General features: G+C 39.1%; 1 protein-coding gene across 1 annotated transcript; it reads right to left on the reverse strand.

Moving 5' to 3' along the window:
* Positions 1-13,470: 13,470 nt before the first annotated feature.
* Positions 13,471-31,692, reverse strand: LOC122052391 (pentatricopeptide repeat-containing protein At4g21190-like). The gene is made up of 7 exons (XM_042613888.1): positions 31,328-31,692; positions 29,696-29,788; positions 29,204-29,347; positions 28,858-29,070; positions 28,462-28,672; positions 14,070-14,173; positions 13,471-13,992 (listed from the first exon to the last, which is right to left on the reverse strand). The coding sequence occupies exons 1-6, from the start codon at positions 31,577-31,579 to the stop codon at positions 14,091-14,093; spliced, it is 996 nt and encodes a 331-aa protein (XP_042469822.1). The 5' UTR covers positions 31,580-31,692; the 3' UTR covers positions 13,471-13,992; positions 14,070-14,090.
* Positions 31,693-72,089: the final 40,397 nt, after the last annotated feature.

The raw sequence follows: 72,089 nt of genomic DNA on the forward strand, positions 1-72,089 counted from the left end.
TGTGTAGCTTTCCTTCACCAATCTCCACCCCAGAAATTCAATCCTATGCATCTGCATTTGGTTGGTGATAAAACCAACCCATGTTACTCATATACGCCGAAAGCATAACTTCCGGATGCTTATGCTCCTTCTCTGCTTGAGAAAACCAAAATATCATCAATATAGACTGCTAAAAATTCCTCCGTACCTTTAAAGCAGAAGTCCATCTTTCTATGGAAAACCGCCGAAGCATTCTTTAAGCCGAATGGCATTACCAACCATTCATATAACCCGGAGGGGCAAATAAAAGTTGTCCACTGGATCGAGGCTGGATTCATAGTTATTTGGTGGAATCCTGACTTTAGATCAAACTTTGAGTAGATCTTAGAATTTCCTACCTTCTTCAGAATAGTATTTATCCTAGGCAAGCTATACTGATCTTTATATGTGTTGTCGTTTAGGGTACGATAATTAAACATCATTCTTTCTTTACCTTTTATCTCCTTGCCCGTGGTTGGATCTACACTTGTTCTGGATTGCACAATCATGGCCATAGTTCTGTGTCTTGACTTACTGAACCTGATTACTTTTAGCTTTAATAAGGCTTTAACGTGCTTATCAAAGGCCCGCCTCATCGCCGGTGTTACATGTGACAAAGGTTTGTCTTGAATGGTAATGTCTGGGTTAATGATATCAATTTTGCAGATAATTTGATTATTGGCCCAATGTTGGAGGGGATTTTCTCCAATATAGCCTTGTTCTCTAAGTCTGGCAAGCAATGGTCCATGTTTCATCAAAATATTAGTGCTTGATGGATTACCAGCAAAGAATACCTGCTCCTTTATGTCCAAGTATTCCTCTTCGTCCAGTTCTAATTCTTCTATTGCGGAGGCTGCGTTCTGTCTTGTAATGATAGTTCTTAGGCCTCCTTGCATACTTCTGATGAAATTGCACCCAAGGACCATTTGTATTCCTTCTCCTAAGGTCATTTCAAAGGAGTATGTAAAAGGAATCCTGAATTGTTTTCTCCGATTATAATTTGTCCTCCTTTAAGCTTCCAATTAGTCAATTGCTTTGAATTGACTACATTAATGGCCACCGTATAAGAATTTCTTCTAAAGTTTCGCCGATATACACCTTTTGTCAATGCAACAGGATGTGGCACCTTTATCAAGTATTGCATTAACACTAAATGGCAATGTTTGAATTTCAAAGGTCACCGTCACCACCTCAAACAAATCGCATCCACCAACGACGACAAATCTTCCCCACCTCTGACATCTTAAACTCACTTTGGCCAATACACACCACATGCCAGCCAAACCCTAATTTCCTTGAAGTCAACTTTGCCTCAAGCACCACCTGACTCACACCATCTCATGAGAAATCCATCATTAAACCTAGAATTTGGCTTAGTCCACCTCAAACAAGTCACATAAGTAACATACGGCAAATCTTCCCCACCGTGACATCTTAAATATCACATTGGCCAATACCCACACTCATGCCGTTAAACCCTCCAATTTCCTTGAAGTCAACTGCCCGAAAGCACCACTCTGACTCACACCATCTCATAAGAAATCCATCATAAAACCTGGGAATTTGGCCTAGTCCACCTCAAACAAGTCGCATAAGCTTGGCAAAATTGATTGTGTTGCCAAGCTCCACTAAATGAACCAAACTTAATCCAATTCAAGCAAATTCAACCTAACTTTGACCATAGAACCACTGACTCTATCACCTTAATCTGTCTAATCCACCACCCAATATCAAGGTTTGAGGTAGGATCAAAGTTCTAGCAGGTTCACTATCTAACAAAGCCTTTGTAAAATCTAGAGAGAAACGTATGCTGCATTGATTTAAAGGTTCATATTGATTAGCAAATATAACTAAAAATAGTAATACTATGCGTTCTATGCAGATTCCTTACAGTGAGATGTGAATGCAAGAACACATTCTATTGCAAAACACACTGAGAACGTAAGCACGATTCTCTAGTCTCGCATTACTTCTATTCCAACGGAGGATATATGCTTATATGTGAGAGCACATTATCCAAATGGGAAGTCGCTTTGTGGTGAATGGTATCTTGCATCATGAAACTTTAATTAAACACTAAGAAACTGTATATAATTCATACACACCACTTATACTCGTTTTGTGAAATGGAACTTTTGCAACCAGGTTAAGGAGTTCTAGGTTTCTTAACTTCTCAATCTATTATACGAATAGGTGACTTTCATAATTTTGAGATCCTCTGGAACTTGTACTGTCTATGGTTCAATCACTTGGTTTGCATTGGGAACATGCTTCTTCAGCATTGAGACATGAAATACATTATGAACAGCTGACATTTCCTGAGGTAGTTCCAACTCATAAGCTACCTTGCCAACTCTTTTGGTGATCAAGTATGGCCCCGCATTTTGTGGACTCAACTTTCCTTTCTTCTCAAACCACATTACTCCTTTCATAGGAGTTACTTTGAGGAACACTGAGTCTCCAACCTCAAATTCCAGCGGTCTACGGCGCACATCCACATAGCTTTTCTACCAGCTCTGAGCAGTTTCTATTCTCTGGTGAATGTTATGAATAGCTTTGGTGGTGTCTTCGATGAGGTCTGTCTGGAGTCTCATTTCTTTCTTTTCACCACCTTCATACCAACAAATAGGAGATCTACATCTCCTCCCATATAGAGCCACATAGGGTGTCATTCCGATAGTAGCTTTATAGATATTATTGTATGTGAATTCTACTAAGCATATGTATCGACACCAGCTCCCCTTGAAATCTAAGGCACAAGCCCGTAGCATATCCTCTAAAATTTGGTTCACCCGTTCTGTTTGCCTGTCAGTTTGAGGATGAAATGTAGTGCTGAATCGTAACTTAGTGTCAAGAGCTCTCTTAACACATGCTCAGAAGTGTGAAGTAAAACGACCATCTCTTTCAGAAATTATGGTTTTGGGAACTCCATGCAATCTGATGACCTCTTTCACATACAATTGTGCCAACTACTCAATAGAGTAGGATGTTCTGATTGCTAGGAAATGAGCAGACTTGGTCAATCTGTCTACTATTACCCAGATAGCATCATAACCATTCGTAGTTCTAGGTAATCCTACTATAAAATCCATAGATATATCCTCCCACTTCCACTCTGGGATCTAGATAAGCTACAGAACTCCGCCTGGTCTCTGATGTTCTTCTTTAACTCGTTGACACGTCAGACAGGTACTGATGTATCTAGCAACACTCTCTTCATTCCAGACCACCAAAAGCGTTCCTTTAAATCTTGATACATCTTGGTAGAACCAGGATGCATTACATAGGGTGTTCTATGGGCTTCACCTAGAATTTTCTTTCGCATTTCTTCTTGATTAGGGACATAAAGACGATTACCATAATATAGCATTCCACGGTCTGATATTCGAAACTCCCCATTTTCTCCTTCTTGTATTCTCTGCTTGATCTTCTGAATATTAGAATCTTTATCCTACCCTTTCTGTATATCATCAAGCAAGGTTGACACTAGTGTCAAAATGGAGAGCTGCCTAGTAATAATTTCTAGCCCAAAGTTTACTACTTCCTTCCGTAGGTGAGACATGGCGAGATAAGGACCATCATTTGTGCAAGATTTTCTACTTGTGCATGCCACCTTGTTTGGCCTTCCCCGATGGTAGAGGATTTCACAATCATAGTCTTTGACTAACTCAAGCCATCTCCTTGTCTCATGTTTAGGTTTTTCTGAGTGAAGAAATACTACTCATGTGATCTGTGTAAATCTCAGACCGAGTTCCATATAAGTAGTGCCTCGGACTGTGAGCGAAGACTACCCACTAACTCGAGGTCATGAGTGGGATAGTTCTCTCATAATCTTTCGAGTTGTCTCGAGGCGTAAGGCAATGACTACATCATTCTGCATTAGTATAGCTTGAGTCCCAATTTAGAAGCATCACTATACATATCAAGCTCTCGCCATTTTTCGAAGAGTCGATTGGAGCACGGGTCGTTCTCCTTTAGTTCAATGAAACTCTCACAATCTTCTATCCACTCAAATTTTCTATTCTTTCTAGTAAGTGTTTGTCAATGGAGAGGCAATCCTTGAGAAGTTCTCAACAAATTTCTATAATAGCCTGCTAATCCAAGGAAACTTCTGATTTCACTGACATTCACGGGTCTATTCCAGTTACTCACAGCTTCTATTTTTGTCGGGTCTACCATGACCCCATCCTTGGAAATAATGTGACCTAGGAAGGACACGTGATCGAGCCAAAAATCGCACTTGGAGAACTTCGCGTACAACTGTCTCTGCTGAAGAATCTGTAATACTGTCTTTAGATGTTCAGTATGTTCTTCCCGATTTTGGAGTATATAAGAATATCGTCTATAAAGACGATTACAAACTTATCCAAATACGCTTTGAACACTCTATTCATCAGATCCATAAACATAGCCAGAGCGTTCGTCACTCCGAAAGGCATGACTACGAACTCGTAGTGTACATACCTCGTTCAGAATGTCATCTTCGGTATATCATCTACCCTCACTTTCACTTAATGATATCTGGACCACAAGTCTATCTTGGAAAATACTGTGGCTCCCTTTAATTGATTAAATAGATCATCAATCCTCGGCAAGGGATACTTGTTCTTGATTGTTACTTTGTTCAGTGCTCGGTAGTCTACACACATTCGCATGGACCCGTCCTTCTTCTTTACGAACAACACCGGAGCTCCCCATGGTGAGTGACTAGGGTGAATGAAGCTCTTATCGAGTAGCTCCTGTAATTGTCCCTGAAGTTCTTTCAATTCTACCGGAGCCATGCGGTAGGGTGCTTTTGAGATTGGATGGGTACCAGGGATGAGTTTAATCCCAAATTCAATTTCCCTATCCGGCGCTAAACCTGACAACTCATCGGGAAACACTTTCGGGTAGTCACACACGACTCTAACTTCCTCTAGCTCTTGATTTCTTTCTTGCTGGGTATTAACCACATGAGCTAGAAACCCAGCACATCTATTGGCTAACATCTTCTGAGCTTTCAGGGCCGATAAAAATTTATGGGTTCTCTTCTTTGAATCTCCGATGAACTCAAACTTAGACTCTGCCTCATGTTGGAATAGAACCCTTCACTTACGGCACTCGATGGAAGCACCATACTTGCTCAGGAAGTCCATCCCAAAAATAACATCATAATCAGACATGTTCAGCAAGATCAGATCACTGTACAGTTCTCTATCTGTAATTTTGACTAGCACAGCTCGCAGCCAGTGCGTAGATGTCATTATCTCTCCCAAGGGTAGTGTCATCAAGAATTGTCCACTTAGGACCTCCGGGGTATACCTATTCTTTCAGCAAATACTATGGAGACAAACGAATAGGTTGCCCCAGTATCAAATAGCATAGTTGCATATTGATTAAAAATGCATATCTGACCTGTGACAACGGTGGAGGCGTTTGCTACCTCCTCTCTGGTAAGAGAGAAAACTCGAGCATTTGTAGAACTTGGTGGAGCTTCTAGTCTACCTTGGCTAATATGAGGACCCTCCAATGTGACTTGCATCTGGTGTAGCTGTGTCTGCTTACCTCCATATTATACAGGTTGTGCAGGAGGAAGGTTGATCTTGGTCGGGCAATTCTTGGTCATATGCCCCTCTTGACCACATGTATAACAGCCACTCGTGCCCTTGCGACAAATTCCAGGATGCATCTTTCCACAGGTGGAACATGTGGCATACTTAGGTTGCTTGTTTACGGATCCTCCCTTCTTATTACTCCACTGCTTTCTCTTGGAGTTCCCTTTCCAGGTTGACCCATGACTCTGGGGTTTCTAAGTGCCAGAACTCCCTTAACCTTTGTTCTCCATCAGTACTGGCTTCTGTTGCTTGATACTTTTCAGATAATGCTCCGTGATTAGGGCATAACTAATCAGCTCTTCTGCAGTCTGTGGTCTATTAATTTCGCCAGCTACATTCAGAGCTATCTTTGGCCTCAGCATCTTGAGCATTAGTCTTACCCTTTCTCTTTTTGTGCTGACTAGCTCGGGACAAAGGCGAGCCAACCTATTGAATTTCTTCACGACTTTATCTACTGATAAACTTCCTTTCCAGAATTTTGTGAACTCATCGTAATGTTTGTTCGTGACTTGCATATGGAAGAACTCTTCGAAGAACTCAACCTCGAAGTCAAACCAGGTCATTTTATCTACTTTTTGTTTTACCTTGACCTGTTCCCACCACATTCTTACATCCCCAGTGAAGCAGAAGGAGGCACACTTAATCTTTTCTACCTCCGGCCAGTCCAGTAGCTCCATTATACTCTCCGGGGTTTTGAACCATGCCCGAACATCCTATGGTTCATTGGTGGCGGAGAAATTCTCCAGTTTCAGTTTTTCCATCGATGAGGTATGCTTTTACCTCACCACCTTTGCTAGGGCTACAGGTGTAACGGATGGTACTTCAACCATAGTAGATGTTACCATATTGATTTCCTGGGACGAAGGGAAAGCTTCAAGTTAGCGATTAGAGTGGCAATAACTCAGCCGCTTCTCACCACTTGTCTCTAAAGTTGAGTTACTACTTCTAAAAGGTTGGGCTATGGTGCAGACTTATTTTCCTGGTTGAGGTTCATTAACCCTCGGCTATCTAGCTGGTCGTCCTCTAGCCATTCTACATATCATAAGTCAAAACCGGTGAAAACATATGTCACCCACTCCTCATTACTACTTGTTATAATTACTACTTTCATCTATAAGCATGCTGAATCTTAACAAGCATTTCTTACTAATCATAACAAAAATAAAATGCATAAAAGTTGTGAGCAGATACTTTCTTACTTGGGAGTTGCAGGATCAATGCTTGCTCTGTGTGTGTGGCGGAAGGATGGAACCGCTCTATTACCAAACTATAACGACTGCCTGACTGAAACCCTAACTTAGAGCACAGACGTTACTTTTTTTTATACCTTTTAAGGACATTGTTATTTGCACTTCGCTCGATTCAGAAATCTAGTATGAACTTGTTTCGATTGTTAAGCCATGGTTTGGAGCGAAGCAAAGCTGAGAGAAACTCTATAGTTACTGAGGGGTCTGGGCCGTGTGACCCTAACTAGCCCTGTGGCCCTACTCGTGAAGGGGCATGATATGGCCGTGTGGTGATGACCGACCGTGTGGCCTTACCAGGCCCAAGTTTGGGCACGACCGTGTGTGCCACCAAGTTTGGAGCCTAAGCTTGGTGTGACCGGCCATATAAAAATAAAATTGATTTTATTTAAAATCTTTCCTTATGGGGAAGTCATGATTTTAAAAGAGAGTTTAAAATTTAAATCTTTCTTTTTATAGCTTTCTACAAAAGATTAAGAGAAAGATTAGATATCTTTCCTTATTTGTAATTAAAAGGAATATTTTAATTTTGGAGAAAACTTTCCTTTTTTGTAATCATCCACATGTTTTAAAAGAGAGATCTTAATTTATAAAATTTCCTTTTATAACCAACCATGAAGGGAATTTAAAAAGGAGAATTTTTTATTTTAAAAATTTCCGGAAGCAAATAAGGAAGTTTTAATTTTATGTTTAAAATTTTCCTTATTTGGAGCTCTTATTGGTGGCAAGCCATAGCATGGGTTAAAAGGAATTTTTAATTAAATTTTCTTTATTAACCAATGGCAAGGAAGATAAGGAAATTTTAATTATAATTAAATTTTCTTATTTGCCATGACCAAGGATACAAAAGAGAGGGTAGGGGTGCATTCATGAGACACAACTCTCTTCTATTTTCCTCTCCTCTCTTCCTTGATGGTGGCCGGCCCTTGTTGGTTGCTCTTCTCCTTTTCTCTTCTTTCTTGGTGGTCGACGGCATCAACACTAGAGGAGATATTGGTGGCCGGTTCTAGCTTGGAGAAGAAGGAGAGAAAGGAGGCTTTGTTCTAGTATCCCTTGGAGCTTGAAGGTTGGTGGCCGAAACTTGCAAGGAAGGAGGGTTGGTGGTTCTCATCTCGGTAGATCATTGTCCACACAACGTCTGAGATAAGAAGAGGAATATAATAGAAGATCAAGAGATTGTTGCTTATAAAGAAAGGTATATCTAGTAATTCTATTCCGCATCATACTAGTTTTCTTTGTATGGATTTTGAAATACCAAACACAAGAGGCTAGTGATTCTAGATTTTCGGATTTGTGATTCAAAGTTGTGTTTCTTTTGTTCTTTTGTTTTTTTCAATCTTATGATTCGATTGTTCTTTTTGGTTAAATCTAGGGTTACTATAAGAAAATTAAATATTGAATTTCGTTAAGAGACTTTGTCGAGGCAGTGGTGGATGTTCCCATACCTAAGAAGGCCAAGTGCCTCGTCATGTTTGACTTGGGAGCCAATTTCTGAAATAAATATTTAATTAAATTTGTAACATAGGTGGATTTGGAACTATAATGTTAAGTATCGTTTGCGATCCAAGTCTAAACCTCTAATAATAGATAAGTTAAATTTAGAATCAATAATGTTAAGTTCCATTTGCGATTCAATTTAATTTCTAAAGAACACAATAGGTTATTAGGAAAGGTTCAAGACTTGTACAAAATTTTTGTACTGTGGAACCGGTACGATATTCCTAGGACAACCAACAATTGATATCGAGTTAGGGTTTGCCTCTGTGTTTGGTTTTCAGTTTAATTATGCACATGTCATACATAATTTAGGCAGAATAATAGTAGGATATGCTAACTCTGTGGTTGCAGGCTCCAACTATTATGGTTTATGGTTATTGTGTGTGATTGGATCCTTGGACATGTCAAGGGCATTTTATTGTGTGTTCATGATGGTATTTAACTAATACAACAAGAGCTGTATTAGCCCTAATTTTACATTTATGTTTGATCTAGACTTTGTTAGTATTAGCCCTAGTACCAATTATGAGATGATTGTAAAAGGCTCATTTTTTATTATATATCACTATTAATTAAAAGGCAAAGGTTATGGTTATTATATTTATTGCAGTTCAGTGTCGATTGAATAAATATAATAATATCCTTGGGTAGTAGTTCTTATCTACAATAATCAATTGGTTGAATTGATAGTGAGATATTATAGAGAACACTACTCTTAACTATTCCTAGTCGAGCATTAATATACAAGGACAATATTAATGCGTTGAGACTAGCATATAAGTCAACGGATGACTTGATCTCACAAGTCATGGATATGAAATATCAGGTTGACATATAGGTATATATTAGAGAATATATATTGAATGACCCGCCATAAGAATATTTCATAGATCGTCGTATGAGTGTCATAAACATTCTCATGTGACTATTGGTATGAATAGTCCTAAGACCTGAAGCCACTATGGTTCCCTACATAAGGAGTTATATACTTTGGTATCGTCAAACGTCACCCGTAAGAGGGTGGACTATAAAGTCGATCATTGGGTATGCAATAAATTATGCGGAGGGATGTGAGTGATATAGATGGGATCTATCCCTTCCATATGACGAAAGTGATATCTGTGGGCCCCTTGATTAGTAGGACATAAGAAAGCATGGTCATTCGCAAATGAGTCAATATGAGATATTGAGCTTATTTGATTGAGTGTGTCTACTTGAAGATCAAGAAACACAAAGATTGATAAGAGGATGACACGATCTATGCCTCATTGATCAATCTAGATATCAAGGATAGAGGGACTAAGTCATACAATATAATAGCCACGGAAAGGTTAGGTTGGATCACGACTTTCTCGTCACTTGGGTAGCAATGATGCCTTGCTAGATGTCATTCATTGGTTATGTATCGCAAATGTTGATTTGGATACATTGCCAACGTTACGAGAGCCTACAGGGTCACACACTAAGAACAAGTTGATATGGAGAGAGGTTCATATGATGGATCATTGGATTAAGTGTAATCCGAATTGGACTTGTTGAATTAGACTCAAATGGATCCAATCGTTGGATTGAGTTCAATTGCATGGGAATCAATGAGTTAGACTCATTGGGTGAACTTGAGTTCACAAAGGAAGTTGAAATGGTCAAAATTCAACCATTGGATTGAATGGTTGATTTTGAGCCATCGGATTGGAATATGAAAGGGTGGAGACTCTTGGTATTCCATGGGTGGTTATAAATATCATTTGGATGATATTTTTTATAGAGTTTTTTCATTTTGAGACTCTTGGCATTCTTCTTCCTCCTTCCCCTTGCTTGGCCGAACACACCCCTTGAGGTTGCTAGCACAACCTTTTTGTGTTCTTCTCCATCTTGTTGAGTTTGTGAGACAAACGAAGGCAAGGCTTGTTCGTGTGGATACCGTAAAGGCGCGAACGCTTAATCGTGCTGTGATCCGAGCTGTCGGGAGATCGTGAGCACGCTTCAAAGGTATAATCTTATCATGTAGCTTAGCATAGATTAGTTTCAAGAAATATGTTTCTTCCCTTCGTATGGATCCGCTGGATAAGAGGATCTAGTATTTTTTCCGCTGCGTTTCCGCGTCTTTGGCGCGCTAGATCCCAATAGTGGTATCAGAGCCACTTGCGAAGGGATATGCTAAGTTATTATAATTTTTATATATGATATAGAAATTGCATAATAGGGTTTTTTATGATTGGCAAAAATTATGAGTCTCGGTCAGATTGTGAATCTCGGCCAAACTATGAGTTTTGGCCAGATTTTATATCTCGGCCAAATCTTGGCCAAATCCTAACCCTTGACCGAAAGTTGGTGTGTGACCAACAAGGGTTCGGCCAAGAAAGGTGTTTTGTTGTGAACAAAGCGAAATTTGTTGCAATTTTAGATTGAATATTTTTCTTCCCATATTTTCATCCCTAAATCATTGTTGTTTTTTTTTTTTTGTAGTGTTAGCTTTATTTCCATCCTTAACTTGCTTGGCTGCAACTTGGATCTCCATCAAATCTAATACCTATCTATCACTATGTGGTGCCATAAAATTCACTAGGCTCACCAGAGAAAATTTTTTTGTTATCACACTTTGAGGTTTCATGTATTCTCTCCCTTACTAAAAAAAATAATCGGGTCAGATAACGTTGAACTTAGGTGATCAGCCTGGCTTCATGAAAATTTTCCACTGATTATCTGGGTAAATCAAAAAAATACACATGAAAATTTATCCTGACAGCTAATATTTTCAGATCCGCTATCCGTTAAAGAGAAATTCTCAAGTATTCTCTCCCTTACTGCAATGTCATCAAGTGGTTGATGTGTTAAGAAGTCATTGTCATTGCAGTGTATATGATTGAAAGGTGAGAGTATAAAAGTGGAGCTGGTGAATAGTTGATTGTTTGAATCGCTTACTCATGTCTACAATCAAGTAAGTACACGGTAGAGATATATCAAAAAGATAAAATATGAAACATAAGTAATGCAAATACTTGTGGTCCATAACTACTCCTAGTGCTTATTCCAAGGCCTATAATTAGTCGATGAATCACTTCCAAAATATCTCTATCCTTTTTCCATTTTGAATATCTTCCAAAGTTGAAGAAAACCTTACTTACAATAAAATAAGAATAAGACAAATTCAGAGTATCACAAGTAATATTACAAATGTTCTATGCAAATGTTTCTTTTACCTAAATTAATTTCTTTAGTGTCTAAATGTATTCTTTGGATCCTTATAAGGAGTCAATGATGTGCACGCTAAGGATAAAAAAAGAGGATAGGGGTAAACAGATGATAGGGGTGAATAATAGTAACTTCTACAATAGGATTAGTCTGCGGCAAAAAAAAAATACAAACAAAAAACATAATTTTAAAATAAGAGTATTTATATAATTTTGTAGTCCCTATTTCCTACTCTATAGTCTATAACCCTTCAGCAGGTCACTCCATGAAAATTCATTAGTTTTTTCTTTCTTAGCTATATTTTAAATGTGGAAAACCCCTTTATAAAGTTTTCTTTTACATATGAAACTATAAGCACGAGAGAAGTATTACAAGTAGATTAAGAGAATAGAGTGAAGATTTCAGAAAATAATATCGCATAAGCACTTGGATTTGTTCATTTCGTTGCCTTCTAACTCCATATATATAGGCCTTTGATCAAGACTTCATCCAAGTCTTAAAATATTTTCTCTACACTAGTTCAGTATTCTTTGTCATGCAACAATTTACCAGTCATATTAGTCAAACTATATTAACCATCAATCAATTGATCTTCCATGAAGTTTCAGATCGCCGTCATTGTAACTGCTAATCGTTCTGTTGCACTTGCTCAACTACTCCATTAGTTGACTTAATGCTCCATCAATAGACTGTTGCTATAAAAAAAATTATATTATCAATTGTATCGACAATTAATCATCCTATTCTAACAATGAAATGATTTTTTGAGCCAACTCAAAGAAATATTAGTCAATTGCTCAAAGTGACTGATTGATCAATTAAGTTACAAATAGAGGCGAATATAAATGTTGTATTCCTTTTTTATTTATCTTGATCAATTGACTAGTCAACTCAAGCTTTAATCGAACAAGAAATATATTTAGTCAATGGTTCTAATTGATTAAGTCAACTCTAAGGTTTAATCTGTACTTAATCTAACCAACATTAAACCCAATTTTTAGATCTTTAATCGCTAAGAAATCTTGCTTCTAGTTCTTTCTCTTTTGGGCAAATATTTTTTTACTTTTCAATTATACAATCGTTCTTGATTTATTTATTAACACTTAAGATATTACACTTGCAACACTTGTGTTAAATAATTTATACATACACACTTGACGCACCTTATCAATAAGTATCACATAATTTAACTTTGTCTAAATATATAAACTAGCACATTCGTAATTATTTTCTTAGTATTTGCTCTATCAAAATTGTTATTTTCTTAGTATTCTCTACGGGGTTGCATGACCCTGTTATGTGATCTCTGTATGGCTCATTGCGTGGGATGCGTGTTCGATGTGTAGATTGCAGGGCTGTGCTGCCAGCCTTGCATGCAGGCCAGCCTGCGCTCGTGTCGCTTCATGTTCATACATTTTCTTTTCTATTTGTGTGCAACCCATGTAATTGTGCACTTCTGCTTCATACCTTTAAGTTTTTGTCTTATGCCCTATAAATCTATCAAGAATTATGCTCATACCAAAAGTCTTCCACAATCCATCCTTAATTTATACAAAGAAAGATAAATAATCAATTTATAACTGACCGCTCAAGCTAAGGGGTGGAAAGGATTTTTATCTATTTTTCTCCCTTGATTGCATTTCAAGGAGCTATTATTCAGCAAAGAATGAAAAAAAAAAAAAAACAGATTAATCTTTTTGTCAGGTGCAATTCGGTGCAGCCTCATCTTATACCTCCATCAAGTTGATCTCAAGAGATACAAATGAGCTTCAGCGATCTACTGCTGAGCAATTCATGCACATAAGAAAGCATTAGTGTTAATCTATCATCAATCAAATCTACAAGCAGCAGAACATTAACAAGCAATATTGTAGGAACTCTCAAATTCGAAGAAATTGATATCTCAATGGACCAACAAAAAAGCATTTAACTGTCAATCAAATTCTTTATAGAATGTAATATTATAGGACGATTCCATCAACCAAAGTAGCAATATAACGTTATAAAAAGTTCCCACAGATGCTTGCCATCAATGTTCAAGCTGTTTGAAAAATACTCTCTTCAGAATTGATGGTCTCTTATTTCACATTTCTTCAGACAGATGGCTTTTTGCCAGTCATTCTACTAAAAGCAGACGATATGCAAAATAAAAAAATATGACGAGTCCAAATAATCATTTGGCATCTTGCACACTTACTGCGTTGGTTGCAAGTATGTAGTTGCCTCATGGTTTTGAAGAAATGTTACATTGCAGGAGCTAATATTTACCATCAAGGTGAAGGCTCAGCTTTCTCCCATTACTAAAAATTTGGAGGTAATAGTACAACGTGCCTCCAGATTTAGAGCATAATTGGTTGGTGTAGGGGCAGCGCAAAACTTGATCATTGAATTTGATTTAGGAATGCACATAAGAGATGCACAGCTCTATATTCTTGAATTCTTGCTATCTGCGGCAGATAGTCGCACAATGGAGTGGAATAGTAGAATAAAATTAAGAAAAAATTGTGATGAGAGATAAAATCACCTCTGCAGCTGCATCCCTATTTTAAAGCATCGAATCAATTTCTGCATCTGACGGCCCGCTATCAATTTGTGTTGAAGCTTCTGCAGCAACGCAAGTTACCACTCCTGAAGGAAAAATGGCTTTAGTTGAGCAAGCATTTGGTATGTCTGCTATATCCAATATCGCTTCCTATGTATTTTGTAAGATGCTATATTTCAAAGGCACGCATACAGATTTTACAAAAGGTAAATGCATGCTAATAATCCCACAAACTAGCAAAATGTTTATTTCTTTACTAAATTGATTATCATAACATCACATTGCGAATTAAAAATTAAAGAAAATGATGAGGTCAAGTGCTGGAATTGGGCCAATTGCAGGGGGTTGAGGTCTGGGGATCTTCGGAAGAGAAGCAGTAGCTATGTCCCTATGGAGAGCTTGTTTCAATAATATCAATAGCAGTGTGCATCTTGGGAAAATATTCAAGGGATTTCTTAGGGGAATCTTCCTAAAGTGCCCAATGAAGTTTGTCCTTATCTACAGAAGTAGGTTAAAAGGAAACTGCATTAGTAAGTTAATGAAGTGGATATGGCAAATTAGGAATGAGATTCAAAACTACAGAACCTCCAAATCCTACAACATGATGGATGAACTGATAATATCAGTTAACTTATTAGCGTCTTCTAACTGTTACCCAGAATGTTCAGGATGATATGTCGAAAATACCGATAGTGGGTATCAGTCACAGCAAATTCAAGTAAAGAAAAATGTCTACCTTTTTATCAAGGTTGGGATGCCCTTAGCCTTCCACCCAACATGAGGTGACATATTAGAGCATCCTCAAACAAGGTAGACTTGATAACTGCTGCGACAGATCATTGTCAATGACTTCTTTTAAAGAGTAGCCCTTCAGCTAGGTGGACTACCAAGTGATGCTAAGAGTTGGAGAAAATTGACTAAATGTCAAGTTCCAAATGTTCAATAGTTGAATGATGAAAGTAAAGAGGAACTCAGATACTAGTATCAAGGAATTATTGTAAGATGATGACACAATTAGCTGGAGGGATAAGAGCTCTCTATCTGCTGGGGCAGAATGCAAAAGAAAGTTCTATACTTTCAACCTAATCTTCCCAAGTTTGAACTTGGTGATAGTAGAGGATTTAACCTTCTCCCAATGAAACCTTGTCAATTCATCTTGGACTAAGTGTGGCATATGGGCCTGAAGAGATTCTGAATTGAGTTCAGTAAGGTCAAGCTCTGGGTACAAAAGTATAGTTTGGCCAAAGTAAATGTTGCTTGAACAAAGGACGGTGGACACAACTAGCTAGACCGAGAGTGTGGCATGGATGTGCTAAAGGTTAATACAAGAAAGATGGAAAAAACTAGAAGCAAAGAGAAATAGAAATGCTAATACTTACCAAAGTGGAGACAAGAATTCTGAGAGCTTGGTACTCAGACAAAGACCATAAATACAGTAGATGTAAAAAATGAAACTTCTCTGCTAAAGACCCTACTTATAAAGCTAGGTGTCATGCAAAGGCAAAGATCAGTAGAGGTGATGGGATACCTCAAGGAGGTGATAGTTATGGGAGAGCAAGAGTTACCTCAAGAAATGAAGAAATGACTAGGAAATCAATAAAGATTTCATGTCAGATTCTAAATTGTGAAATCTTAATAGAAGGGGAGTAAATCAAGAAATGTAATTTTGTGTCATGCTAGGCGGCATGACTGAAATTTGTGGCCTGCTGGCCACAGTCCACTCAACACTGGCACTGCGGGCCACCGCAACTCGCGCCGGCCTCCGCGAACTAGCGGAGGCATGATCGCGGTGACCTCTGCACGGTCGTGCCGACTCAGAGAAAGACCATAAAAATAGTTCTCTACTAATGACCCTACTTATAAAGCTAGGTGTCATGCAAAGAAAGACAAAGATTAGTAGGAATGAGATACCTCAAGGAGGTGATAGTTAAGGGAGAGCAAGAAATGACAAAGAAATCAATAAAAATTTCATGTCGGATTCTACATTGTGAAATCTAAATAGGAAAGGAGTAAATCATGAAATAAAATTTCGTACCGTGCCGAACAACACGAGTAGAATTTGACATTTTGCCTACTGCCCGGCACCGACACCATTGGTTGTCATGATTCGCAGAGGCTATCACAACCTTACGAGATCACGATAATCTCCACGAGGCCGCAAAAGCCATCGCGATCGAGTGGCTTTTTTTTAATATTTAGGTTAAAATTTTTATTTTTTAATGGCTAATTTCTCTCCCTTATTAATTTTGTTTTGTTTCCTAATTTTTTTCTTTCGTTTATGCATTAACTTTTTTTCTTCCTTGTTAATTCTTTTACTCTTTTGTCTATTATTTTTTTCCCCTCCGTACATAGAGAAAAAAAATATATATGATTACTTTTTTTTCTTTGCTTATCTCTTTACAAGATAAATATAGAAAAACATATTATTAAGAAAGATAAAAAAAAATTAAATGTAATATAATTTCTAATTTTATAAAATATACTACAATTAATAAACTAAATTATTCTATATATAAATTTAATTTAATTTTAGTTAAATTGACTTTTACTTAATAAATATTAAATATTTTATGAGATAATATTAAAATAGCAATCAAATATTAATAAAAATAATATTTAAAAAAATACCGAAACTATATCGGCACAACACAATACGGTATCGAAACTATATTGTTTCGATCATAAATTGAAATTTTGACACCACTCAAAATTTAAATCTTGGAATAAATAATGTGGGCAAGATGAATTAATCATAGATGGTCAAGATAGTGAAATGCGTGTTGAGTTGGATCACCATAGACAAAATCATAAGTGGTCCACCGGTCCAACAGCAGCTTGAAACAAAAGTGTCATCTTATTATTGACTAGGAATATCAGCACAAGTTTTTTGCCAAGTATAACAACAACCATCAAACTTTATCCCACTAAATGAAATCAGCTATATGGATTCTTCTACACCATTGGGCTCTATTCCCTACTATACCATCATCTATATTTAAATAAATTTTATCTTATTTTATTATTACTGATCAAGTCTTTTTTAGTCTTCATCTTACTCGTTTGATGTGCATACTTGTCAGAGTTTCACATCGCCTAACCGGAACATTATTAGCTGTCTAAGTACATATTCGTGTCATCTTGAACCGGAGTTTTCCCTCAATAGATACTGTTAGAATAAGTATAGGGGTAGTTTGGTCTTTTGACTTATTTCTTCTTTTCTATATAAAGGCCTAACTCGTGGTTCCTAGATACACGAAATTTTAGGTTTTACTTTGTACATGGTATCAGAGCAAGGTTAAAACCCTAAACCTAATTTCCTCATCTCCTCGTCAGCGCCGCGCCTCTCTCTCGCTGCGCCTCTCTCTCTCGCCGCGAGCATCTCCAGCGGCCTCCTTCCTCGCGCCGCCTTCTTCAACGCTGTCTCCTTCCTCGCGCCGCCTCCTTCCTTTCTGCCGCGCGAGTTCTCCACAGGACACCTAATTTTCTCAGTGTTGGCCGCCATCTGTGTTTCGTGGTCGGCTGTCGTCCGCCACCTGTCCACTTGCGACAACCCTAGACCAAGATCTCTCGGAGGTTCTTCTCCCGTGGCGGGCAACGGCTGGTCTGGGCTCAGGTTTCTTTTCTTTTCTCCTGTTCGCGTTTCTTTTCTCCTGTTCGCGATTTCTTCCATCCGGCGACGGCAGCAACTCCGACGGCCCCTACGAGCGGCGATGATCTCGTATTAGGGTTATCTACTGGCGGTGTGGATCTGCTCCGGCGGTGGTGAGTCCCTTCGCTCCCGATTCTGCCGTCTCCAGCGGCCTTTCTCCAGCAGCCAACAAGCATCTCTGCGGCAGCCAAGAACCTGTGACGCAAAGCTGCTATCATAACCTGCTATCTTGCTTCCTTACCTCTTTCATTGAATGGAAATGGATTGAGGAAGGAACCAGGGACCCCTTAGATTAAGATTTGAGAGTTCAAGCAGCCAACAAGCCAGACGCCAGAAGAAGCACTGCTGACAGAAGCAAGCGCAGTCCGGTTCACAGTTCTATTCATGGCTACATCTGGCGCCCCAAAGCCAGATACCTCAATTTTTACCAACCATATTACTGCACCTCTTTCTTCCGAACAGTTGGATGGTAAAAATTATATCTCCTAGGCATCTCACATTGAGCTTTGGCTTGTTGGACAGGGGTATGAGACACATCTCACTCAAACTGAAGAAGATGTTCAAGTCACTTATCATCCTCTGTGGAAGAAGGTTGACGCTCAGTTGTGTTGTATTATCCGAGCCACCATCCATCCATCTCTTAGGAATGTCTTCCGTACTCACAAAACCTGCAAAGCTGTTTGGACACAAGCTCAACAACTCTTTACAAACACCTCTCGGCGACTCTATCAAGTTTGTGAAGATCTCATGACCATCCTCAGCGCTCATCAGATTAAGGATTCAATGTCAACTTATCTGGGTTCAGTCTATAGTCTTTTTTGTGACTTCAATGAACTGCTCCCACCTGCGGCCAATTCTGTTGAAGAGCTTGAAAATCGGAAGAAATTTTTTATGTCTCTGGCTTTATATGGTCTGCCCACATATTATTCTCATGTCTGTGACCAAATCCTGGGCAGCCCCACAGAAGCTACCATGGATAACACCTGGGCGACTCTTCTCTGTGTCCCGGCCAAAGTCTTGACGATGCCTTCTTCTGTTCCTGTCGACTCGTCAGCTTTGGTCTCTCGACACAAAGGGCCTCCACCTCGTAAGGGTGGCAAAGGACGCCCTTGGTGTGATCATTGCCACCGACCGGGACACACGATTGATAAATGCTGGAGTCTACATGGTCGTCCTCCTCGTGCTGCTCAGATTGTTCAGAGTTCTGTTACTCCTTCAGCTTCCACCTCACAGTTAACACCTGATTTGACTTCAACACCCTCCTATACTGACTTTCTGAAATGGTTTGAGGATCGACAGGCTTCGGGTTCCACTGCTACCATTGCAGATGCTGGTACTTCCTTTGCTGGCATATCTCGTTCTTCGGGTCCTTGGGTTCTTGATTCGGGGGCCCCCAATCATATCACTAGTAATAAATCCCTTTTTTCCTCTCTCACTACTTCTGGTAATTTACCGATGGTCACCATGGCCAATGGTTCCCAAACTCAATCCCAAGGTATTGGTATTGTTCATCCTTCTTCATCTCTTTCAATTCATAATGTTCTTTATGTTCCCGACGCCCCTTTTAATTTATTGTCGATAAGTCAACTTACTCGATCTCTTGACTATGTCATTTCTTTTACTAACACATCTGTTTCCTTACAGGACCGGAGTACGGGGAGGATGATTGGCTTCGGATGTGAATCCCATGGCTTATATCGGCTTCAACAACCCTCTTTTGTTGGTTCGGCGGCAACATCTCCACTACTTATTCATGCTCAGTTAGGACATCCAGGTCTTAATAAGTTGAAACAGTTACATCCTAGTCTTTCTCACTTAGAGTCTTTATCTTGTGAGTCGTGTCAATTAGGTAAGCATGTTCGTAGTTCTTTTTCTCCTCGCATTGAGAGTCGGGCTATGTCTCCTTTTGCTTTGGTTCATTCTGATATTTGGGGTTCGAGTCCTATTTCTTCCACAATGGGGTTAAGATATTTTGTTACTTTTATAGACGATTTTTCCCGTTGTACATGGCTATATTTAATGAAGGATCGTTCAGAATTGTTTTCTATTTTTGAATCCTTTTTCCTTGAAATAAAAACTCAATTTGGTACTTCCCTTCGAATTTTGCAAAGTGATAATGCACGCGAGTATTTGTCTACTCAGTTTCGTACCTTCTTGACAACTCATGGCGTGTTGCATCGCACGTCTTGCCCTCATACCCCTCCACAGAATGGGGTTGCAGAACGCAAAAATCGTCATCTCCTTGAGACGACTCGGACTCTTCTTCTCCATTCTCATGTCCCTCATCAGTTTTGGGGAGATGCCGTACTTACTGCGTGTTATCTCATCAATCGCATGCCTTCATCCACTCTCCAGGGAAAAATACCTCATCAGGTACTTTATCCACATCAGTCCCTTCATCCTCTACCACCTCGGGTCTTTGGTTCTATATGTTTTGCTCATGCTCTTGATCCCGGCGTTGACAAGCTCTCTCCCCGGTCTCATAAGTGTGTTTTCCTTGGGTACCCATGGTCTCAGAAAGGGTACAAGTGTTATTCTCCTACCCTTCGTCGGTACTTCATTTCTGCTGATGTCACATTCTTTGAGTCGGTTTCTTTTTTTGCTCCTTCCGCTTCACAGGTCGAGGTTTCTCCCTCTCCACCTGCGCCAGTGACTATCTTTTGTCCTCCAGAGGCGCCTCTATCTTCTCCAGCCTCGCCTCCTCCTTTGCAGGTTTATCAGCGTCGTACTCGTTCTGCTTTGCCGCCGGCCAACACTGACACTACTGTGGGCACATCTTTGGAGCCAAGTCCTTCGCCGTTTCCTCCGGTCTCATTTCCTGACCCTGATGTTCCTATTGCACTTCGAAAGGGTATGCGTTCCACTCGTAATCCTTCTCCTCACTATGTTTCTTTGAGGTATTATCGTCTTTCCCCATCCTATTATTATTGCCTGTCTTACTTGTCTTCTGTTTCTCTTCCAAAGACTGCAGGTGATGCCTTTGCTCATCCAGGATGGAAACAGGCTATGCTTGATGAAATGAGTGCATTACAGAGCAGTGGGACTTGGGATCTCGTTCCTCTACCTCCTGAGAAGTCAGTAGTTGGTTGTCGATGGGTGTTTACGGTAAAAGTTGGTGTAGACGGCACGGTTGATCGGCTTAAGGCTCGTCTTGTCGCTAAGGGCTATACTCAGGTATTTGGATTGGATTATGGAGACATCTTTTCTCCTGTTGCCAAGATGTCTTCTGTGCGTCTTTTTCTGTCTATTGCTGCAATTCGCCATTGGCCCCTTCATCAATTGGACATCAAAAATGCATTCTTACATGGTGACCTGCTCGAGGAAGTCTACACGGAGCAACCTCCGTGTTTTGTTGCTTAAGGGGAGTCTTCTGGTCTTGTATGTCGCTTGCGGAAATCTTTATATGGTCTCAAGCAGTCATCTATTTTATTTCTCCATCATTTACTAGTACTCTATTGCATTCATCTATAATTCATCTTATTTGGATAAGATCTCGTCTTACTCTCTCTCACTTTAGTTATTCTATAAATGTCTCTTATCCCTTCTTTTATATCCAATTTTTTATATAACCAATCAAAAGTTCATTCCTTGCTTTTCTTAGCCTCTTTCTTGGCTATTGTTTATTTTTTTAAGTTTTTCTCGATCTCATAAATATATAATTTTTTATAGACTATTCGTTTTTCCATCACTTTCTCCAGCACTTTCTCATTTTATCATTAAAATTCTTTATTTGGTGGTGCATACCCTTTTGACTCACTGAGCACACTCTTACTACTATTTTCAACTTTGATATCATCTTATCTCATGATGTATTAAAGTCATCGTATATTTCAACTAATACTTGTATTTCTATCTTAAATATGTTTTGCTTACTATTCTTTAACTTCAATCACTTAATTCTAGAAGTCGTGTATATTTTCCTTCAATTGATATCAATCTTTATAAATTTTTCTATTTCTCTTCCTAACCATAAAGTCAATTTATGATTTATTATTCTCACTTTTGAATGTAATCAAGTATTCTTCTCTTTTCTTAAAAAATATATTAATTAGTATAAGGTCATATGCTATTTCAAAATTCAATATAGTTTTCCCCTTTTCATTTCTTGTTCCAAACTCATAACCCCATGCACCTTTTCATATTCCTTATTTTCACTCCGACATGCTCATTTAGATCTCTGCATATTAAAATCATTCATTTAGTATAATGTTTTGTAATACTTTATCTAGGTCATCCCAAAACCTTGATTTGGTACTTTCATCTACATATATGTTAATTCCATTCATAGTTTTCTTTCGTCACTACTATCTTAAGAGTTATAATTCTATCTCCCTTTTTAACTATTTCTACAACTATATCCTTTAATAAACTATCTACAAAAATATTCACTTCATTTCTTGTTTACTCTTTCCTATTTATCAAAACTTAAAATCTAACTTTTTTATCATCTTTGTCTTCTCACCTATCCATTTTGTCTCGTGTACACACAAAATACTAATTCTTCTATTAATCATCGTATCTACTGCCTCCATTACAACCTTTATTGCTTTACTAGCTGAGTAACATATGACAAATCTTCTCCACCTCTAACATCTTAAATCTCACTTTGGCCGATACACACACACTCATGCCACGTCAAACCCACCAATTTCCTTTAAGTCAACTTCACCCTCGAGCACCACTCTAACTCACACCATCTCATAAGACATCCATCATCAAACCTAGGAATTTGGTCTAACGGAACCAATTATTCCCAAGAAAAGGGGTTCAATTCTGGTTTATCGCAACCCATCGGATATTCTTCAGCAAAAGAAGAAGAAATGAATACTGCAAGACCACCGGCAGTATCAACTACCTCAACAATTCAAGTCTCTAGTGCTGAGGATCAGATCAAGGATTACCGGACAAACCAACGAAGATTCTATAATATACAACAAAGGATAATGCCAAGCCAAAGACGCTCAGGCGTACTATTAAGAGTCAAATAAGTCCTGAAGAGCAATTGGAGATCTCACGGTCCAGAAGAGTTGGCATGGTACCGGCAGAAGTTCTATACTCAGCTGGATTTAGACCCACTTAATATAGGGTCTATCAACATTATTCTGAAGAAGGCATCCTTTGTATTGAAGAAAATCAAGTAGACTTACCACTTGTTACACAACAAAGCCATCAAGTCTTACGAGAGGCAGGATTTTACCATATACACATGGGCCTCGTAATGATCAGAATATATGCTCTACATAGGCGACATACAGGGCCATGGTATTAATAGTACTCAGGGATTCCAGATGCCCCGGTAGCACCAACTAGAGAACAAACCCGAGCACTACTAGACGGCAGTGTTTTGATGCAGTTCCAGAGGTATACTCCTACAATTGAAGACCGCGAAGTTCAAAGGACCCATCATGAAGATGTGGAGATCACCTCCCCAGAAAATGAAATTCTGGCAATGCTAAGGGAAGAATACCCCAAAGTACTATATGTTACTAAGACAAATCCTGATGTCATAATACCAGAAAGAAGAACGGCAGGAGCTGCAGGGTATGATCTCACTCTTAATCATTCCTATATAATTGAAGCAGGTGAACGAGAGTTAATACCGACCGACTTAGCATTTGCAATACCGAAAGGATATTATGGATGCATAGCCCCACGATCTGGAGTTGCGTGGCGCACAAGGATACACATTGGGGCAGGAGTTATTGACAGTGACTTCCGAGGTGAAGTTAAAATTCTTATGTTTAATATGACATATGGTAACATAATATTAAACAAAGGAGAAGCCATAGCTCAGTTAATTTTGGAGAAAATAGTCACCCCAGAAATTGTACAAGTGGTCGAATTGCCACATACTGTTAGAGGAACCAGGGGTTTTGGTTCAACCGATCAACAGACTGTAGTTCAGACCACTACCCCGGCAGTCCAGCTTGGAACCACAGCTTGGACCAATTTGATGGACAAACTCCTACCACGAAAGAAGGTTGTTGATCCTTCAACATCCTATCAGCGGCTATATGCTCTCACGGAGGATATGCCCAACGACGAATGGATTAATCCATTCTATACGGAAGGTGGTGGGTATGACTCTTCAACTTCTTTTTATTCAGCTGAACCAGACGTCTTTGATGAACAGATGATAGCTCATCTGGACCTAGAGGAAGGCTTGGAAATGGATTATCCTATCCAAAAGAAAGACGAAGGCCTCTTTGCTTCATCATCAGCAATCTCAAAGTATAATCCACCAAAGGATACCATGATGGGACCACCCGCAATAGAGCGACTAGAATTTCCAAATTCTTACCAAAATTCGGGATTTATTGGAGCAAAAATCAGGAAGATAAAAAGAGAATACAGTGAGCCATAAACTCTCCCGTCGGCCCAACAGCAAACTGGTGCGTCGTTATTAGTACTCCCTGATAATATGGGCTAACTCCAAGACTTTTGGTTTTGATGTTTCAGCAAGATCTAGGTATTCAAGGTTTACGATTCGGGACTTGTTATACCATTCTTTTATATTTTGCTCAAATCTTTCGGACATAGGTGATATATCAGATACTCATACTTACAGCTTAGGAATTTATAAAACTTTCATGCTCACCTGACTAACGGCTCCGTTCGGAGGCTTACGCATACGGCAGTCTTTTGCATTCAGTTAACAAATTCGGTTGCCTTATCATATGCTTATCTAAATATATTAGTAATCCTTACCAAGAAGTATCCTCAATTAAAGCCTTCGGGCTTACCGTCTTACACACTTACTAGCCTTCCGGAACTCCGGACCAAGGATGTTTGTCGAATCTCCACCTTTCAACCTTGCGATTAACTTCTTGTAAATAGGGATAAATAACAAGCATATATTATTTTAAATGGCACAAAAATCCCTTACCTTCACCTTGAACCTAGAAAAATTTTTAGCCTGCCATGAGCTTAAAACTCAAAGCTCTGATACCAAAATAGGATCGCCTTCCGAGAAATAATTTTGAAATGAAACCCAAGTCAAAGCTTAGAATTTATTTCACCTTCGGAGAGGTTTTACAATCTCACGAAAACTATTACTTAGGAATAAACATCTTAGTGTTGCTCAAGTGTGTCTAAACCTTTACACTCATAGTCCTTATATAGCTTCATCAAAGTTGTGACGATAAGAAGCGGGTGCCCTTCTTTAGCCCCATTGTCCTTCTTACACATCACCTTTGTCGGCTATTATGGACTTTACAGCACATACTGACTCATCATACCTTTACTTTACATAAAGTAACTTTATAGCTAATAGTGACTAGAGAAAGGACGGCTCCCCGAGGCTCAATCCTTTCCACTTTACATCTGTAGGATTTTAGACTCACCACTTGCTTCCTAGCTATGGTGGGGTTTCATGTATTACACGATAGACGTCGCGTAGAGCATTGGATGCTCTCCAAAGGTCTTTTTGTGTTTCTTGAATAATTAAGAGCTTCTCCATCCAGTAATTTTCTTTTCCACCTCCCAGATGTCTTCTATGATTAAATTCATATTCTTTCATTTGTTGGATAAGCTCCGGCTCAGTTATTGCCAGGGAGGCATTTCTGATAGCTTGATCTTCAATTTCTTTCATCCTATGGCGTTTTGGGTTTTCTTCCTGGAGAATTATCCATTTAGCAGTGTCATGAATTAGGTCTTCATATTCTGTTAGTAAGGGGAATTGGGTGGAGCCCTCCCGACCTTCCTCTGTTAGCACTGCTACCATCTCTTGATCTTCTACTAACCTTGACAAGCTATCTGCAAAAATGTTTAACTTGCCATCAATATGTTCAAAGTTTACCTTTATTCCGATGCCTGTTATGAAATCCATGAAGGCTATCCATCGTACTCCAAAAGGTTTATTTTTGACAGATTTATTGTGAAAGCCGATAATTGCTTGACAGTCTGTTCTTAATGTGATCTCCTCCTTGTCTAGGAAATGAATCTTTAATGCGCTCATCGTCTCCATTACAACAAAGATCTCTGCATCAATTACAGATTTAACTGTGGGGAATTTTCCATGAGCGTAGGCGCATACCTTTTCCATATTTATGGGGTTAGCCTTATTGGGCTTCCATTTGCATACCCCTCCCCACCCCATTATTGACCCATCTGTTTCCATAATGATATAGGTAAATCTGGTAGCTGTTGTACTTGGGCTTTGATCTGTTTTACAAGGGCCCAATCAGAAGCCTTCATTCTTTTATCCCCATGAGGAGACGTCTTCTCATATAACGGCCCAAGCTTTGAGCTTAGATTTAGTATATATGTTCTGGCATAGTTTAAAACACCAAGCCACAACCTCATACCCTTCTTTTCCTTAAGCTTGTCGTCTTGTACCTCAGTAATCTTCTTTATGATATACGGTTGTAGCCGTAGCTTTCCTTCACCAATCTCCACCCCAAGAAATTCAATCCTTGGTACTGCAATCTTGCATTTGGTTGGTGATAAAACCAACCCATGTTACTCACATATGTTGAGCATAACTTCCAGATGCTTAATATGCTCCTTCTCTGTTTTTGAGAAAACCAAAATATCATCAATATGACGGCTAAAAATTCCTCCATACCTTTAAAGCAGAAGTCCATCTTTCTATGGAAAACCGCCGAAGCATTCTTTAAGCCGAATGGCATTACCAACCATTCATATAACCCGGAGGGGCAAATAAAAGTTGTCCACTGGATTGAGGCTGGATTCATAGTTATTTGGTGGAATCCTGACTTTAGATCAAACTTTGAGTAGATCTTAGAATTTCCTACCTTCTTCAGAATAGTATTTATCCTAGGCAAGCTATACTGATCTTTATATGTGTTGTCGTTTAGGGTACGATAATTAAACATCATTCTTTCTTTACCTTTTATCTCCTTGCCCGTGGTTGGATCTACACTTGTTCTGGATTGCACAATCATGGCCATAGTTCTGTGTCTTGACTTACTGAACCTGATTACTTTTAGCTTTAATAAGGCTTTAACGTGCTTATCAAAGGCCCGCCTCATCGCCGGTGTTACATGTGACAAAGGTTTGTCTTGAATGGTAATGTCTGGGTTAATGATATCAATTTTGCAGATAATTTGATTATTGGCTCAATGTTGGAGGGGATTTTCTCCAATATAGTCTTGTTCTCTAAGTCTGGCAAGCAATGGTCCATGTTTCATCAAAATATTAGTGCTTGATGGATTACCAGCAAAGAATACCTGCTCCTTTATGTCCAAGTATTCCTCTTCGTCCAGTTCTAATTCTTCTATTGCGGAGGCTGCGTTCTGTCTTGTAATGATAGTTCTTAGGCCTCCTTGCATACTTCTGATGAAATTGCACCCAAGGACCATTTGTATTCCTTCTCCTAAGGTCATTTCAAAGGAGTATGTAAAAGGAATCCTGAATTGTTTTCTCCGATTATAATTTGTCCTCCTTTAAGCTTCCAATTAGCTGACTGCTTTGAATTGACTACATTAATTACTACTGTATAAGAATTTTCTTCTAAAGCTTGTGCCGATATACACCTTTTGTCAATGCAACAGGATGTGGCACCTGTATCAAGTATTGCATTAACACTAAATGGTGCAATGTTTGGAATTTCAAAGGTTACCGTCAGTCCACCTCAAACAAATCGCATCCGACTAACGTATGACAAATCTTCCCCACCTCTGACATCTTAAATCTCACTTTGGCCAATACACACACTCATGCCACGCCAAACCCTCGAATTTCCTTGAAGTCAACTTTGCCCTCAAGCACCACTCTGACTCACACCATCTCATGAGAAATCCATCATTAAACCTAGGAATTTGGCTTAGTCCACCTCAAACAAGTCACATAAGTAACATATGGCAAATCTTCCCCACCTGTGACATCTTAAATATCACATTGGCCAATACCCACACTCATGCCACGTTAAACCCTCCAATTTCCTTGAAGTCAACTTCGCCTTCGAGCACCACTCTGACTCACACCATCTCATAAGAAATCCATCATAAAACCTGGGAATTTGGCCTAGTCCACCTCAAACAAGTCGCATAAGCTTGGCAAAATTGATTGTGTTGCCAAGCTCCACTAAATGAACCAAACTTAATCCAATTCAAGCAAATTCAACCTAACTTTGACCATAGAACCACTGACTCTATCACCTTAATCTGTCTAATCCACCACCCAATATCAAGGTTTGAGGTAGGATCAAAGTTCTAGCAGGTTCACTATCTAACAAAGCCTTTGTAAAATCTAGAGAGAAACGTATGCTGCATTGATTTAAAGGTTCATATTGATTAGCAAATATAACTAAAAATAGTAATACTATGCGTTCTATGCAGATTCCTTACAGTGAGATGTGAATGCAAGAACACATTCTATTGCAAAACACACTGAGAACGTAAGCACGATTCTCTAGTCTCGCATTACTTCTATTCCAACGGAGGATATATGCTTATATGTGAGAGCACATTATCCAAATGGGAAGTCGCTTTGTGGTGAATGGTATCTTGCATCATGAAACTTTAATTAAACACTAAGAAACTGTATATAATTCATACACACCACTTATACTCGTTTTGTGAAATGGAACTTTTGCAACCAGGCTAAGGAGTTCACAAGCTGCAACTTGTGAAAATATGTAGAATACAGACATGTTTAAACAACTTTTCCTTTTTTGGTTTCTAACCTAACCAACTGTAATAATTAAGATTATTAAACTTAGAAGTTTGGTTGCTGAGAACAAAATCAAAAGTTGCAGCATACCTGTTCTCTTATCATCCTTTCCCTTGGTTCTTTTGGATTTTCGAAAGCTTCGGGAAGTTTGATCAGACTCCTCACTGAATAATTTATTATACTTCTCCAGTAGCTTATTCTTCTCCTCCAATAAATCAAGGACTATATATGCATCTGCTACCTTCCTGACAATTGACTTAGTTGGATATTTCCTGCCAAATGACTCAAGTGACTGGAAGAGCTGCAAAGTTGGAATAGCATAAAGAGGAAATGTGAATTTCTGGAATTATTTGACTCCATAATCAACTCAAAACATCAAAAGGAAATTATGTTCAGATTATACAACCTCCTGAATAAAGTCTTGAAAACAATTTAAATACTGTGTAAATACCTATTTGTCAATGGGCATATGTCAAGAAAGTGTACCTTTACAAGCCTTTCTAGCATGTTATTACGATAATAAATTGAAATCATAAGATCACAAAACCGCCAAGGAACTGAATGCAAATCATGGCTGATTTTCTTCATCCAAATTCTGTGAGCTTCCTCAGCCCTGTTGTCTTTTTCTAATGCACGAATTAGTTGCTCATATGTACCCATTGTTGTTCCTTGACCTTTGCTCAAAATCCACTTTATCACCTAAAGAAGATCATAGTTGATCTAATTCAATACTGCAAGCTGAAAAGGGAATGTACAACAATAAAAAATGCTAAAATAGTACAATAATAACAAGACTTCAATTAAAAACATTAGAGTACTTCAATAGAAATACCTGCACAACTCTATGCCACTGTTCCTCCTTTTCAAGAACAAGAATAGCTTTTTTGAGTGAAACCAATGGAAAGTTAGTCTCCCATGCCACCCAGGCATCAAGGGTACCATATACAGCTTCTTTGGATTCTTCAAGGGTCAGAAGCTAGGAAAGAGTAACCAGTAAAGTATATGTGACACACGATATGCTGGAGAAATTATTGCCAATATATAAGAATAGACAGATAACTATAGCTCCCCATGGAACAAAAATACTCTGATTTTAATTGCTCAAACTTTAAACAGAAAATCACCCTTGGAGATGTTATACTGTAAGAATTACGTTGATAAACAGTACTTAAAGAATGGATATTTCATTATCCATATCATTATTGGTAAGGACAATTCCTTATTTCAAGCTTTTGATTACTTGTGAACCAATTTGTACAAAGCCTTTAATTGGAACTTATTCCTTCATAACTATTATCAAAAGAAAAATAAGAAATTCACATACTGTATTAACAAGGAATATTCGTTTCTCTGCAATAGAGATGTTCTTCCCTATATTTGACTCCGTTGCATTCTTGAAATTTGAATTTTGCAAATCCTGCACGCAGATGAATTTTAAACAATTATTCTTTCTGTTAAACTATAAAAAAACGTATGTACCATTATCTAACATGATGTCAAGAAACAAATAACTTAAAAGTATAATAATTTGTTTCATGAAATATTTGAATAAAAAATACAAAATTCTAGAATCTTAATATGAACAGTACTACACTTCATTCAATAACTAGAATCAAAACATATCCACTCTAGGGCGATCTCCAACCATAACAAGTAATATTAGAGGCACTCGTGATTCATACAAGAAGGTTTGCAAACATTCCATTCGTTGATGAAGAACAATACTGACACAAAAAAAAAAGCTCACAAAACACAATTGTTTAATATGAAGTAGAAAGAAATATTTGATTAGAATTTTGGATCTTCTTTCAATTTTGTATAGATTAATGAATTAAGAAAAAAGAAATATATTGATGCAGTTAAAGGCCTAAAGGCAACATTGTGCTAATTGTAATATTCAACATTCAAAATAAAATACAATATAATAATTAATTTTCTATAGATTGAATATGATGATTTTCTTGAAAATTGATAAAATTTGCAGGGGATTTGAAGACAAATATTATAAAATTTCATTATGGACCAAACAAATTGACCACCACCAGCAACAATAAGGCAACAATAAGGGGGTTGGGCGACAATAGTAATGATGGCAATAGCTTTTGGAGGAGGGAAATGGCGAGTATCAACAATGGTGAGAAGTAATCAAATACAACACTAGCATTATCAAGGTAAAATTAAACCAGTGTCTTGATTGGATTAAAAGAGAAAAAGGATGAGGGATGTTGAGAGATAATAGAGATTTGAAAAAACAAAATTGAAAATAGAGAGAAGAGAGGGAGGAAAAATAAATCAATAACTTGTTATTGCTTAATTTGATATTGCATCCATCTCCTTAAAGTTTGAGGTAAGGAGGACTAACATGACCAAACGAAGGGAAACAACCTTGGAATGTTAAATCAATTACCTTCTCTTGGAAAAAAAAAACCATAGATCTAGATTAATCAATAGAGAAAGATCTTTGAGGAAAAGGATTCAGTGGAAAGATTCAAAGATTCAGCTACACTTGAAGACCTAGTCTTAGTATAAGAATATAAAGATTTGGTAAATAAATCACGCCTCAAATAAATGGCTCCAAGACCAAGCATTGTGCTCTCTCAGCCACTAAGCTAATTGTCACTGTGATGCCCGATCCTTGATGTGTGCTGCAATCGGTTGGATCCATAACAAATTCCTTAAGTGAACACCCCCAAAGTTGTTATATAATACAGAAATGAAGGCCTAAACCATTGAAAAAAAAAATAAAACCATCGAAACAAACCAGTTGATTTCTCGTGCGACTCTGTTTTAGCTACATAAAAAGCCAGCATAATCTAAGAAACTTATCCGCAAAAAACACACCTTTGAGTTTATGGCATCCAATTTTTTTCTAAAATTGAGCACAAAATTTATCAAAATTATCACCCACAAATTAATCAACTAGAAGTGTCTAAATAATAAAAAACGGCGAGCTGACCTTGCCGGAACGGAGGCCAGAGGAGACGCGCTCAGTGAGGCCAAGGCGCGGCGAGGACACATAGATAGCCGAACTCGGAATGCCACGATGATCGAGCGAGTGAGAAAGATGGGACGTGGTTGTGTGAAGGGATCCGACGCAGCGGAAGACACCGGCGGCGGACGGAGTTTGACTGATGTGAGAGTGAGGGGGACGCTGGAGGTGATTAGCCACGCTCTTGACAACTTTGGCGATCAGCAATCCTACAGCCATGGCTCTCCCCAGCGATCTACAAAGCTACAGCCATTGAACTCCCCCAGGGATAAACCCTACGGCCTCTTCCATGTTCCAAACCGCTCGCAGATAGGAAACGATTGGGCCAGATAGGATTTTTGACGGCTGGATTGATTTCCAGATAATTGGTCTGGATCATATTTGAGTCTACACGAATAATTAGGGAAAATTTACCCTTAAGCCCTAGAATTTTCAAGCTTTGCATAATTTGATTGGATTAAAAGAGAAAAAGGATGAGGGATGTTGAGAGATAATAGAGATTTGAAAAAACAAAATTGAAAATAGAGAGAAGAGAGGGAGGAAAAAGACATAAATTTCAAGACAATTAGAAATATTAGCCATATGAGATTTCTTTCATTTTTTCCTAAATTTGTGAAACCGAATTTTACGTTAATTCAAGATAAATTTCAAGCTTTCCACTAGCTAAAAATAATAATTGTTAACTTCCATTGAGACAAAAAGAGTTTTTTCAGAAAAAGTAAGGTAAACACTCATACAATGAGAATTTGAATCATTTATGATATTAAGTCATTCGATGGATTCATTTATATTGTTTGAATTTATTTGGTGGCGAATGTAAAATCTTTCAGCTTCATTTGTGAAAAAAAATTTTACTTTTTTCTTCAAAAATGAGAGAAAATAAATTTTAGACCAAGTGAATGATAACAACCACATAGATTTTTTCCTCTATCTTTATAGTTAAATTAGTTCTTACCACATATCACTCTTTAACATTAACTCATTAACTCGCCATCCACTAACCACTAACTTCATAATATAAATATTAACTCATTACATTCTCATCCATTAACCACTAACTTTGTAAAGGCATCCACATTGGTGGATATTATGACACAGCAGCTCATAAAAAACGTAAGGTTCACATGTCATATATAAATTATATTAACATATTTATTTTCTCATATTCATTTTAATATTAATATTTATTATTTGTGAATCTCTCTGTGTACCCATTCATCTTTATTCTTATTTTACATTAAATAAATATAATTCCATTTTTAGTTACTCCATCAATTTAATTTTATTCGATTGATTTTTAATTTTATTTATAATATTTTTAATAAAAAAACATGGGAGGGTCATGAGTACCCTCTCATCTCATGCTTTGAACCCATGTGGGGTGGGCTAACCCTACGCCCACCCTCACTCTCACCCATCAAGCTTTCCACCGGCTAAAAGTAATAATTGTTAACTTCCATTGAGACAAAAAGAGTTTTCTCAGAAAAGTAGGATAAACACTCATGCAACAACAATTTGAATCATTTATGATATTAAGTCATTTCATAGATCCATTTATATTTTTTTGAATTTATTTGATGGCGAGTGTAAAATCTTCATAGGGTGCAACCGATCAGCTCCATTTGTGAAAAGAAAATCTAACTTTTTTCGACAAAAGTGAGAAAAAATAAATTTTAGAGCAAGTGAAGTATAACAACCATATAGATTTTTCCTCCGTCTTTATAGTCAAATTAGTTCTTATCACATATCACTCTTTAACATTAACTCATTTAACTCCTCATCCACTAGCCACTAACTTCATAATATAAATATTAACTCATTACATTCTCATCCATTAACCACTAATTTTGTAAAGGCATCCACATTAGTGGGTATTATGACATAGCAACTCATAAAAAAAAACATAAGGTTCACATATCATATACAAATTATATTAATATATTTATTTTTTCACATTCATTTTAACATTAACATTTATTATTTGTGGGGCATGATATCTATCCATTTATCTTTATTCTTATTTTACATTAAATAAATATAATTCTGTTTTTAGTTACTCTATCAATTTAATTTTATTCGATTGATTTTTAATTTTATTTATAATATTTTAAATAAAAAAACATGGCGGGGCCATGGGTGCCCTCCCATCTCATGATTTGAACCCATGTTGGATGGGCTAGCCCTACGCCCACCCTCACTCTCACCCATCAAGTGTGCAAAGCACATGATAGATTTCTCTCTCTAACACGTGCATGCACACACTAGAGTGAGATTTTTTTATAAAAAAATTTTGAACGCATTCAATGAGATTGTATTCTGTGGGTCTTATAACACCTACTCATATTGGTTTTAATACCAATTGAGTGTTATAACATCCAACAAATTCCACCAATGTGGAAGCCCTAATACAATTATTAACACACTAACTCCATTATACAAACATTAACCTCCACTAACGCTTAATCATGGACACCACTAACACATGACTTAACAATCTCTCCCTTAAAATGATATTCTACACATAACAATCAATTAATAAAAGTTGACCTTTGGTTGAACTTTATAATCGCAACAACTATTTGTTAGACTTCTCATATGCCAGGTGATCCTATATGAAACTGGAGGAGATGGCATGCAGGGTAGGTGGCGACGCTATTAATCGGAAGAAGACTTTGTGTTGGATCGAAACGTGCTAGAGGGGGGGTGAATAACGCTCGCGGCTATTGTGATTGATTATCAGAATCGTAAAAAAAATGTTCAGAAATTAAAGCAGCGGAAATGAAATAATGAAACACAGACACGAAGGATTTTACTTCGTTCGGAGCCTGTGACGACACCTACTCGAAGGCCCGCGATCCTTGATCGCTTTCGATGGGAAACAACTATAAGCACGATTATTACAAACTAAGTATTACAATAAGTGCGTTAAATAAATCTATACCGACGACGGAAAATGAGATCTCGGAGCTCTGGGTCGTCGGGCACGAGTAGTAGCACTTCGAAACGTCTTTTGGAGCAGCACGTGGTAAGAGAATCACTTGTAATCAGATGTTTTGAGGTGCTGCTCGAAACCCCCTTATAAAGGGTGTTCAAGGCGCCTTGGAAGCCTCCGAAGGTGCCTCCATACTGCCGAGTCACCCGCGTGGATCAAGCTTGAACTGGTCGAAGTTCATCTGCTCAAGACGCCTTATTCCCCATTCAAGGCGCCTTCCAAGGCGCCTTATGACTCCTTCAAGGCGCCTCCCAAGGTGTTTCGCAGCCAGCTCCAGCTTTGCACCCGAGGCGCCTCCAAGCTCCATAGAGGCGCCTCGAACACTGTTCATCCGAGAAAAGACTTCATTATTTTGTACCTGCAAGACATGTTAGTCCCAAACAATATCCTGCAACACAAAGTTAGCACATAAAGCCATGAATAAGGTGACAAAATATTATCGATAGTCATCAGACTATCCGGGTCTGACTTCAGATTTTCGTCTGAAAACCCTAGGTCGACCCGACGCCTACTGTTCCCTCTACGGGGAACGCGTCCTCACCTACTCCACTCAGGAGATTTACCTGCTGTCAGTGCGATCCTCCAGATCGACTAGACTTTTGCTCAGCACTCAACGCTTCTGGACTTTCTGCTGGACATCCGCTTCCCGGCTAGTCCAGTCTTTCACCTGGTTCACGACACCAGGACTTTCCACCTAGGGTTACCACCCCCTAGGACTTTTGCCTGAAGCCATCGACCTGCCAAGACTTTCTGCATAGGGTTACCACCCCCTAGGGTTTTCCCTTTACCTAACCGCAGCTAGGACTTTCCTGAAATACTCAAGCAGACTTGTTAGATCACAAAACACCTTAACTTTGAATCCTTTGCCATTATCAAAACACGAGTTTGATCGTTGGATGCTTCCCGCATCAACAATCTCCCCCTTTTTGATTATGGCAACTCAAATTCAAAGTTAAGTAGACAGATATCAAATAACGAATAGATGAAAACATTTAAAGCAAGCTTAGCAAATTTGCTAAAGTTAAAGCAAGCTTAGCAAATTTGCTAAAGTAAATTCTATAAATTTAAAGTATAGCACCAAGTATAGGCTCCCCCTTAACTGTTACTCCCCCTTTAATATTCATTATTTTAAATTTGAATTTGACTTGAATTTGACAATCAATTATTTGAGTATTTGAATTTTGAATTTGCTACAAGTGTATTTGAATTTTGAATTTGCTACTCTCCCCCCTTTGCCATATATCAAAAATAAGCAAAAATAGTCATTTGATTTTTAAAGAGGGATAACAAGATTTTGAAAACACTTAACAGTTTATAATTTTCATTTCTTACTTTTAGCTAAGTGAAAGGATGATGTTAGCTCTTTGGAAACTTGGTTGAAATTATAAAACTACTAGAAGGTAAAACCTTTTGACAGTTTTTGAAAAGCTAGTAAAACTATACATAGAGGAGTACTTGTTTAGATTTTGAAAATTTATTGGAGAAAATATTTTTAAAGTCGCTTTTTAATTTTTGACAGCAATGAGTTAAATTTTGCAAGACTATGCTTTACTTAGGAAAGCAAGAATTTACAAAGTTAGATTTTCAAAGTGAGCTAAGTTTTAAAGTTTTAAAAATAAAGATTGGAACTTAGCTAAGCTATTTGCAAGTATTGGATTTTGAAAGCTATAGCTTAGGTTAAAAAAAACTTAGCATAATTTTAAACAATATTAAATTTTAGGACAAGGAGGGAGTAGAGTAGCTAAAAATTTAGTTTAGGTTATTTATTCAAAGTCAGTTGGTCCTTAAGTCCAAGCATGAGTTAAGTTCAATAGATTGACTTTAAGAGGTATCAGAACCCTAAAGATCAAACATGCTTAACCAGAAAACTGAGAATCCTTTACCAACTGTCTAACTTTTAGCTACTTGTTGATTACCTACAGGGCAACAACTTTCATATGGTTAGTCAAGTTAAGTCAATTAAGTCCAGTTAGATTTGACTAGAGCTGAAAAACTTGACTTGATTGATGTATATTGCGTGTTTAACGCCCAGATTCATATTGATGCACAGATATAAACATTCTTGAGTCCAGGCTGTACCCTATGCATCTCACATCGTTCTATGTCTTTCAAACACAATCAAGGTATACCTAGGTGTTTGTGAGATGCTCTGGCTTAAGTCTAGGGGAACATGATTTCTAGGGGGAAAGTCTAAGTTAAGTCTAACTTTTTGAAACTTCTAAGAAAAGGGATTTTAAAATCATTATTTTTCCTGTATTTTTAAAACCAATTTAAAAGTTGTTTTGAAATTATACTCACACTTTTGAAAAAAAATAACACATAAGTACTCAATTAAATATAAGGCAGCTAAATATCAGATAACCAACTCCAAGATACAATCCAAAAGATGAGTAAGATAGGCAGATCCAAGAAGTGAATGACATGTCCAGACAGTCTAAAAGATGGAATCAAGCCGGTGGATCGTCAGCTGGAGGATCGGCTAGAGGCTGCTCGGGTGGCGGCTGAGGCTGTCCCTGACGTCGAATCTCGCCTCGGAGAGATGCGAAACCAGCAGTCATCTCGGATCGCATAGATCGAAGGAAGCGATGGCTATCTAGCACAGCTTGTCGCGTCTAAGTGGACTGGATCTCAAGTCGAGTGAGCCTGTCCTCGACAGAGAGTGGTGCCGAAGATGAAGGCCCGGCTGATGTGGAGGGTCCGGCAGAGGTGGAAGGATCTGTGAAAAAGTCCTCTGCTAGGAAATCGGGTCACTCCTCATCCGCATCTGGTACGTCCTCGGCCTCTGGAGCACCAGGGGCAGCAACTGGTGGTGGTCGGCCCTTCCAGGCCAGAATCCCCTCGGCAATGACCTCTGCCCCCACTAATCTAAGGCTACGCTAACCGAACTCATCATAAATGGTAAGCGGGATAAGTACCCCTCTAGTGATGTCCATCCTAGAGCTGGAGAATATCTGGGTCAGGATATGGCAGTAAGACATATGAACCACTCCAGATGTAACTGTACTAGATGCAAGAACAATATTATGAAACATATGGAGGGCTATGTCTATATCTAGGCGCTGGCTGAGGGCGTACAGAAAGAACGAGTGGGACGGTCGCATCTTCGAGACGTCTCGAGATGAGATGGGTAGTATGCAAGCTGTCAGGACTCTGTACATAACATAATTCTGAACACGAAGAAGAGTGGATCTGAACTCGGTCAGGCCCAGGGGTCTCTCTTCCCCAAAGAAATGCATGTAGATGTCATCTAAGGTAATGTGGGAATAGGGATCACCAAAGGGTAGGTTCCTACTCGGGTAACATAAGAATGTACACTGGGACTCCCTAAGCTCTAGGCTAGTGCGAAGTAGGGAGAGAGTAAGCTGAAAGTCAGTACCACCAACTCTAGTGGAATAGGTACTATCATCAACCTTTTCAAGGTTGTGATAGAACTGGGCACACAGATCTTGGTTGACTGTAGTGGTACAGTCAACCAGTTTATCTAGATGATAATAATTTATCATCTGGATTGTGGGTTGACAGTATTGGGACAAAAATTCCCGACCAATATATCTAGGTTTAATAAACCCAAAGGTGAACCTAGTGAAATCTATCCTATGCTGTTCCGAGGGAAATCTAGGGTCCGTGGAAGGGGCCCTAGCTGGTGTGGAATCCACAATACGACGCTTCCTATTGTTGACATTATGCAAGAAAAAATTGCAAAACTAGCAAAGAATTTAGGAAATAGATGATTGAGAAGAGTTTAGATTATACCTCGGAGGCATAGCTAGGATTGAAGGGGGAAGAGTGTTGGTTGCTACTCGGAAAACCTATAAGCTCCACTGTACAAAAATTTTGTACAAAGGTCTGAACCTTTTCCTAGCTACCATGTACTCTTTTAAATTAAATTTTGGATCGCCTGCGGAACTTAACACGTTTGATCCAAAACTTAATCTATTTGTTCTTTTAGGTTTTGACTTGGATCTCCTGCGGAACTTTACACGTTCGACCCAAGTCTCCTTAAGTTATTAATTCTATTAAATATTAATTTCCATAATTGGTTCCCAGTACTGACGTGGCGAGGCACATGGTCTTCTTGGATATGGGAGCAACCACCACCGACTAGACAAAACCTTTCATAGAAAGCTAATATTTAATTTCCTAAAATAACTTTAGGTTAACCAAAAAGAACAATCAAATCACAAGGAAAAGAAAAAAAATAAAAGAACACAGCATCGAAAAAACATATTCGAAATTCTAGAACGTAAGCCTCTTGTATTTGGTATTATTTCCATAAATAACTAGCATGATGCGGAAATAAAAATTACTAGTTATACCTTGTAGAAAAACCTCTTGATCTTCTACCGTATTCCTCTTCTAACCTCGGACGTTGTGTGGGCAACGATCTACCGAGATGAGAAACCACCAACCACCTTCTTCTCCTCCAAGCAAGGTTCGGCCACAAAGGAAAACTTCACCAAGGAGAAAAACCAAAATACTAACCAAGCTCCAAGAGATGCTAGCTTTCTCTCCTTCTTCTTCTTCTTCTCCAAGTAGTATCCGGCCACCACAAGAGCTCCAAGGGAGAGAGAGAGGTTCGGCCACCACAAGAGGAAGAGAGGGAGAGGATGGCCGGCCACACCAAGGAACAAAAGAGGGAGAGAAATAATAGATATTGTGTCTCATGAAGGCACCCTCACCCCTTCTTTTATATTCCTTGGCCTAGGCAAATTAGGAAATTTAATTACAATAAAATTTCCTCAATTTCCTTGACATGATTTAATTGAGAAAAATAAAATAAAATTTCCCAATTAAATCTACATTGGCCGGCCACATCATTGGAGAACAAATTGGACAAGTTTCAATCAACAATTAAAACTTCCTAATTTGTTTCTAGAAATTTTAAAATTAAAATTTCTCTTTAAAAATCTCTACATGGTTAATAAAAGAAATTTTCTATAATTTTAATTTTACAACATGTGAATAATTTTTAAAGAGAAAATAAAATATCTCACCAATCTACAAATAAGGAAAGAGATCTAATCTCTTTCTTTAATCTTTTGTAAATTTTACAAGAGAGATAATTTAATTTAAATTCTCTTTAATAAATTATTTCTTCCACATAATAAAAATTAAAATTAAAATTCTTTTTAATTTATTTTGGCCGGCCCTACTAGCTTGGGTTCAAGCTAGGGCCGGCCACCCAATATTATACCTAGGCCAGCCCTAGCTTGGTTCCCAAGCTAGCTTGGCCGGCCCCTATTGGGTGGGTATAGAAGATGGGTATAGGTGGGTATAGAACTCTATAAATAAGAGGCTACGATAGGGACCGAGAGGAGGAATTGGTTTTGGTCTCCCGATAAAATTAAGCATCCCGTGTTCGCCCCGAACACACAACTTAATTTTATCAATGATAATTCATTCCACTAGAGAACTATCATTGAACTACCGCACCAATCCCAAATTACATTTTTGGGCTCCTTCTTATTATGAGTGTGTTAGTCTCCCTGTGTTTAAGATATCGAATGTCCACTAATTAAGTGAGTTACTGACAACTCATTTAATTAATATCTAAGTCCAAGATTAGTACCACTCAACCTTATCGTCATGTCGGACTAAGTCCACCTGTAGGGTTTAACATGACAATCCTTATGAGCTCCTCTTGGGGACATTATCAACCTAGTATCTCTAGGACACAGTTTCCTTCTATAATCAACAACACACACTATAAGTGATATCATTTCCCAACTTATCGGGCTTATTGATTTATCGAACTAAATCTCACCCATTGATAAATTAAAGAAATAAATATCAAATATATGTGCTTGTTATTATATCAGGATTAAGAGCACACACTTCCATAATAACCGAGGTCTTTGTTTCTTTATAAAGTCAGTATAAAAGAAACAACCTCAAATGGTCCTACTCAATATACTCTAAGTGTACTAGTGTAATTATACAGTCAAGATAAATTGATACCTAATTACACTACGACCTTCTAATGGTTTGTTCCTTTCCATTTTGGTCGTGAGCTACTGTTTATAATTTATAAGGTACTGACAACATCATCTTCTGCATGTGACACCACATACTATGTTATCTACAGTATAAATTAATTGAACAACTACAACTAAATGTAGACAATTTGACCAAATGTGATTCTTTATTCATAATGAATGTTTACAAAGCTTAGGCTTTCAGTATACACTCCAACAATCTCCCACTTATACTAATGACTATGCTGCCATATCTTCTACCATACATCCGATTCTCATTCCCTCCACATGCCGATCAAAAGCTTTCGCCGGAAGGACCTTAGTGAAAGGATCTGCCAGGTTATCTGCTGATGCAATCTTGGAGATATCTCGTATCAGGTGGTACTTGCGCTCTATATGTTTACTTGCCTTATGAGCTCGTGGTTCCTTCGAGTTTGCAACTGCACCGCTATTATCATAATAAATTGTGATAATTTTGGGCAAACCAGGAATCACATCTAAGTCCATTAGAAAGTTCCTGAGCCATACTGCTTCTTTAGCTGCCTAGCGACTGCTACATACTCAGCTTCCATGGTTGAGTCCGAGATACTCCTCCATGAAATGGCTCCACCTCCTAAAGTAAACACATAGCCTGATGTAGACTTACTATTGTCCCTATCTGATTGGAAATCTGAATCCGTGTAACCCACAGGAAGCAAATCGTCTGCTTGGTAAATTAGCATATAATCTCTAGTCCTTCTCAGGTACTTTAATATATACTTTACCGCAGTCCAATGTCCTTGTCCAGGGTTACTCTGATATCTGCTGACCATGCCCACGGCAAAACAAATATCAGGTCTCGTACATAGCATTGCATACATAAGGCTTCCTACAGCCGAAGCATAAGGAACTGCTTTCATGTCTTCTATCTCCTTTGATGTCTTCGGAGACATCTCTTTAGATAGAGCTATTCCATGCCTAAAAGGTAAGAAACCTTTCTTGGAATCCTGCATACTAAAACGAGCAAGGATTGTATCTATATATGAAGCTTGGGACAGACACAACATTCTTTTCTTGCGATCCCTTATCACTTTGATCCCAAGAATGTGTGCACACTCTCCTAAGTCCTTCATATCAAATTGTTTGGACAACCATACCCTTACGTCTGATAATACCTTGACATTGTTGCCAATTAACAAAATATCATCTACGTATAGTACAAGAAATACCACCACGTTTTTGTTACACTTCTTGTATACACAAGACTCATCCGGACACTGAATAAATCCATACGACTGGATTACTTCATTAAACCGGATGTTCCAAAATCTTGAAGCTTGCTTCAGTCCATAAATGGACCGATTGAGCTTACACACTAGATGCTCTTTGCCCTTTTCAATGAACCCTTCTGGTTGCTTCATATGGATGTTCTCTTCAAGACTTCCATTAAGGAAAGCTATCTTGACATCCATTTGCCAAATCTCATAATCCATATGAGCAGCAATGGATAAGAGTATCCGGATAGACTTAAGCATGGCCACTGGTGAAAAAGTCTCCTCATAATCGATTCCCTCTTTCTGAGTGTGCCCTTTCGCAACAAGCCTAGCTTTGAAGGTTTCTACCTTCCCGTCTATCCCTCTTTTCCTTTTGTAGATCCACTTGCATCCAACGGCTTTTACACCATCAGGTGGTTCTACAAGCTCCGGACCTTATTAGAGTACATAGACTCTATTTCGAATTCATTGCCTTTTGCCAAGATCCGATCTATATCTTAGAGTGCTTCATCATATGTTCGTGGATCAGTTCATGTTTACCCGAGATCAAGTCCAAGACTCTCCCAAAACATGAATCTTTCAGTTGCTTACAACCCTCCCACTACGACGAGGCAATCGTCTGTGGTTGTGTATCATGTGTAACACGTGTTGCAGTCTCTTGTGGTACTTCATCTTGTACTGTTGGTACTGAAGTAGACATGTCCTCTAAGTTCTTCTAGAACAACTTTACTACTGGGCTTGTGATCCATTATATAGTCTTCTTCTAAAAACTGGGCATTGGTGCTAACAATGACCTTCTGGTCTTTAGGACTATAAAATAAACCACCTTTCGTTCCTTTGGGATATCCTACAAATACGCGAACTTCTGTACGAGATTCTAACTTATCAGCATCTGGTTTCAGCACATGTGCTGGACTACCCCAAATCCGAATATATCTTAGACTGGGCTTTCGCCCATTCCACAATTCTATGGGAGTAGAAGAAACTGATTTAGAAGGTACTAAGTTCAGAACGTATACTGCTGTTTCCAGAGCATATCCCCAAAACGAATTTGGTAATTCTGAATAAGTCATCATTGATCTAACCATCTCCATAAGAGTCCTATTCCTTCGTTCGGCTACACCATTCTGTTGGGGTGTTCCAGGTGCAGACAATTGGGATTGAATCCTGGCCTCTGATAAGTAATTCCTAAACTCTCCTAAGAGGTATTCGCCACCACGATCTGACCGTAGTGTCTTGATACTTTTACCTAGTCATTTTTCCACATCAGCCTTGTATTCTTTGAACTTACCAAAGCACTCGGACTTGCGGCGCATTAGGTAAATGTATCCATATCTTGAATAATCGTCTATGAAAAAGACAAAATATTCAAAACCTCCTCTTGCCTGGACAGACATAGGACCACACAAATCAGAGTGAACCAACTCTAATACTTCTTTGGCTCTATACCCCTTGGCCTTGAACGACCTCTTGGTCATTTTACCTTCCAAGTAAGATTCACAAGTTGAAAAATTTTCCAACTCAAATGAACTCAAAAGTCCATCGGCTATAAGCCTCTGAATCCTACTTAAGTTAATATGACCAAGCCTTAGATGCCAAAGATATGCTTGGTTCATTTCCGAAGGTTCTTTTCTCTTATTAGAGTTAGAAGATGAGTTATAAATTTTCATGTTTTGCTTTGCGGAAGAAATTAGATTTAAAGTATACAAATTGTCAACTAATGTACCAGAACAGATAATCACTTTATTTCTTTTAATAACTACATCGTTACTGAAAGAAACTGAATATCCATCTAAAAACAGTTTAGAAACTGAAATTAAATTCTTTCTAAAACTGGGTACATAAAGACAATTTCTTAAAATCAAATTTCTATTTCTACTAAAAGATAAGTAGACGTCTCCCACTGCAACAGCTGCCACCTTAGTAGCATTGCCCATGTAGACGGTAATTTCTCCTTCAGATAGTCGTCGGGTTTCCTGGAACCCCTGCAAGGAATTGCAGACATGATCAGTGGCTCCCGTATCTACACACCAGGTGCTGGTAGATAACACCGCTAAACATGTTTCAACAATTAGAGCATGAGATATACCTTTGTTTTGGTTCCTACGAGGACAGTCCGCCTTCCAATGTCCTGTCTGCTTACAGATGAAGCACTTGCCCTTCGGCTTCTTCATTCCGGCTTTAAATCCTGTACTCTGAGATTTATTCACTTTCTTTGCTAAACCAGCTTGTTTCTTTTTCTTCTTTCCTTTCGGTTTAGAAGTAGAACCATTTTCAGCATAGTGAATTTGAGCATTGTGACGAAATAATCCTTCTGCTGCATTTAATCAGTAGTTCCGCTAATGAATAAACCCTCTTATTCATATTATAGTTCAGTGAACCGCTCAAAACTTCTAGGTAGCATTTGGAGGATCATATCGATCCGGGTTTCCCATCAATTTCTCCTCCAAGGATCTCGTATCTCGTTCGGATAAGCCATCATCTTTAGGATATGATCCCTTACAGAGTACCCTCTTGCATGGTGGCTGTCATTATCTTTCTCATGGCTTCTTGCCTAGAAGCCCTATCCCGATGACCAAAGAGTTCCTTGAGATTGTTCATAATATCATAGGTCGTTGGTAAATCTTGATGTTGATGTTGCAATACATTTGACATTGAAGCCAAAATGTAACACCGCGCCATCTCATCCGCTTTACCCATTTCCTATGATATTCAATCTCCTCTTGGGTAGATTCACCGATGGGTGCATCAGGGCAATGCTCGGTCAATACAAATTTATAGCTTTCAGAATAAGAACAATGTCCAGGTTTCTTTTCCAATCTATGTAGTTTGGTCCAGAAAGTCTATTCTGTTGAAGTATGATGGACGGTGGGTTGAAAGACATCCTAAGAATCACAAATAACTTTTGGTCAGAACTCTAAATTTAGAATAATATTGATTCCTCAAACAATACTATTTTAAATTAACCAACACCTCAAAACACCGTGAATTTTGTATGCCACGTTAGTGTGGACGTATACAAATTCAACATTTGTAAAAGGAGGGTTTTAACCCATTAATTTTATTATCTTGTCAACCTAACTTTTTGACAAATAAAATTAATAGTTGGTATCTTTTGGTCACACAAATAATAGCAGTGACTCCGATGGGGAGGATACTATTAGGTGTGTCTAAGTGTATACCATTACTTGACACTAAGTCCATTAATAAGATTATGCCTCTTCCGTTGGGGAAGATCACACGCTCTTAATTAACTTCCTATAGTCATCCAAAAATGGAAGTCTGTTCTAGTGATCCACAAACAAGCTCATCCGTTATGGAGGAAGGCACTTAGAGCCAACGCGCAAGCTTGTTTGCATCACTTATAAATCAGTAATGGAGACCATGAGATTTATTTAAAAATCCCTCTCCCACTAAGTTATTTATAAATGAGGAATTTTAACTATGATAGCCTACTAAGCATGTAAACTAACACATACATACAGCACAATATAAAAGCAATAAATAGAAAATCTAATTTTCAACTATTATGGCTTTTATCTCTAGTTGTCCTCCGTGTGTTGTCATCCCAAGCTGCTGCCATATTTGGCCACCGCCACCGGGTCTCGCTGTCGCATCCATCTTGCTCCTAGTTCCGCTGCGCCTCTGGTCCTTAGAAGGTTCCACGCTTTGCAAGATTCGATCCGCGACATAAATAGAATTTTACATTTTTGATCCTATATTTCATAAAAGGAATGTACATGTATCTAGATCAAAAATAAAATCATAATAAAACTAAATACAGCTCCTGCTGTATTTTAATACAATCATGCACACACATATAAATGCCCTTGACATGTCCAAGGGTCCAATCACACACATAATAACTAAAAGCCATAATAGTTGGATCTTGCATCCACAAAGTTAGCACATCCTACTATTAACCTACCTAAATTATGTATGACATGTGCATAATTAAACTAATACCAAATACACAGAGGCAAAACCCTAGCTCTGATACCAATTATTGGTTGCTACTCGGAAAACCTATAGGTTCCACTGTACAAAAATTTTGTACAAATGTCTGAACCTTTTCCTAGCTACCATGTGCTCTTTTAAATTAAATTTTGGATCGCCTGCGGAACTTAACACGTTTGATCCAAAACTTAATCTATTTGTTTTTTTAGGTTTTAACTTGGATCTCCTGCGGAACTTTACACGTTCGACCCAAGTCTCCTTAAGTTATTAATTCCATTAAATATTAATTTCCATAATTAGTTCCCAGTACTGACGTGGCGAGGCACATGGCCTTCTTGGATATGGGAGCAACCACCACCGACTAGACAAAACCTTTTATAGAAAGCTAATATTTAATTTCCTAAAATAACTTTAGGTTAACCAAAAAGAACAATCAAATCACAAGGAAAAGAAAAAAAAACAAAAGAACACAGCATCGAAAAATCATATTCGAAATTCTAGAACGTAAGCCTCTTGTATTTGGTATTATTTCCATAAATAACTAGCATGATGCGGAAATAAAAATTACTAGTTATACCTTGTAGGAAAACCTCTTGATCTTCTACCGTATTCCTCTTCTAACCTCGGACGTTGTGTGGGCAACGATCTACCGAGATGAGAAACCACCAACCACCTTCTTCTCCTCCAAGCAAGGTTCGGCCACAAAGGAAAACTTCACCAAGGAGAAAAACCAAAATACTAACCAAGTTCCAAGAGATGCTAGCTTTCTCTCCTTCTTCTTCTTCTTCTTCTCCAAGTAGTATCCGGCCACCACAAGAGCTCCAAGAGAGAGAGAGAGAGGTTCGGCCACCACAAGAGGAAGAGAGGGAGAGGATGGCCGGCCACACCAAGGAACAAAAGAGGGAGAGAAATAATAGATGTTGTGTCTCATGAAGGCACCCTCTCCCCTTCTTTTATATTCCTTGGCCTAGGCAAATTAGGAAATTTAATTACAATAAAATTTCCTCAATTTCCTTGACATGATTTAATTGAGAAAAATAAAATAAAATTTCCCAATTAAATCTACATTGGCCGGCCACATCATTGGAGGACAAATTGGACAAGTTTCAATCAACAATTAAAACTTCCTAATTTGTTTCCGAAATTTTAAAATTAAAATTTCTCTTTAAAAATCTCTACATGGTTAATAAAAGAAATTTCTATAATTTTAATTTTACAACATGTGAATAATTTTTAAAGAGAAAATAAAATATCTCACCAATCTACAAATAAGGAAAGAGATCTAATCTCTTTCTTTAATCTTTTGTAAATTTTACAAGAAAGATAATTTAATTTAAATTCTATTTAATAAATTATTTCTTCCACATAATAAAAATTAAAATTAAAATTCTTTTTAATTTATTTTGGCCGGCCCTACTAGCTTGGGTTCAAGCTAGGGCCGGCCACCCAATCTTATACCTAGGCCGGCCCTAGCTTGTTTCCCAAGCTAGCTTGGCCGACCCCTATTGGGTGGGTATAGAAGGTGGGTATAGGTGGGTATAGAACTCTATAACTAAGAGGCTACGATAGGGACCGAGAGGAGGAATTGGTTTTGGTCTCCCGATAAAATTAAGCATCCCATGTTCACCCTGAACACACAACTTAATTTTATCAATGATAATTCATTCCACTAGAGAACTATCATTGAACTACCGCACCAATCCCAAATTACATTTTTGGGCTCCTTCTTATTATGAGTGTGTTAGTCTCCCTGTGTTTAAGATATCGAATGCCCACTAATTAAGTGAGTTACTGACAACTCATTTAATTAATATCTAAGTCCAAGATTAGTACCACTCAACCTTATCGTCATGTCGGACTAAGTCCACCTGTAGGGTTTAACATGACAATCCTTATGAGCTCCTCTTGGGGACATTATCAACCTAGTATCTCTAGGACACAGTTTCCTTCTATAATCAACAACACACACTATAAGTGATACCATTTCCCAACTTATCGGGCTTATTGATTTATCGAACTAAATCTCACCCATTGATAAATTAAAGAAATAAATATCAAATATATGTGCTTGTTATTATATTAGGATTAAGAGCACACACTTCCATAATAACCGAGGTCTTTGTTTCTTTATAAAGTCAGTATAAAAGAAACGACCTCAAATGGTCCTACTCAATACACTCTAAGTGTACTAGTGTAATTATACAGTCAAGATAAACTGATACCTAATTACACTACGACCTTCTAATGGTTTGTTCCTTTCCATTTTGGTTGTGAGCTACTGTTTATAATTTATAAGGTACTGACAACATCATCTTCTGCATGTGACACCACATACTATGTTATCTACAGTATAAATTAATTGAACAACTACAACTAAATGTAGACAATTTGACCAAATGTGATTCTTTATTCATAATGAATGTTTACAAAGCTTAGGCTTTCAGTATACACTCCAACAAAGAGATGGGTAGAGGGCGCCTTGGTTGGGAAAAACTCGGACTGAGTTGTGTTTCGGCAGAACACGAACAGAAGGAAATGCTTCTGTTCGTGGCAAAAGTGAAGAGTTAAGGCGCCTTTAAGGGCTCTTTAGGGCGCCTTTGGAGGCGCCTTAAAGGGTACCTTAAGGCGCCTTAAGTAGGCGGCGGGAAATTTCCCGCCGTTGTTGAGGGCGTCTCCCTCGTGTGGGAGGCGCCTTCATTCATGTGCCACGTGTCCCTAAATTTTTTTTTTTTTTTTTATAATTAGGTTGAATTAGTTTTAAGTTAACACATATTTCACATATTTTAGGTTAAATAAATTTTGACAAAAATAATTTTAAGTTAATTTGTGAAAAATAATTTTAATTAAATTAATTTTGAAAAATAAGTTTTAAACGATTTAAAATGATTTTCTAATATTTAAAAGGATTTTAAAATTACTTTTAAAAATAATTTTGAAATTAAGTTTTAAAATAGTTTTAAAATCATTTTGAAATTAAGTTTTAAAATAATTTTGAAATTAAGTTTTAAAATAATTTTGAAATTATGTTTTAAAATCGAATTAAAATCATTTTAAAATTAAGTTTTAAAATAATTTTGAAATTAAGTTTTAAAATCATTTTAAAATTAAGTTTTAAAATCATTTTGAAATTAAGTTTTAAAATCATTTTGAAATTAAGTTTTAAAATAGTTTTTAAATCATTTTGAAATTAAGTTCAAGTCAATTTTAATTTTTAATTTCTTAGTCATCTCACCTGATCTAAATTTTCAATCAGGGAACCCTATAATTGTTGTGAGATGAATTATGGTTGAATTTTAGGGTAAGGTTTAACTTTGTGTTAGATTCAGGTTTAGCTTTGGGTTCAACAAGTAAGCATTCTTTGGATAAACTTCTGGGCTATGGTGAGTCACAAGGAACTCATTAAAGTAACCATGCCTTCGAGGTTTTCCAAATAGTCCTACCCATTAGACTTAATACTAAACTTGGTCTAACTTGTTAGGATCCATTTAAGGGTAGCTTCGGTCAGTTCCACTTGGCCAAATGCACCAGGTCGAAGCCATATCTTCCTAGACATACGATGCCCAAGCTTCCCTAACGTACTATCATCCAAAAATTTCACTAGTACTGTGGGTCAAGTTAAACTTAGCCCGTTTTAATCTAACCTTAATTACCCTGCCGGGTAATCTACTCTTGTTTTACCCATTTCGGGTAGATTAAGTTCAGTTACCCTGTCGGGTAGTTCAGTTGGGGGTGCCAACTATTCTGGATCCTTCATCTATATTTTGATTTGAATTCAAATTATTAATTTGATTTTGAATTTTGAATTTTGAATTTATATTTTAATTTCGAATTTTTAATTTGATTTTGAATTTTTGAATTTTTAATTTGATTTTGATTTTTGATTTTTGAATTTATATTTTTGAATTTTGAATTTATAATTTAATTTCAAATTTTTAATTTGATTTTTGAATTTTGAATTTATAATTTAATTTCGAATTTTTAATTTGATTTTGATTTTTGAATTTTGAATTTATAATTTAATTTTGAATTTTTAATTTGATTTTGATTTTTAATTTTGAATTTATATTTTAATTTCAAATTTTTAATTTGATTTTGATTTTTAAATTTTGAATTTATAATTTAATTTTGAATTTTTAATTTGATTTTGATTTTTAATTTGATTTTATTAAGATCGTTTTTCTTTTAACTCCCCTTGGATCATAGCCTCGATATGGTCTATCGAGGTAGTGTATTTGATCCTTCGGGACCCAGTATTGACCAAGTCCAACTTGATTGACCAATTTGGACTTGGGGACTCATGCTTGGACTGATTTACTATTTTGTTTGTTTATTAAGGATAAATAAGATTTATATTTCTTTTTAGTTTTATATCCTAGCCCAGTTCTATTATAAACGACTCTTTGTGTCCGAAGAATTAGGTCAAGATTCTTGGAGCTCAAAGAAAACCGTTCTAAGGTATTTTTTAAATCCTTGACCTGATTTTTCAAACTAGAATTTTCTTCCTCAAGTTTTTGAACTTGAGTTGAATTTCCAGTCTGAACTTGATCAGGTAAGGATTTAGTGTTAGTCACTTCTTTAAGGACAGCTACTTCCTTTAGAAGTGACTTAATCTTAAGGTTTGACTTAGCTAACTTGCGTAATAAATAATTGACTAGATTGTTAAGTCTAGGAATACTTACAGTGGAGTCTGGCCCTTCGGAAATGGATGCGGATCCGTGGCTTCGCTCGGACTCGGCCTCTGACTCGCTCTCGCTCTCGGATTCGACGATCTGGTCCCGGGCCATCAATGCGAGTAAACTCGTCTGATCGAGTTCGTCGTCGTCGTCCTCCAAAGAAGATTCATCCCACGGCGCCTTCAGGGCCTTCTTTCTTCTTTGCTTTTTGTCTTCCTTTTGGTTGGGGCAGTTGGCTTTGATGTGCCCCTTCTTTCGAGGTTCACGAGTTCGCTGGTCAGTTCATCTTCTTCATCTTCTGAGTCGGGTTCGTCTTCAGATTCTGGTTCAATTTTTCACCGTACTTTTGGTTCCCGTGTTCGACTAGTACCTGCAACCAAAACAATACCCTTCTCGGTTGGTTGTGCATTAGTTTGTTCATGAAGTTCAAATTCACTAAATAATTCATCTAATTTTAAACAAGACAAGTCCTTGGAGACTTTGTAGGCATCTATCATTGATGCCCACAATGTACTCCTTGGAAATGAATTAAGAGCGTACCTTATTACGTCCCGATTTTCGACTTTCTGCCCGATCGCATGTAGAGAATTGAGAATGTCTTGAATCCGTGCATGGAGCGAACTTGCTGTCTCTCCTTCCTGCATTTTTAAATTGTACAGTTTATTAAATAACAAGTCACGCTTACTTACCTTGGTTTCTGAGGTGCCCTCGTGGAGTTTGATCAGCTTTTCCCAAAGCTCCTTTGCTGATGAGAATGGACCGACTCTGTTGAGCTCTTCTTTGGTCAGTCCACACTGGAGGGTGCATGTAGCTCTGGCGTTGGCTTCCACTTTCTTGATAAAGGATGGTTCCCAGTCTTCGTAGGGGGTGGGTTTGCCATCAGTGCCAGTTGGTAGTTGAAATCCAGTTCGAATGATCATCCACATTTCGAACTGGATTTTTAGAAATGTCTCCATCCGTCCCTTCCAGTATCCGAAATCTTCTCCGGAGAAGAGCAGGGGACGGACAGTGCTGAAACCCTCTTGATGGGCCATTAAGAGAATATGCAAAAAAGAAAAAGAGAAATATGTCCCAAGACTACGTCTTGGATTAGTAGTGCGGGAGAGAAAAAAAAATTAACTCGAGTGGTGTTGCACCAACTTCGAGCGAGATCGATATGAAAAAAAATTGGAATTTAGTAAGAATACTAATTTCAGTTGACTCCAAAAAATTAAAAACACCGCGAAAAGAATTGCGTGATTGGTGATTGCACCAGATCAACGCTACCCCGCTCTGATACCAATTATTGGATCGAAACGCGCTAGAGGGGGGGGTGAATAGCGCTCGCGGCTATTGTGATCGATTATCGGAATCGTAAAAAAAACGTTCAGAAATTAAAGCAGCGGAAATGAAATAATGAAACACAGACACGAAGGATTTTACTTCGTTCGGAGCCTGTGACGACACCTACTCGAAGGCCCACGATCCTTGATCGCTTTCGATGGGCAACAACTATAAGCACGATTATTACAAACTAAGTATTACAATAAGTGCGTTAAATAAATCTATACCGACGACGGAAAATGAGATCTCGGAGCTCTGGGTCGTCGGGCACGAGTAGCAGCACTTCGAAACGTCTTTTGGAGCAGCACGTGGCAAGAGAATCACTTGTAATCAGATGTTTTGAGGTGCTGCTCGAAACCCCCTTATGAAGGATGTTCAAGGTGCCTTGGAAGCCTCCGAAGGTGCCTCCATACTGCCGAGTCACCCGCGTGGATCAAGCTTGAACTGGTCGAAGTTCATCTGCTCAAGGCGCCTTATGCCCCATTCAAGGCGCCTTCCAAGGCGCCTTATGACTCCTTCAAGGCGCCTCCCAAGGTGCTTCGCAGCCAGCTCCAGCTTTGCACCCGAGGCGCCTCCAAGCTCCATGGAGGCGTCTCAGACACTGTTCATCCGAGGAAAGACTTCATTATTTTGTACCTGCAAGATATGTTAGTCCCAAACAATATCCTGCAACACAAATTTAGCACATAAAACCATGAATAAGGTGACAAAATATTATCGATAGTCATCAGACTATCCGGGTCTGACTTCGGATTTCCGTCCGGAAACCCTAAGTCGACCCGACGCCTACTGTTCCTTTTACGGGGAACGCGTCCTCACTTACTCTACTCAGGAGATTTACCTACTGCCAGTGCGATCCTCCAGATCGACTGGACTTTTGCTCAGCACTCGACGCTTCCGGTCTTTCTGCTGGACATCCGCTTCCCGGCTAGTCTAGTCTTTCACCTGGTTCACGACACCAGGACTTTTCACCTAGGGTTACCACCCCCTAGGACTTTTGCCTGAAGCCATCGACCTGCCAAGACTTCCGCATAGGGTTACCACCTCCTATGACCTAGGGTAACCACCCCCTAGGGTTTTCCCTTTGCCTAACCGCAGCTAGGACTTTCCTGAAATACTCAAGCAGACTTGTTAGATCACAAAACACCTTAACTTTGAATCCTTTGCCATTATCAAAACACGAGTTCGATCGTCGGATGCTTCCCGCATCAACACTTTGCACTAGAAAAAAGGTGATGAGCTAGAGCAGTAAAAGGGCTCCGGGTGCCTAACTCCTATATGCGCATACTCAAACAAGCTAATAGAACGTTAGAGCAAAAACCAGGCAAGGGGTCCCTAGCATAGGCTTTCCAATGCACAAGTCAGTAGATGACCCAATGAAAAGTGGAGAAGGACTACGATAAAATTGAGTGAGCGTAATGGAGAGAAATCTTGTGTTCTGGTAAGTAAAGTGTGTAAAACGTACCTCCAGCGGAGAGAACCCCCCCCCCCCCCCCTTTTATATCACCTCGGATAACCTTGCAATGATGAGATGAAAATGAATATTTAGTGTTAGAAGATGTCGAATAATGGAAGGTGTACAGTTTGACATTTATACAGTTATCCTCCGAGGAATCTTCTATTATATGTATATGAACAGTCTCATATAACCTCCACAATAATGATAGAAGTTGTATAGTCACCTGGCCAATTCGGGGATAATTGGTTGAGAACCAATATTTTTCACACTACTTGCACCATTGTGGATAAAGTCTACAAGATGATCATCAATAGTGATAGTTGTGAGAACGTAATATCTACTGAGGTTGTCCAGAAATTACAACCGAAGGCATATCGTTATCTTAAATTTTACAAGTTATCCTAGTTGAATATAGAAAGTGAGGTAATAGTAGATCGACGATGCCCTGTTTCCTTTTCAATTGGTCAATATTTTGATTGTGCTTGGTGTGATGTGGTGGTCATGGATATGTGTTATGTATTATTGGGGAGACATATACCCTTCACATCAAGGGAAAAAAAATTGTGTTGGCGCCGCGGTGGGAAGGAACTACTCTAATTCCAGTAGTTAAAAATACTAATTTCCTTTCTATATCTAGGTTTTTAGATGAAGTAGAGCATGGAGTTATATATGCTTTGCTACCGTGTGATATGGACGCTGAGGTGGATGCCTTTGTTGGACTCTGCTATAGTTGCAAGCAAATTAGTTACTACCTAATTAGCTACTGTTAGTAGAAATAAATTAGTTATTACCTAATTAGTATAAAATAAATAATGATCTAATTTAACTACTGCTTTAGTATAAACAAATAATGACCTAATTAGCTTTTCTATTTTTGATTCATTGTTTCCTTTATGGGTTGGTATTTCTTGAATCGTGTCATGTTTGACTCCTTATATAAGGAGTGTTATTATTAATAAAGAGAGAAAGAAAAATTGAGTAATTTAGACTCTGTTTAGGACAAGTCTTTCCCCCTCCCTTCTCTCCTTACTAAAGAAAAAATTATGTAATTGGACTTTGTCTAGGATGAGTTTCTCCTCCTCCCTTCTCCATTACGTGTTGCATGAGCAAGTTTATATTTGGATCTCGACCTGTGACTCAATCCTACATTTAGGGCCATAATAATTTGGTGTCAGAGCCGATTATAAGTGACACAGATCCTATCACATCCAAATTTGATGTCTTCAGGGAAAGATTGACCTCACAACAACAAGTTTTCATGGAGCAAATCACCTTCCGCCAGCGAGGAGTAGAGGAGCAAATGACCGAGTTATCCCGTATTGTTCAAGAGACAAGATGACAATGGGTGCCCACCGCAAACAACTCTACTAGCGTGGAGTGTAGCCATTCCAAAGCCTCGGAGGTCAAACTTGAACAACTAATTAGTGGCACCCTGATTCTGCGGTATACGAAGATGGAGTTCTCCACTATTCTGGAGAAGAGGATTCACTAGCCTGGATTAAAAGGTGTAAAAAATTCTTTGTCAACCAAAGAACCACAGAAACCGACAAGGTTAGCCTTGCTACTTTCCACTTGGTAGGGGAAGCTCAAACTTTAGTTTGATTAGATGGAACAGGAAGAGCCAGATATGACTTGGAAAATTCAAAAACCATTGTCATATCCGCTTTGGGCCGTTTATGAGCAACAACCCTCTGGGAGAGCTAGCAAATTTGAATAAGATAGGCTTGATAGAAGGCTACCAGCGGTAGTTCCAGTCCCACCTCGCCTGGACCTTGGACCTCTGACCTCTGACCACAACAACATGTTGTTTGACTTGTTCACTGTAGGGCTAGTCGAAGATCTCTGTATCGACATCAAATTGCAAAAGCTTGAAAACCTAGGCAATACAATGAATATGATCAGAGCATTAGAACGGAAGCAGTGCTTCCATCAAGGCGAAGGGGGGGGGGGGTTGCTCAACACTAGTAGTGAAGACCCTCCTTTAGCGAAGACCAAGGCAACGAGGGATATCAGTAATGAGACCCCACCTGCTTCATTCTTCAAACGTTTGACTCGTGTCGAGATGGCATAATGGAGAGCTAAGGGCCTTTGTTTTAACTGTGATAAGTCTTATTCCACGGGTCACAAGTGTAAATGCCTGTTTTGGATTGAAGTGTCTGATGATAATAGGGAAGGAGAGGAAGTGGATTCGAAAGTTTCCTTCATGCTATTAGTGGCGTTATACCCCACTTTCGAGCTTGAGGACAAGCTCAGCATCGAGGAGGAGAGTGATAATATGGACGCTGAGGTAGATGCCTTTGTTGGACGCCATTATAGTTGGAAGCAAATTAGTTACTGCCTAATTAGTTACTGCTATAGTAGAAATAAATTAGCTATTGACTAATTAGAAGGAAATAAATAATGACCTAATTTAACTACTGCTATAGTAGAAACAAAATAATGACCTAATTAGTTTTTCTATTTTTGATTCCTTGTTTCCTTTATGAGTTGATATTTCTTGAATTATGTCACGTTTGACTCCTTATATAAGGAGTGTTATTATTAATAAAGAGAGAAAGAAAAATTAAGTAATTTGGTCTCTGTTTAGGATGAGTCTTTCCCCCTTCCTTCCCCCTTACTCAAGAAAAAATTGAGCAATTGGACTCTGGCTAGGATGAGTCTTTCCTCCTCCCTTCGCCCTTATGTATTGCATGACCAAGTTTGGATCTGGATCTTGACTTGTGACTCGATCCTGCACTCGGGACCATAACACTGTGCTAGAGCGTTGCTCCTGCCATGGACACTAAGTTATCGACCAAAGTACAGCAGCTGCTAGCAGATTTTGATGAGTTGATGCTAGAATATCTTCCTTCTGGGCTATCGCCTATGCGAGATATCCAGTATCAAATTGACATTGTTCTGGGGTTGGCTTTGCCTAATCGGCCAAATTATCACCTTATCCTTAAGGAAGTTGAAGAATTGCAACATCAGGTGGTGAAGTTGTTGGAAAAAGGACACATTTGAGAGAGCATGAGCCTTGTACAGTTCGTGCCCTACTAGTGCCGAAGAAGGATGGCTCCTGGCATATATGTGGTAATAGTAGAACCATCAACAAAATTATAGTGAAGTACCAATTTCCAATTCCCTCCTTGGACGACATGTTGGATCGGCTATTCGGTTCTAAGGTCTTCTAAAAAATTAACCTTAAAAGTGGATATCATTAGATCAGAATGAGGCCTGGTGATGAATGGAATACGACATTTGAGGCGTAACATGAGCTATATGAGTGGATGGTCATGTCTTTTGGACTGTCCAATGCACCCATCACCTTCATGAGATTTATGCATCAGATTTTGCCACCCTTTATGGGAAAGTTTGTGGTGGTATAGTTTGACGATATCCTCGTTTACAATCTGACATGGGCATCATATTTTGATCATCTCCATGCTGTCTTAGAAAAACTGAAAACGGAGTGCTTATTTATAAATAAGAAGTGCTCTTTTTTACTACATCGATAACTTTCCTCAGCTTTATTATGTCTACTGATGGTGTATGTGCAGATTAAACAAAGATAGATGTAATATTGGAGTGCCCTCAATTGAGGATCTTGCACAATGTCAAAAGTTTCTATGACTTGTCTTATTTCTACTGTTGATTCATTAGAAATTACAGCACTCTGATTATTCCTGTCATCGAGTGTCTCAAGGGAAGGGCTTTCAATTGGTTTGAATAAGTAGAGGCTAGCTTTCAATTGGTCAAACAGAGAATGACCGAGCATTAGTTGTGACCCTTTATGAATTTGATAAATTATTCAAGGTCAATGTTAGTCTCCGTAAGTGTACGGAAATATCGCAAGTAATATAAAAGATTATCGTATTCACAGGGACTGGAATAAGCACTAAGAATGTCTCAAAGCGAATTAGCTAGACAACAAATCAATGAATTAACAAAGTCTAAGCGTAACTATGAAAAGTAAACAAAAGAATGAAAGAATAGGCAATAAGAATAAAGGCAATGATAAGGGATATTCTAGGAGTTTTGGTTTCTTTGTAAGGTTCTTTAATGTAAATGATCTACCAAATCCTTTTTCTTAATTGTTCATCATTTGTAGAAGGTTGTCGGTTCTCTCTTGCAATAGAGAACCGACCTAGGACTGAAATTCATACCTAGATTGATCAATTACGGATGAATCTATGTTGTCCTTACACGGGCTTGCCTGTCACGTGCGCCCCTCAAAAAATCAACATAGGAATCCATCACTCATCAACCCATCAAGATATAAAGATTAATGCATAAATCTATCCTACCCTCTTGAAATACCTAATTTGTCCTTCAAGATAATCCCTCAAACGTCCTTACACGGGCATGTTCCTGTCACGAAGATCCCTCAGAAAATCGAATGAAGAATTACCTCTACAAGATCCACAAGATAACCAAACATTCAATCAAGCATGGTAATTAAGCACAATCACAACATTATACACAAGATCAAATAGATACAAAATAGGACAAAATTATAGAAATGAGAAATTGACATATCCACAAGAGTTTTACATCAAGATTTCCTTACAAATACTCCCTCCATCCTAGAACAAGAGATCTACTCCATAAATTGAAGAAAGAATCCGAAAGAAACAAAGATTAAAAGCATTTCTAATCCCTCAAATCCAAGAAAGGAGAGAAAGAAAACTTATCTACGGAGAAGAATGGTCTTCGGATCCAATCCCTCGATCTTGGAGTCGAATCGGTGAAGATCTTCCCTTAGATCACCCAAAAATCCACCCAAGAATGGAAGGAATCGCCCAAATCTTCCTTTCTCCCAAAGGGGAGAAGATCTCCTTTCAAATCAAAGAGGAAGGCTTATATAGAGGTGAGGTTTGGGCGCCACACGGCCCCGAGGCACGGTCATGTGAGTGTTGGAGTGTATACTAAAAGCCTAGCTTTTGTAAACATTTATTTTTGTTATAAAAGAATCACATTGGTCAATATCTACATTTATTTGTTAAATGTAATTGTTCAATTAATTTATATTATATACAACATGGTGTGTGGTGTCACGTATAGAAGATCATATTGTCGGTTCTTTATAAATTATAAACAGTTACTCACGACTAAGATGGAAAGGAACAAACCATCAGAATAGTCGTAGTATAATTAAGTATTAGTTTATCTTGATTAATAAATTACACTGGTATACTCTAAGTGTATTGAGTAGGACCATTTTAGGTAAGTTCTTTTTGTACTGACTTAATAAAAGAACTAGACCTTAGTTATTATGGAAGTGTGTGTTCTTAATCCTAATATAATAACAAACACATATATTTAATATTTATTTCTTTGACTTATCAAAGGGTGAGGTTTAGCTCGATAAATCAATATGCCCAATAAGTTGGGAAATGATATTAACTTATAGTGTGTGTTGTTGATTATAGAAGGAAACTGTGTCCTAGTAATCTAGGTTGATAATGCCCCCAAGAGGAGCTCATAAGGATTGTCATGTTAAACCCTGCAGGTGGACTTAGTCCGACATGACAATGAGGTTGAGTGGTACTACTCTTGGAGCTAGATATTAATTAAGTGAGTTGTCAGTAACTTACTTAATTAGTGGACATTCGTTATCTTAAACACAGAGAGACTAACACACTCATGGTAAGAAGGAGCCCATAATGTAATTTGGGATTGGTGCGGTAGTACAACAATAACTTTCTAGTGGAATGAGTTATTGTTGATGAACTTGAATTGTGTGTTCGGGACGAACACAGGATACTCAAGCTCATCGGAAGGCCAAAACCAATTTCTCCTCTAGGTCCCTGTCGTAGCCTCATTAGTGCCTTATAAACTACTTAATATAAGCCCATATTGGTGTCCAAGAAGGGGTCGGTCCAATGCTTGGTGACCAAGCAAGGGCCGACCACATCCTCCTCTATGGGGGCCGACCTTATTGCTTGGTGACCAAGTAAGTAGGGGCCGACCATGATTGATTCAAATAGGAGGGGTGTTTTGAATTTTTAAAATCTTCTCTTCGAAGAAAACTATAAGTTTTAAAAGAGAGATTTTAATTATAAAAACTTTCCTTATTTGAATTAGGTCACATGGTTTAATAGAGAATTTTAAAAGTTTTAAAACTTTATCTTTTTAACCATCTTTATGGTTTTAGAAAAAAGGAAGAGAAGTTTTAAAATTAAAATTTTCTATTCATGTTAAAAAAGAAAATTTTTGAAGAGAAGTTTTAAATTTTAAAACATGATTTTAATTTTTAAAACTTTCCTTTTTTAACATCCACTTTTAGAAAGAGAGCTTGTAAAATTTTATAAGAAGTTTTCTTCTTTTATAAAATTTTATAAAAAATATTTTCTTCCTCTTAAGGGGGTCAGCCACCCTTGCTTGGTGCCCAAGCAAGGTGGCCGGCCAAATAAAAATAAAATTAAAATCATCATCCAATGATTTGGTGATTGATTCAATCAAGAGGAAAGAAAAGGAAAATAAAAAGGAAAAAGGAAAAACAAGAGGAAGATTTTAATTTTTGTAAAAATTCTTCCCTTATTTGCCTTGGGCAAGTAATATAAAAGAAGGGGTGAGGAGGCCTCATGTGATACAACTCTTATTCTTTTGGTGGAGACTCTTTTGGTGGTCGACCCTCTCTCTTCTCCCTTTCCCTTTGCTCTCTTTTCTTTTGTGGTGGTGGTGGCCGAAATTTAGAAGAAGGAGAAGAAGGCTTTGGGTGGTGTTCATCTTGGAGGATCGTCGCCCACACGACGTCCAAGGCGAGACGAGGAATATGGCAGAAGATCTCGAGGTCATTAGCATACAAAGAGAAGGTATAATTAGCAATTGTTTTCCGCATCATGCTAGTTATTTCTCTTTATAAGAATTCCAAACACAAGAGACATTAGATCTAGTTTTTCGAATTTATTTTTCGAGTTTGTGTTTTCTTTATTTTTCGAATTTGTGATTCGATTGTTCTTTTTGGTTAACCTAGAGTTATTTAAGGAAATTAAATATTAGCTTTCCTTAAAAGGCTTTGTCTAGGCGGTGGTGGATGCTCCCATACCCAAGAAGGTCATGTGTCTCATCATGTAGTCCTGGAAGCTAATTTTAGAAATTAATATTTAATGGAATTAATAACATAGGTGGATTTGGATCAATAGTGTTAAGTTCTGCTTGCGATCCAAATCTAAACCATCAAGAACAGATAAGTTAAATTTGGAATCAATGATGTTAAGTTCCGTCTGCGATTCCTAATTTAACTTCTAAAGAACACAATAGGTTATTTAAGGAAAGGTTCGACACTTGTACAAAATTTTTGTACAATGGAACTGGTACATTTTCCTAGGACTAACCAACAGTGAGGTTCACACGACCTGCCTCACTCCCCTCTCTGCACAACTCACACGGCCGTGTGTGAGACACGGTCGTGGCACACCCTGCATCTGTTACCTTCGCATGGTCGTGTAGTTCTACACGGCCTGGGCAGTCTCTGGCACTGGAGATCTCACACGGTCGTGTAGTGTACACGGCTAGACCCTTCATGGTCTCTGAAAACCTCACACGGTCGTGTAGATCTACACGGCCATGTAAGTCTTCAACACTGGAATGCTAGTATGACCGTGTATTGCACATGACCTGCTCCTGCTGGCTCCATATCTTGACACGGTCGTGTGAGGTTCACACGGCCGTGGCAACTTCCTTCTCTGTTTTAGCCACATGGCCAGAAATCTCCACACGGCCAGGGCAACCCCCCCATGGCAGGGTCGTGTGAGGTTCAGGAATGATGCCTTCCTCCTTTGCTCTGCTTGCAGATTTGGCCTTGAACATGAAATCTTCACCAAATTTGACTCCTGTGTACAAAAAATGCACAAAAGCATATCTCCTAACAAAAAGAGTAAATATGCTAAAAGGAAAGCTGGAAGTACAAAAATACGTAAACAAAGTATGTACAAAGTATGTGAATGTGCATCAAAACATGCTAACAAGTGTATACAATCTACGCACATCAGTCAACTGTGATGCATCCGACATAGGTATAAGTGTTCTGAGTTAATTTGGGCGACCAATTGCTTTCTTTAGCGAGAAGCTCTCCGGATCTAAGAAAAATTATTTTACTTACAACTTGGAGTTCTATGTCATTGTGCAATCACTACAAGAAATTTGGAATTCAACAACACCTAATAGACAACGATTTCTTAAAAAATTGTTGTCTTTTTTCTTTTTAACAACGGTTTTACTGAAAACTGTTGTTGTTGACTATTTTTTTTGAAAAAAGATAACAATTTTTATAAACTGTTGTGTTATATATGTCAAAGACAACAGTTTTTTAAAACTGTTGTCTATGAGCTTATTTTTTTTATCTACAACAATAATTTTAATTAACTGTTGTTTATTCACTACAGGAAATTTGAGATACAATCACACCCAATAGACAACAATTTTTTAAAAAATTATTGTTTTTTCCATTTAACAACGATTTTATTGAAAACCGTTGTTGTTGGATATTTTTGTTTTGTAAAATACAACGGGTTTTAATAAATTGTTGTCTTATGTATGTTAAAAATAACAATTTTTTAAAATCATTATTTTTGAGATTATTTTTTTAGTACAACGGTGGTTGATAACTATTAATATTGTTTGTATAGTAATAGACAACAATTTTATTAAATTGTTGTGTATGTATGTGTTTTGGTGTCTAAGACGACGGAAATTATTTTATAACCCTAACTTTTTTCCCCACCTCCTCTCTCAGTCGCGCGTGTGACTCACCGATGCCTATCGAAGGATGCCTTTGTCGACCTCTTCTCCTCCGTCTCCTATGCTACTCACTTTGCGACCGCACAGGGCTCTTCCCTTCCACTGCTCTTCCTTCTCCCTTCGCCTTCCCAACCATCTCACATTGCCTCACTGCCGCTAGAGCCCCATCATCCGATGGAGCACGACGCCTTCCTTGTTGCCGCCTCTCCTTCCCAGAGCTCTCAGGTGGGTGAGGGTAAGGTATTATCCTCTCGATCCTCCTTGCTTTTCTTCGTCCCCCTTGGTAATTCTTCACCTTGTCTGTCGTTGGTTTTCCTACTTCCTGTTGTTGGTATTCTAGGTGATTCGAACTGTGTGCCTTAATGCGAATGATTTTTTTTCTCATTGATTTTATTTTTCTGATCCTCCTTGGTCCATTATTTTGAAAGGTTGAAGGCCTCAATTTTTTTGTGTTGGACCCCGTGGTAGTTTTGATGTGATCAACCAAGTTGGTTAGGTCCTGCTGTGTTTTGATCCCTGTGTCTGAGTGTGCAGGAGCTTAGGTGCACAGGAAGTTGAGCGGAAGATGCAGCTAGCGAGAAGGACGGCACGGGAAGGGAGCCGACAGGCTCGGTGCGTCCGAAGGACGAGAGAGCTGCGGAAGAGTACTCTGGTGGGCGTGAAGAGCGTGCGTGGCGTTCGAGGGACGTTAAGCCGGACGGAAGGCTGCTCGAGGAGAAGGCCGGGAATTGGGTTCGGGTGAGCCCTATTCCGGTTGGCCGCAATCACCCAAAAGAACGGAGCGTCGGAAGCTAGAAAAACCAAGCTGGAATCTGTGCTGCCAGCTTGGAGGCACCTCCAGCAGGATTGGAGGCGTCCTTGAAGGCGCCCTGGGAGGCGCCCTTGAAGGCGCCCTGGGAGGCGCCCTTGAAGGCGCCTTCAACCCTGTTGAAGGCGCCCTCAACAGGTCAGTTTTGACTGTTTGCGTGCGGATAAAGTTTTATCCGCTGACCGAGCTGGAGGCTCCTTGAACCTTGTTGGAGGCGCCTTGGACCCTCGGGATAGACTTTCCAGGAGCTATAAAAAGGCCCCTGGAGCTAGGACTTCAACAACAACTCAAGCAATCAATCTGTAAGCAATTCCTAGCAGTAGTTCTGAACAATTAAGAGTGTAAAAGGCTTCTCCACCTTCAGAGAAGGAGAATTTTCTTAGTGCGCTTTTCACTGCCCTAGATTAACAACCCTCTTGGTTGTAACCAGGTTAAACTTCTATTTTTTCTTTTATTTTCTGTCTTTATTATTTTACTACTGCATTTATTCTGAGTTGAAATCCGAGGAGGGTATTTTTATTTTTGTTTTCAGCAAGTCACCCCCCTCTTGCTGGTCTCTGCTGCGCCAACAAGTGGTATCAGAGCCTGATCGCCTCAGAAGGACTAACCTCCAACTGAAGCACTACGATCAAGACGATGGCCGGAGTGAACATTCATCCCCCGAAGTTCGACGGAGACTTCGCCACATAGAAGCGCAAAATGGAGGTATTTTTAAAAACCGAATTTGACATTCTGTTAATAATGAAATATGGCTATGCAGTTCCGAATGATAAGGAAGAAAATACCTGGATGAAAAAGGAGCAAGCAGATTTCGTCGCCAACGGAAAGGCTGAGTTCCACTACTCAGCGTTCTACCGCCGCAGGAGGTAAATCGGATCGGAAGCTACGACTCCGCAAAAGATCTCTGGGAAAAATTCCTAGAGCTTCATGAAGGTACTTCCGAAGCGAAGCTAGCGAAGTGCGACATCCTCCGGAACCAATTAACGAACCTCCGGATGAACCAAGGCGAGAAGGTAGCGCAACTCCAAGCGAGAATCAAGGAGCTGATAACGCAACTAACGAACCTTGGAGAAGAGGTAACCAACTGGGATTCTATCTGATACGTGCTCAATGCCTTCCCGAGAACTCCAGAGTGGGCCTCCTTAGTAGATGCATACTACATCTCTAAGGACCTCGAGGTAAGTACGTTAGAACAATTATTTTCGACTTTAAACTTCACGAATCTCGAGTTTTAGAACCCAACGGAGCAGAGAAGACAAGTCAGAACATTGCCTTAAAGGCAAAGATGAACAGTTCTGACTCCGAAGCCTTAGTCGACAAATCCGAAGCGGCACTACTGGTAAGACGCTTCAATAAGTTTTTTAGTACTAACAAATTTAAATCACAGAGACATCATCGAAAGAAGATGACGGTTCGTTGCTACAACTGCAACGAAGAGGGGCACATCAAAGATGACTCCCCAAAGCTAAAGAGAAAGGAGAAAGAAAGGGTAAAGTACAAGAAGCCAGAACCCTCCAAACACAAGAACCTAAAGGCCACGTGGGATGATTCGTCATCCTCCGAATCGGAAGTTGAAGAATTCTCGGGACTAGCACTGATGGCCAACCATCAGCTAGAAGAAACGTCTAGCTCAGAGATGAGCATTGACGAAGGGGGAGGAACTTCAGAAGAAAGCTGTAGTGAAGGGGGAGCGTCACCAGATCAAGTAAGTAAGGTACGCAATCTAACCCCGAATCAATCTTTTAGATTTATTAAAGCTCTTTCTAGAGAATTAGATAAATTAGAAAAAGAAAATGAAAATTTGAAATCAGAAAATGAAAATTTAAAATTAGAAATTGAAAAATTGAAAAATGATGCATGCTTAAAGAAATTTCCAAATTCAAAATTAAGAATTTATGGTAAATTAAATTGGTATATAAGGAAGCATCAAGGTCAACTTAGGAAAATACCAAGAAACTATGTACCCCCTAGATTTTTGAATAATCCTGTAGGAAGGAACCTCTATTGGGTTCCAAAATCTGTACTTAATTAATTGTTCAAAAATTAAAAGCTTATAGTGAGAAAATTAAACATTGAAATTCTTTATAGAAGCTTTGTCTAAGGAAGTGGTTGTTGCTCCAATAACCAAGAAAGCCTAGTGCCTCGCCACGACCTGGAAGCTAAAATATTGAAAGAAAATGTTTAATTAACTTTCTGAAAAAGCATTAAACAAGAATTAAATAATGCTTTGAAAGTTTATCAAATATTTGTTAAAATAAACAAAAATTCCTTAGAATTTTTTTTAAAAATTCTAACTTAATTTTTTTTTTGGGTTAGAAATTTTCTTCTGGAAAATTCTAAAAGTTCATTCACTTGACTTAGAAATTTTTTTTGGGAACATTTGAACATTTACTTAGGATTTTTTTTTTTACTTAGAAATTTTTTTTGGAAAACTTATTTTAACTTAGCAATTTTTTCAAAAATTCATTTTTAACTTAGAAAACTTTCAAAAACTTCAATCTTACTTGAAAATACTTAAGACCCCATTTTTTTGCTGTGATCAAAGGGGGAGAGAAAAGTACAAGTTTAGGAGGAGGTAGAAAATTTTAAAATTTCTTTTATTATTTTTTTTATAAATGTTTAGGGGGAGTTAGAAAAATTTAAAATTTCTGTTATTTTTTATAAAAAGTGTTGCAATTTTACTAATTGCAAAAATTATACTTAACTTGTTAGTTTAGTAATTTTTTCTTTAAAATTACTGTTTATGTCTATTTTTAACCCTAACTTGAACTTGGGTTGATGCACATCAAAAAGGGGGAGATTGTTGGACCCCCGTGGTAGTTTTGATGTGATCAACCAAATTGGTTAGGTCCTGCTGTGTTTTGATCCCTGTGTCTGAGTGTGCAGGAGCTTAGGTGCACAAGAAGTCGAGTGGAAGATGCAGCAAGCGAGAAGGATGGCACGGGAAGGGAGCCGACGGGCTCGGTGCGCCCGAAGGACGAGAGAGCTGCGGAAGAGTACTCCGGTGGGCATGAAGAGTGTGCGCGACGTTCGAGGGACGTTAAACCGGACGGAAGGCTGCTCGTGGAGAAGGCCGGGAATTGGGTTCGGGTGAGCCCTACTCCGGTTGGCCGCAATTGAAAGGGAGTAAGTTAGGCTTTCATCACCTAGAGGGAGTTTGCCCTCTTAGGGGGAGAATGAAGGGCTTAACTTATGTATTTATTACTTAGTGGCATGAAGAAGGTTTAGGCTATGAGATTAGCCTAACTTACATGTGGTATTGTAAGTGATAGTGTTGGTATTGTCAAACATCAAAAAGGGGGAGATTGTTGGTGCAACATCCCTCAGGTCAAGGTTGACCTGGTTGACCAAGCTTAAGTCTTGGTTTGGGTTTCGATGTTTGACAATGCAAGGTTGATTGAAGAAGAGTCAAGTAGGTCAAGGATAACCGGATACTTGACTGGGAAGTCCTAACTGGGATGTTAGGTAGAAGGAAAGACCTAGTGAGTGAAGCTAGGCAGAGTGAAAGTCCTGGTGAGTGAAGCCAGGTGAAAGACCTAGTGAGTGAAGCTAGGCAATTGGGAAGTCCTAGTGAGTGAAGCTAGGCAGAAGGAAATCCTAGTGAGTGAAGCCAGGTGAAAGTCCTAGTGAGTGAAGCTAGGCAGAAGGAAATCCTGGTGAGTGAAGCCAGGTGAAAGTCCTAGTGAGTGAAGCTAGGCAGAAGGAAATCCTGGTGAGTGAAGCCAGGTGAAAGTCCTAGTGAGTGAAGCTAGGCAGAATGGAAGTCCTGGTGAGTGAAGCCAGGCAAGGGAAAATCCAGATCGGACATCTGGTGTTGGGAAGTCCAAGTAGGTCAAGGGAGTGACCGGATACTTGACACAAAGAGAAAAGTCCAAGTGGGTTAAAGGGATTGACCGGACACTTGGTGGGAAGTCCTAGCAGGTCAAAGGAGTGACCAGATGCTAGGCATGATGTACCAATAGGTCAAGGTTGACCGGATGTTGGTTTGAGAGGCTTAGGACTTGGTTTTGGGCAAAAACCAAGAGTTGGATCGATCAGTGGATCGATCCAGGAGCTGGATCGATCAGTGGATCGATCCAGGCCTTTCCCAGCGAACAGAGAGCCTCTGGATCGATCAGTGGATCGATCCAGAGGTCCCAATCGATCAGTGGATCGATTGAGACGCTGCTGGTTCGCGCGATAAGCGCTGGATCGATCCGTGGATCGATCCAGGCATTTTCTCCAGAGCACAGAGGCACTCTGGATCGATCCATGGATCGATCCAAAGCCTCCCCGATCGATTGGGAGTTTTCGAATCGATCGGGATCCGACCGTTGCGTCGTATTTAAGCTGCAGGTGTGCGATGGCTGCGGCAGCTCTTCACCGATTCATTTCAGATCTTCACCAGCTTCTCCACAGCTCTTCTCAAGCTCGAGATCGCCAGTTCTTGAAGGCTCTTGGAGGTTCTTCCAAGTTAAGAGGCGGATCAAAGCAAGAAGAAGAAACTAGGGTTAGGGATTTTGCTCTCATTGTAAGCTTGTAAGTTGTATTTCATTACCTTTCCCTTTCTTCTTGTATTGAGTCTTGTAGGGCTTCTCCGCCCTTGGTAGTTACCATAAAGGAGAGTTTTATTAGTGGAGGGTGTGTGTGTAGGTGTGGATCCTTGGACTAGTCACCTCTTGTGAGGTGGATACCAAGTAAACCAACCTTGTTAGCGTTGTGTGGTTTGTTTCTGTATTTTCCGCTGCACATCTTTGAAGAAACGAGCAACGCCGAGCAACGAGCGCGCGACAAGCTATTCACCCCCCCTCTAGCTACTTTTCGGTCCCAACAGCAATTACTCAAAAGAACGGAGTGTCGGAAGTTGGAAAAACCAAGCTGGAATCTGTGCTGCCAGCTTGGAGGCGCCTCCATCAGGATTGGAGGCGCCCTTGAAGGCGCCTTTAACCCTGTTGAAGGTGCCCTCAATAGGCCAGTTTTGACCGTTTGCGTGCGGATAAAGTTTTATCCGCTGACCGAGCTAGAGGCGCCTTGAACCTTGTTGGAGGCGCCTTGGACCCTCGGGATAGACTTTCCAGGAGCTATAAAAAGGCCCCTGGAGCTAGGAATTCAACAACAACTCAAGCAATCAATCTGTAAGCAATTCCTAGCAGTAGTTCTGAACAATTAAGAGTGTAAAAGGCTTCTCCGCCTTCAGAGAAGGAGAATTTTCTTAGTGCGTTTTTCACTGCCCTAGATTAACAACCCTCTTGGTTGTAACCAGGTTAAACTTCTGTTTCTGCTTTTATTTTCTGTCTTTATTATTTTACTACTGCATTTATTCTGAGTTGAAATCCGAGGAGGGTATTTTTATTTTTGTTTTCAGCAATTCACCCCCCCTCTTGCCGGTCTCCGCTGCGCCAACATTTTGTTCTCTTAAACAACCCCAGTTTTTTGATAAATTTTTAGATAGCGTAACTTTCATTGTCCTGCTCGATCTCTTTATCTCTTATATGTAGTGTTATTCATAGTTACCCTTTTTCATTTTTTATGATTTTCATCTGTTCATTAGCTTTTCCTTTAAGATCTCACAGTTTTATGCATTCTAGTGATAACATTTTATTTCAATTGTATGCAGATGTAACGACCAGCCCCTCGGCCCCTTGGGTGACCACACTAGCAGCCCAACTGGCGGCCCAACCTTGGTCCCTTGGGCAGCCACAATGGCAGCCCAACTGGCGACCCCTTATGTCGTCAACCGACGACCCTTCGGCCGTGCCGTTACTCACAAGGACTTTCCACCCCTGGCCAGTGGATTTTTTCCTTCCCCAGGATTCGAACTCTAGATCTCCAGGTTAAATACTAGAGTTTATGAATCCTGGTAGCCAAGTGAGTGCCCTAAATTGTCACGCCTGGGGGAAGTCCCTGTCCGAAGAAATTTCGGCAGCACCTCCCCTGTATGGGGGACAATCTGAAACATTCCTACATACACGATATACATCAGCCACAGGCGGCTGGAATATATACACTGTAGGACCGTGATCGTTCGATAGAGGGGGGGTGAATATCGATTCGAAAACTCGAGTGTAAAAGTACGCAGCGGAAAAGTAAATGAACACAGTTGATTTTACTTCGTTCGGAGCCTGTGACGACTCCTACTCGAAGGCCCGTGGTCCTTGACCACTTTCGTTGGGCAATCACTAGCAATTCGAATATGATTACAAAAGGTGTACAAGAAATGCTAATGAAACAAAGTGATACCGACAAGGAAATTAACCAAAGAAGAAGGAGCACTTTGTCGGAGCTTTGTTAGCATCGCAGGAGCGTAGAGCAGCAGGGCAAGCAATCGAAGAGTTCTCAGTTGTTGTTTGAAGCTCCACCCCTGGGGCTTCTTTTATATGCTGCTCCGGGCGCCCTGGTGCGATGTGGCAAGTCCAGTCAGGATGCTCCACGTGGCGAGGCGACGCAGAGGATAAAAGTTGCCTCCGGGCGCCCGGATCCCCTCCGGGCGCCCGGACCACCTTTTTCCAGAGATTCCTTCTCCTACAAAACAAGGTTAGTCCGAGGCAAAATATACCCTGCAACACAGATTGTTAGCACAATTTATAAAGTATGAATTAACAGAAAAAGTATGACTTAGATTCCGTCTTTCCGAGACCGGAATCTAGTCACGATCTCGACTTAGATTTTCAAAATGGATCTAAGCCGGATCGACGCCTAATGTTCCCTTCCCGGGAATGCGTCCTCGCAGTCACTCCCCTCCAGTGACTTACCTTACTTACCTGTCAGACGTCCGGTCAGCCCTTCGACCCGTCTGGACCTTTCGCCAGCTATCCGGTCAGCCCGTCAACCTAGCTGGACTCCGGTCAGCCCGTCGACCCGCTTGGACTTCTCGCCAGCTATCCGGTCAGCCCGTCGACCTAGCTGGACTTCGTGCCAGACATCCGGTCAGCTCGTCGACCTGTCTGGACTTCTCCTGCACACTCGATTAAAGTGTCAGACAACAACAAAACTAACTTAACCTATTTGTCATTCATCAAAACCTAGGTTAGTCCGTTAGTGCTACCCGCACCAACAATCTCCCCCTTTTTGATGGAATGACAACCTGGTTAAGTTAGTGAAAAGACGCAAAAAATAAATAAAATAGGTACATGGTTTTTAAAGTTAGTTTTAGTGTTTTCAATTTGGTTTAGCCAATTTGGTTTAGCTAACTTAACCACCTAACCCTCCCCCTTTGGCATTCAGCAAAAATAGGCAAGGGTAAACAAGCATAGTGTAGAGTTACTGTTAAGAAACAGCTAATTTTGGAAACTATCTAAGTTTAATTCAAACTTCAAAGATATTGATAAAAAAACCAAGTTAAAAAGATAGTCAAGTTGACTTGGGAGAGTCAAGTTGAATTTTTTAAAAAGTATAAGTTTAAAGTTAATCAAGTTTAACTTTTCAAACGTGTAAAATTTTTCAAATCAGGTTTTCAAGCATATGTTACAAGACTGAGTAAGTGTAAATTTGTAATAATTTTCAACTATTAAAATCAAGTTTAAAAATTAGGTGGGATTTTTAAACTTCCAATTTTTTAAATACTCAGTTAAATTTAACTTTTTGAAAACTAGTGTTCAAAAAATAAGTTAGTTTTAAAATAAATGTACAAAAACATACAAGATTTTAATTAATTTCTCCCCCTGAACTTGACACTTAAAATTAAACAGCTGTCTAACCAATTAGGTACTAACTAACTATCAGAAGATAGCAGCTTTCACTTGGTTAGTCAGATTAAGTTGATTGTAAGCAGTCAGTGTTTGACTTGACTAATGAACTTAATCTGATTAATGTCTGATTTGTATTTAACGTCCAGACTTATGCCGATGCACTGAAATAAGCATCTTAAGTCCAGACAATTTGCCTATGTATCTCACCCCTTTCTATGTTTGTCAAACACAAGCAAGGTAAACCTAAGGTGTTGGTGAGATGCTAAAAAACTAGTCTTATGGGTACATGCTTTCTAAGGATTCAAAGCTAGTCTAAGGCCAAAACTGTTTTTGAAAATCTAAAAATGGAAAGTTTTGAAAACAAACAAGTTTAACTTATAATTTGAGAGAACCATTTTTGAAAATATTTTTGAAATTCAAAATTCCTAGGCTACCAAGATAGAACATAATCAATGCAAGTCTGAAATATCACTAGATAGATCCAAGGTATTTTACAGGTAGTGTAGCTACAGAAGTGAGTCATAACTAGAGCTACTAAGATGATGAAGGGGGTGGTCCAGATCCCAAGGATCGGAGAAGCGCCATCAGCTCAGTGTGTCGGGTCTCCCCGGCAGCTCGTAACTCGGCAACCTCTCGCCGTATGTCCCGATGAAAATCAGAGTTCTCCTGCTGGAGACTCGCCATAGCTCTCTCTAGTCCGGTCATACGGTCGGCTAGAGTGCGGGGAGCGTGACGTGGTGCTCGAGCTGGGGGCGGTAGTGGAGCCGATGCGGCTTCCTCTAGAAACAGTGCAAGCATGAACTCGTCCCCCTCTGCGTCTGGATTGGGCTGGTGCTGTGCCCCCTGTTGGAGCAATCCCAATGGTCCGCGGGACCATGTGTTTTGGTGTTTGGGCAAATGGTTTAAGTTAGGTTTACCCTCGTTATTTGATATGTGTACTTGAGTTATGCAGGACTGCAGGTGACACATGTGACTCAGGTTGACGGCTTCGGGTCCGGTGAAGGATGGAGCATCCGAGGGACCGTGGACAAGGCAGCGAGGACAAGGGCCGAGGGAAGCGACTTCGAGGCATACGCGAAGGATGGCATTGGGGATGAGCCGCGGGCTTGGATGCATCCGAGGGACGAGAGCCAAAGGAAGTAAGCTTGAAGTCAAGAGGTCAAGGCTGCAAAAGAAGAGTCAAGTGAGTCGTGAGGGTACGAGTGCATGAGAGAAATGTACTTGGGATGGGAAACCCTAAGTTTAGGGTTGTACCAGTCGACTGGTACTGGGACCAAAACGGCTGGGACCAGTCGACTGGTCCAGGGACCAGTCGACTGATAGATAGCCGTTGAGAGAGACGTTGGGTTGGCACCAGTCGACTGGTGCAAGGACTAGTCGACTGGTAACGGGCAAATCAGCAAGACTGATTTCCCCAAGCTCTATAAGAGGGAGCTTGGGATGGCCGGTCAACCTGATGAAATTAGACTTGGTTAAAGCCTAATTAGTAGTCACAAAAGTGCTCAAGGTTTCCCTTGTGTCCAAGAGGTCTTGGTGAGTTTGTGGTGAGGTTTCTCCACCCACAAGGAGGTTGAGCTAGCCGGAGTTTCTGGGGACTAATCCACCGACGGATTGAGGGATCGTCCACCTTACGGACAGCCGTGGAGTAAGAGCATCATCTCCGAACCACGTTACATCGAACGTGTTAGCGGTTTGGTTTGCATTTCCATTCTTGTATTTAGTGTTTAGCTTTCTATTTGTGTTTGTTTGTATTCCGCTGCGCTAACATCATAGGAAGCAAGGATTTGGGGGCGTCGTCTATCCAACCCCCCTTCAAGCCGGCCACCGATCCTCCAACAAGTGGTATCAGAGCGAGGTTCGCTTTTCACCGGACTAACCGCCGAGAAGAGCAACGCATA

Source organism: Zingiber officinale, chromosome 3A, assembly GCF_018446385.1.
Source record: "Zingiber officinale cultivar Zhangliang chromosome 3A, Zo_v1.1, whole genome shotgun sequence".
In the NCBI taxonomy this organism is placed as follows: Eukaryota; Viridiplantae; Streptophyta; class Magnoliopsida; order Zingiberales; family Zingiberaceae; genus Zingiber; species Zingiber officinale.

Bases quoted from the DNA above. Each gene is read 5' to 3' on its own strand.
- LOC122052391 (XM_042613888.1), bottom strand. From the start codon at position 31,579: ATGGCTGTAGGATTGCTGATCGCCAAAGTTGTCAAGAGCGTGGCTAAT. The intron at 29,071-29,203 runs GTATTTCTATTG...GATCTTCTTTAG, and splicing joins AGTGGCATAGAGTTGTGCAG to GTGATAAAGTGGATTTTGAG. The intron at 14,174-28,461 runs GTATGCTGCAAC...TTTTTCCTTCAG, and splicing joins AAAGGATGATAAGAGAACAG to GAGTGGTAACTTGCGTTGCT.